Source organism: Somniosus microcephalus, chromosome 5 (assembly GCF_052327205.1).
Source record: "Somniosus microcephalus isolate GS21.2 chromosome 5, FLI_Smic_1.0, whole genome shotgun sequence".
Taxonomy (NCBI): Eukaryota; Metazoa; Chordata; class Chondrichthyes; order Squaliformes; family Somniosidae; genus Somniosus; species Somniosus microcephalus.
In genome coordinates, this window is record NC_140991.1 from 182,480,861 (window position 1) to 182,552,949 (window position 72,089).

The window sequence follows — 72,089 nt, forward strand, 5'->3', positions numbered from 1 at the left end:
CTTTTGAGAAGTATAACTGGAGTCCCGGGGTAGCCATCGGTAGCTTTTGAGCTTTTGCAGCTTTTCCAGCCTGGAGCCTGTAGCTGGTAACTTTTGAGCTAGCTTGCTCTTTCGAGAGCCGTGGAGGAACGTCGATCCGGAGACCAGCCAAAAAGGTGATTCGAGTCTGCGTCCCGCCCCGAGGTAACCATCGGGACAAACCCCGGGCCGTTGAGACGAAGGACAGCAGCCCTTCAGAAGAAACCTATCTGAAAATGGTAAACCAGCTGGGCTCTGCGAGGAAACCTATTTGACCATGATCAAATAGGTGGTCTCCGTCCACGCCGCCGTCCAGGCCCGCCAGCATCCAGCCTGTCCGTGACCTTCACCTCGAGGAAGAAGAGAGAGAGTCGCTGCCCGCAGCGCTGACCACATGGAGACAGGACGCCTCAAAGGATCAAAACGCAGACCTTTTTCAAAACTCTATACTTTCCAACTGGATTGGTGAGCATGTTTCTGGCTCCTCATAATCTGATCTAGATAGGCTTAGGGGGTGGGCATTTAAGGGGTAATTTTAACAATGAGTTGTTGTCCCTCGATGTTCCGTGTGTTTCCCCATTTCGTGATGACCTTTGTAAAGTATAATATGCCTGTATATATCTTAGCCAGTACTGTATTATGATTTGTTTTTCCCTCCCATGTACCTTATTGGCTTGCAGTTTGATTTGTTCCTTTATGCAATAAAGTTTCATTTCGTTTTCATTAAACTTGGTCTATAGAGTATTCTCTGCATTGTAGTTCCTGCCTCAAAGTCCAGTGTATAGAATCTAAGGGGGAGTGGGTCGAACCACTCAAGGTTTTACTGTGCAAGAGAGAGAGGCCTCTAGGGAGAGAAACCTCTGCGATCTCTAAGAACACCTTACAAGGGTCACATTGGAGGCAATCTAGAGAAGAGCCATGAGAGTTATCCCTTGTGTCAAAGAGCTGAATTATAAGATAGGACGAGAGAAATTTGTGTTTTCTAGCCTGGAAAGAAGACATCTGAGAGGTGATCGTATAGAGGTATATGAGATAGTTAAGGGAATGGAAAAGTTAGTTCCAGAATATTAATTAAAATGAATTATGGCTCTAGGACCTGGGGACATCAATTGAAACTAGTAAAAGATAAATTTAAGACTGATATCAAGAAGTACTTCTTCGTTCAAAGTGATAAACCCTTGGAATTGATTTCAAGATAAGAGCTGCCAATTCTGGAATCAGCTAAGAAATAATTCAATGCTGAAATGGGGAGTGAAATTATTGTCCTGGATGGATTAATTAAGATGGGTTGGATACCCTGCCTCAACTGTAATAATCTCTTGATTCTATGAGCTTATAGTTTTGATTCAAAGTGCTCAGCAAAAATATTTGGGATGATGCTTAATGAATATGTCAGCTCCACTGAGAAATATTAAAAATATTTAACAGGCCTTCTGTTTATAACTAGCCCAGAATTGCTGATTAAATAATGAAATTCTTAGTTTTATTAAACCTGACAAGAGGATTCAAACGTTATTCTAAACAGGTATTTAGTGCCAATTGGTCTATATCTGTAACTGGCATTAAAATTTGAAAATATGTTTAATAGTGAAGTAAAGAAAGAAATAACTTGCATTTATAGAGCGATTTTCACAATTTCATGACATCCCAAAGCATTTTACAACTAATGAAGAAATTTTGAAGTGTAGTCACTATTGTAATGTATGTGAATGGAGCAGTCTAGAAACTCCCTTTTATACTCTTGTGCAATTAAGAAGCTTAGAAGAGAATCATGCTGAACGCAATATCTCCAATCATATATTGTTGTGGAGATAGGCATTATTAAGTGTTTGTAAGATTTTAGTAAAGCATTATGGTGGGTACATGAAATTTGTGTGCCATGTCTACTTGAACAGTAAAAACAGATCGGTACAATTAGCATTTGATCCTGGGCCTCGTCCTCGCATAGTCAAGACCACCTACAGCCCAAGCACCCAAGGTCCTACCCCACTACGGGCCAAGAATGTAGAGGTACTCATCAAGGAGAGAGAGGCAGTAAGTGCCCGCTGGAAGGAGCACTTCGAAGATCACCTTAACCAAGACACTGTCTTCAACGCGAGTGTCCTCAACTCCATCCCGCAGCATGCTACCCACCACCACCTCAGTACAACCCCAGCCTGGCATGAGGTTGAAAAGGCCATCCGACAACTGAAGAATAACAAGGACTTAGGAGCAGATGGAATCCCCGCCGAGGCACTAAAGCATGGTGGAGAAGCACTATTGGCACGAATACATGAACTAATTTCTCTTATTTGGAAGGAGGAGAGCATGCCAGGGGATCTCAGAGATGCCGTAATCGTGACCATCTTCAAGAAAGGTGACAAGTCCGATTGCGGTAATTACAGAAGAGTTTCCCTGCTGTCTGCCACAGGGAAAGTCATTGCAAGAATCCTCCTCAATCGCCTTCTCCCAGTGGCTGAAGAGCTCCTCCCAGATTCCGCCTACTAAGGGGCACAATGGACATGATCTTCACCGCACATCAATTACAAAAGAAGTGGAGGGAACAGCACCAACCACTGTACATGGCCTTCTTTGACCTCACAAAGGCCTTCAACACCGTCAACCATGAGGGATTATGGCGTGTCCTCCTCAAATTCGGCTGCCTTCAAATGTTTGTCACCATCCTCCGCCTGCTTCACGACGACGTGCAAGCCGTGATCCTGACCAACGGATCCACCACAGATCCAATTCACTTACGGACCGGGGTCAAGCAAGGCTGTGTCATCGCACCAACGGTCTTCTCAATCTTCCTTGCTGCAGTGCCCCTTCTCACCCTCAGTAAGCTCTTCGCTGGAGTGGAGCTAATCTACAGAACAAACAGGAAACTGTTCAACCTCCGTCGCCTCCAGTCCAGATCCAAGGTCGTCCCATCCTCTGTCATCGAATTACAGTATGCAGACGACGCTTGCGTCTGCGCACACTCAGAGGTTGAACTCCAAACCATCGTCAACACCTTCACTGAAGCGTACGAGAGCATGGGCCTTACACTAAACATCTGTAAGACAAAGGTCCTCTACCAACCTGCCCCCTCCACACAGTACTGCCCCCCGATTATCAAAATCCACGATGAGGCCTTGGACAATGTGAACCACTTTCCATGCCTCGGGAGCCTACTGTCAACAAGGGCAGACGTGGATGATGAAGTCCAACACCACCTTCGGACGCCTGAGGAAGAGAGTGTTTGAAGACCAGGACCTCAAACCCGGCACCAAGCTCATGGTCTACAGAGCAGTAGTGTTTCCCGCCCTCCTATATGCTTCAGAGCCATGGACAATGTACAGCAGGCACCTCAAAGCACTGGAGAGGTACCACCAACGCTGCCTCTGCAAGATCCTGCAAATCCATTGGTAGGCTAGGCACACCAATGTCAGTGTTCTCGCTCAGGCCAACATCCCCAGCATCGAAGCTTTGACCATGCTCGATCAGCTCCGATGGACGGGCCACATTGTCCATGTTAAGTCTGTGTGTTCCAGTTATATTTAAGGTCAATTACTGACACAGACTACAAGAATAACTTTTCAATAGGTCTTTACTATTCGGAGGTTAGGGCTGTACTACCCAGCAAATTACTACACAGCACTTATATACCGGTGTGGTATACGGTGTGTATTACCGTATACAGCAGCCAGAGAAAGTAGTACATCTCTTAAGGTGGAACAGGTTTAAGTTCTCTTAAGGTGGAACAAGTTACATACACCACAATCCTCCCTTTTTAGCTTAACAGTTATATCCCCATTTAACATAACATAATAACATATATACATATACAACTTCATGTAGAAACAGTTCAAAGGTTCAGTCTCTCAGGAGGCCTTCTGATTCGAGTTGGATAACGCCTTTCAGGGGTCTCCGATTCTTGTTGCTGAGGTGACTCCTCTAGTTGGTCTCTTATGTCTTGGACATCATCATCAGGTACATTCACTGCCGAGGTAGATGCTTCAGATTCACTAACTTCTTCCACGGTTGTCTCTGTCGTAACCATGGGTTCGACCCTTGTTCTCGATTCTACCAGTTGGTCAGCATGACGCCGTATTACATTTTTACCAACATCTACCGTGTACATCAGGGGTCCTTGTCTGGCCCGAATTGTTCCGGATTGCCATTTCTCGTTTCCATAGTCCCTGGCCAACACTGGTTGTCCTACCTCGAAACTCCAAGTGGTCTTGTTATTTATATGCTGGAACTGTTTGTTTTCAACTTCCCTCCGCACATTTGGTTTTAACAAGTCCAACCTGGACCGCAACCTCCTGTTATAAAACATCATGGCAGGACTTTGGTTTGTCACTGCATGAGCGGCGTTTCGATATGCCAGTAGAAACTTGTCCACCTTATGTTGTAGTGGAATCTAATCTTCGCTCATGGCCTTTATTGCCTTTTTGAATGTTTGTACAAATCTCTCGGCCAACCCATTTGTAGCCGGATGATATGGGGCAGAGGTATAATGTTTCACCCCATTCTTCTTTAAAATTTTTTGGAATTCTTCTGACACGAACTGTGGTCCGTTGTCGGAACATATTTGTTCTGGCAATCCGTTCCTTGCGAATATCGTTCTTAACACCGCAATTGTCTTTTCTGAAGTAGTGGTAGTCATCTTGATCACTTCTGGCCATTTAGAATGTGCGTCCACCGCAATTAGAAACATGGAGTCCATGAATGGACCAGCAAAGTCAATATGTATGCGTTGCCATGGGGCTGAAGGCCATTCCCATGGATGCAGCGGTGCAATCGGAGGTGCATTTTGCACTTTTTGGCACCCTGAGCAGCTTTTCGTCAGCTCCTCTATCTGTTGGTCGATACCCGGCCACCACACATAAGCCCTAGCAAGGCTTTTCATCTTGACTCCCCCCAGATGACCTTCATGCAGTTCCTTTAGAACTCTTTCCCTTAACTTAGGAGGAATAATCACTCTCGTTCCATACATCAATGTTCCTTGACAGATGGACAGCTGGTCTCGTCTTGCCGAGAATGCCGGTAACAGAGAATCACCATGTGCTGGCCATCCCTTCACTGTCACCTCGTAGACTCGGGACAGTGTCGGGTCGTTCCTGGTTTCTCTTTCAATACTTGCATTGGTGACTGGTAAACACTCGATGATGGTCGAGTGAAATAACTCAACAGGGTCAACTTTCGTTGTCTCCTCTTCTTCAGGTAGTGGCAGGCGCGACAGCCCATCAGCATTACCATGCTGCTTTGTACCTTTGAATTCTATCTGATATTGATGTGCCCCTAGGAAAAGGGACCATCTCTGGAGTCTCTGTGCTGTCATCACCGACACACCCTTCTTAGGGTTAAAAATGGATACCAACGGCTGATGGTCTGTCAGAAGCGTAAACTTTTGGCCCTGCAGGTAATGATTAAACTTCTTTGCTCCCCACACAAGGCTGAGAGCCTCCCTATCTATCTGAGCATAGTTGCGCTCAGCGGAGGTCAATGATCTGGATGCGAACGCGACTGGCCTCTCCGTGCCATTTGGCAACTTGTGTGAGAGTACTGCCCCAATACCATATGGAGAAGCATCACAAGCCAAACGAATAGGCAGTGTTGGGTTGAAGTGAGCCAACACTTCCTCTGAGGTTATCAATTCCTTGCTTTTGCGAAAGGCCTTCTTACAGTCCTCACTCCACTCCCATGGTACTCCCTTCTGCAAAAGAGCGTTCAGCGGGTGCAGTACCATGGATAAATTTGGCAGAAACCTATGGTAATAGTTAATCAATCCTAGGAACGACCTCAACTGAGATACATTAACCGGAGCGGGAGCCTTCACAACCGCTTCGATCTTGTCAGGAGACTTATGAAGTCCCTCCTGGTCAATGACATGGCCACAGTACGAGATCCGCTTCTGAAAGAACTCACATTTCTGCCGATTAACTCGAAGTCCATATTCTTTCAATCTGATGAGCACCAGTTCCAAATTTGTGAGGTGTTCCTCGTCACCATCTCCTGTAATCAGAATATCGTCCAGGTAACATTGTGTGCCTGGAATTCCCTGTAATACCTGCTCCATGGCCCTCTGCCAAATTGCTGGAGCCGATGCCACTCCAAAAACCAGTCTATTATACCGGTACAAGCCTCTATGCGTGTTGATCGTGAGGTACTGGCGTGACTCTTCCTCAACTTCCATCTGTAAGTACGCCTGCGCCAGGTCTATCTTGGTGAAGTGTTTCCCGCCCGACAATGAAGCGAAGATATCCTCAATCCGCGGAAGCGGATACTGCACCGTGTGAAGCACCGGATTAACAGTGATCTTGAAATCTCCACAGATGCGAACCTTCCCTGGTTCTCCCGGCTTGTTGCTCGAAGGACGTTTCATCACGGGAACAATGGGCGTAGCCCACTCACTCCAGTCTACCTTAGACAGTACTCCTGAACGTTCTAGCGCTTCCAGCTCCGCTTCCACAGCAGGTCGTATCGCATAGGGTACCGGTCTGGCTTTGAAAGATTTTGGTTGTGCATGTTCTTCAATCTTGATGTTTGCTGTAATTCCTCTCAGTGTTCCCAGTCCCTGCTGGAACACCTCTTTAGCATCGTCCAATATTCTGGACAATCGTTTAGGTTTGACATCTGTTTCCCTGGCATCTACCGTTAGTGCTTTTAAGGAATGCCAGTCCATATTCATTTTTCTAATCCACTCCCGTCCCAGTAGTGGTGGACCTCCTTCAGGTAGCACATATAAGTCCATTCCTCGGCTTTCTTTGCCCTTGTGGACCACCTTTACCTCTATCTTTCCGATGGGGTATACTCTTTGCCCCGTGTATGTTTTCAATACAATCTCCGTATCCCGTAGGGGAATATGTTGGAATAACCTTTTGTAATCTTTCTTATTCATGACCGTCAATGCCGATCCAGTGTCCAATTCCATCTTCACTTGGACTCCTGCTATCTGAAGTGTGACCCAAATTGTCTGGAGGTCTGCTTCCTTACCAACGTTGTGTACTCTTAAGCTACCCAGTTCATTACTGCTGGCGTCTGAATCTGACTTCTGTTCGTTCGAACTGTTCTCTGTCACCTTGTGTACCTTTCTGTACTTTCCCTGCGGTGACTTTTTGTTGCTGGTCTTCTCTCCTGACCGGCATACTTTAGCTATGTGACCAAGCCTGCCACATTTTCTGCATTCCTTATTTTTGAACCAGCACTGGTTCTGATCGTGCGTTGTCTTTCCACAACGATAACATTTTACTGTACCCAAGACCATTTGATTTGTGCTGAGTTCCGGTGACCGTAGCTGCATTACCGCCGTGCCTCTCGCTGCGGCTTCGTGCGATGCTGCCATAGCGACAGCTTTATCAAGCGTCAGCTCATTCTCCTCAAGCAGTCGCTTTTGTGTCTCTTTTAACAATCCACACACAAATTTATCTCTTAGCGCATGTTAGTCCTGTTCCAAACTGACAGTACTTTGCTAGCTTACGCAATTCAATTAAAAATTCAGCATTGCTTTCATCTTTCAGCTGCTTTCTGCTGTAAAATTTAAATCGTTCCGCTAGCATCAGCGGCGTGGGGCTTAAATGATTTTTCAGGACGGTAACAATATCCGCGAAAGTCTTATCCGCCGGTTTCTCTGGTGATAGAAGGTGTTTCAATTGCCCGTATGTCTTCGCACCCATTAAGTTTAATAAGGTTAGTGCTTTCTCCCCATCTGGTATCTTATTTGCTCTACAATAAACTTCTATGCGTTCTATATACGTGGTCCAATCTTCGATGTCGCTATCAAAAGTATTAATGTTCCCATGTTTAGGCATCTTTGCAATTTTTTTTTTCCAAAATGGCGGCTTCCCGCGCTTGGCGGTCTTTCCCGCGCTCGTCTTCTTCACCCGCTGGCTGCAATGGCGATTGCTGTGCTGCTGCCGGTCTCGCCTCCCCAGTGGTTAACAACTCCCCCAACGCTGCTTCTACTCCACCGCGGTTCCCGTGGGCATTCGCGCTTCCCTTCCGTCGCGCCTCGCAGCCCTTCTTGCAGCCCAGTTATGTGCACCCGCTGCGTTCGAATTCACCGCGGCTCTCGCGCCTTCAGCTGCCCCAGTCGCTGTGCCTTTCGGCCCGAATGCGGCCCGGCCCTTTTCACCAGCCGCGGTCGATTTCACCGCCCTCTTTCCTCCGTCTTCCCTCCCATTCGCTACAGCCAACGCGGCCGACTTTCGCTGATTGGCTTACCCACCACCGTGGTACAAGGAAGATAGCTGTCTGCCGCTGATGGGGGCTTCGAGTTCAGAATTTCTCTTCTTCACTCTGGTTCCTCGATGCCTCCCGCGCGACGTGCTGTTCAGCAGGATGATGAGGGTGGATGCCTCTTCTCGACGCCCGTTCTGAGGACGAAGCTGCCGTGGATGTAAACTGCCGCAGGGTAAGATCGGCCTCGTTGCCACTGTTAAGTCTGTGTGTTCCAGTTGTATTTAAGGTCAATTACTGACACAGACTACAAGAATAACTTTTCAATAGGTCTTTACTATTCGGAGGTTAGGGCTGTTGAACCCAGCAAATTACTACACAGCACTTATATACCGGTGTGGTCACCACCGGTATTACCGTATACAGCAGCCAGAGAAAGTAGTACATCTCTTAAGGTGGAACAGGTTTAAGTTCTCTTAAGGTGGAACAAGTTACATACACCACAGTCCACATGCCCGATACGAGAGTCCCAAAACAAAACAAGCGCTCTACTCGGAGCTCCGACACGGCAAGAGAGCCCCAGGTGGGCAGAGGAAATGCTTCAAGGACACCCTCAAAGCCTCCTTGAAAAAGTGCAACATCCCCACTGACACCTGGGAATCCCTGGCCCAAGACCGCACAAAGTGGAGGAGAAGCATTCGGGAAGGCGCCGAACACCTCGAGTCTCTTTGCCGGGAGCAAGCAGAAGCCAAGTGCAGACAGCGCAAGGAGCGCACGTCAACCCAAGAACCCCACCCACCTGCCCCACCTGTGACAGAGACTGTAGGTCCCGCATTGGACTCATCAGTCACCTGAGAACTCATTTTTAGTGTGGAAGCAAGTCATCCTCGGTTCTGAGGAACTGCCTAAGAGAGAGAGATTTGAACCAAAACAGTGGAGTGAAGGATTGGTTGTTAATGGTCTGTCACTGGTTATGGGGTTGCAGGAGAAATCTGAGTTGATGGTTTAAGAGTACCACTCAAAAAGCATATTGGCACAATATTGAAATGATGGCCATCATTGACACAGCTAATGAAAGATGGCATTTCTAAAAATGCAGCACTCCTCAGTACTGCTTTATAAAGAAGCATAATATTTCAAAGAGACTATACAGCCTGAGTAAAATAATCCCACTGTAATATCTCAGTTATTTCATTTGTCCTGATCTGGATAATTAATCATGCAAGAATATGTTTGCATTGTTGTGCAGAAATACCAATTCAGTTAATATGAATAGTGGTGCAACATTCTAGTTAACCTTCTAAAATAGCAGCTATAAGCCACAGAATAGCTATGAGAAATGAAAACTATCTTTTTATCAGTATATTAGTCATGAATTTACTTACATCTGTAATATTAATAGACAATATTAACTAATGATAACAATGAGTAGGATAGTGTTTTACACTAAACTGTTGCATATTGTTCAGTATTTAAATTTTGTAATAATGTACTTAATATTGTAAAAATGTAGCTTTTTAAATCATTATTAAAAATGTATCAACTTTACTATTTTAAAGGATCAAAACAGCTTCTTCTAATTGTTGATTTCGATGCTGTTGGTCATTAAAAACTGCTCCTGCAAACCTTGAAGTACTTTAATCTGAAACCATCAACTGGAGCATGACTTCAAAAGGATTACTCCAGACTGGATGTTCAAACTTGAAGAGGATTTAACCAGCAAATCTGCCAAGATCTCAATAGGTGTGATTTCCTCCTAGCTACTGGAAATTACTTTGTGCACACTAATAGTGGATCACATCTGCCTTGTGCAAAATAGCCCAGTTGAAATAGATGCTGGATGATTTGCCACTACAATGCTATCACTTCCCATGCCTCTGTTTGGCAGGTAAGAGATTGAAAGGCACTGATGTACAACTTCATGGCCGCTATGAGTGCGATATTTCAGGAAATGCTGGCTCATATATAATGCCCAGTATAGAAACCATTTACACATGTTCCTTACAAAATTAACCTTCAGCACCAAAGAGGAGACTCGATCTATAGGAGACTTGGCAGGCCCATTCTCATTAATGGTAGTTGCTGTTAAATTTGACATTCAGCCCAGAGTATTGCTGTAAAAGCTGAAATGGAAAATAAAGCACACACAATATGACTGGAAATAGGGTTTAAATTTCCTTAATCTGTACGTCATTAATATCTTCAAATTATTGCTTTATGCCTATCGACAGGACTTGAGCACATAATTTAAGCAGTGTAGTATGAGGGAGTGCTATATTTTCAGAAGTGCCATATTTCAGCTAGTTATTAAACCATAAACCCATCTGTCTGATCAACATTTTTGACTTCTTTAAGAACATGATAATCAAAGTGAACTGTGGAAAGTCCTACGCTGTGGTCCAACTAGGCTTCCAAAAGACATTTGACAACTTTCCACACGAAAAGCTATTAGTTAAACTTAAAGCTGTGGGAATTTAGGGCAAACCTTGGGACTAGAAAATAAATTGGATAGCAAACAGCAGATACTTACTGAGGAGTTATGTCTGGGTGGGGGGCAGTACTGGTTGAGGTGCTGCAAGGCTTGGTGTTAGGACTACTGCTGTTTCTAATTAACATCAATTAGATTCAGAAATTTAGTGCAAATTAGTGAAATTTGGAGCTGATGTCAAACGAGGATGGGCAAAGGAACAAAGGAGACAGTTCAGAAATTGCAGAATGAGTCCGAACAGATTTTGCATGTGGCCAGAAAAATGGCAGATGAAATTTAATGTACTGCACATAGAAAGTAAAAATGGGTGACACATGTCATCTATGAATGGTGTTGAAATAGTTAAGGATGAAGTCTTAGTTGACTTAATACTTAACATGTCCAACCAATGCAGAGCAGCAATCAACAGAGCCAATAGAGTCATAGAATCATAGAAATTTACAGCGCAGAAGGAAGCCATTCGGCCCATCTTGCCCATGCCAGACAACAAAGAGCTGTCCACCCTAATCCCACTTTCCAGCACTTGGTCCATAGTCTTGCAGGTTACTGTAGGGGGTGGCGTGTGCCCAGTCAGCTCTGCCCCTGACTGTCTCTGAGCGGTTCAAATTGCTCCCACACCCCTGGGTTCTAGACACCGGACTTAGGTACAGGCAGCGATACAGAAATAGAGTACACAGCTGGTTTGGTACAAGAAAACCATAATTTTATTAAAGGCACAATAAAATCACAACACTGAAAATTACTAGAATAATTACAGGCATATACAAGTACACTTACTTGGGAATGGGGAACACACGGCACATCGAGGGAACAAACACATCAAAAATCCCCCCTACCCTTGTCCCACCCCCAATACCTACCTAGATTAAGCTACGAGGGGCCAAGGATTTATGCTCACCAATGGGGTTCCTTTTTGATGGTTCAAAACTGTTGATTAAGCCGGTTGTGGTTTTGGGGTTTGCTCTTGTTGTCCTTTGGGGCCTGCCATCGTTACGTGGTCCCAGGGCGCGGCGATGGAGTCGTCTGTGTAAAGTACCCTCTTTTCCTCCGTTAGAGATAGGGAGTAAAGTCTTTGTTGGGTACTTTACCTTGCAGAAATGGTTGTTCTTCTGGTGGTGGTTTGGTCGCCGACGGTTTTTTTGCGGTTGGGGTTCGGTTGGCAGTCTATGGTGTTGGCTTGATCCTTCTACTTATGCTTCGAACACCAGCTTAAAGCTGGGCCGGGGTGTGTGCCCGCTCGTCCCCAACGCTTCTTTACACTGCCCTTCTCTGCTTATCGTTTATTTTGCCATTCGTCTTGTCTCGCCTGCCCGCTCGCAGCCCCGTGTGTCCTGTGTGCGTTTGAGTCGGGTCCCGTTCGCCTCCCGTGTTTGGCCCCCGGTGTTGTAATGGGCATCCTCAGTGTCGAGCAGCGTGGGGAGAGAGGAGAGGAAGAAGAGAAGCAAGCAAAGAGGAACTTGGCTACCCGTGGGCCTACAATTATACCGGTTCTTCATTCCCTTATCTACGCGCCAAATCAGGTCAGTTCTTTGTTTAATTTTGGTGGGCTCATCTAAAGTGATTACAGTCATTCACTTTAACAGCTTTTGGGGCGGTTGTCTCCTTGTTTAATGGCTTCAATATCCTGGCTGTTTGTCATTTATGAAATTTAATTGTCTTTTCCTGGCTTGGTAGCTACTTTGAGCTGTTACCAATTATTTATGCAGAAAGTTAATGGCCTCAAGATTAGGCCTATCCTGAGTTGATCTGTTTCAAGATGAAGAATGCATATTCTGTGTTTACCTAGCTGTCTGGCTTTAGAAAATGAAAAAGTCTTTCACAGATCCATGCATGTTAGATTTCGTTTCAGGATTTGAATGGGCCTGCCTTTGCAGGGCCTTGTCTTTTAAAAATCCTGCAGGCTTCGGTCACGAGGTTACAGAAGTCATTTTCTTTTGGGTACCCTTTTTAATAACTTGTCCATACAGGGCCCCTTTATCCATAACTTTTGGGGAATGTGGGAATTTTGAGAACCCTACACTCCCCCCTGTTGATACTAAACTCGCTTTAAGTATCATCCTGAAAAGGTGAGCATAACTCCCAACCCTCCATAGTCAATCTTCCCCTGTAATTACCTATCTATGATCCCATGACACATGCATTTCCCATTCTGTAATAATGTAGTGTACATAAGCATACATAGACAGAATACAGTCGTTTACACACATCCAAGCATGGAGGGGGTCCAACACCCCTGCACCACTTGGTACACATACATCTTTATTAAAATAACATGTCAAAAGTCTTTATTAAAAATAACAAAAAAGAACACAAAAAAAACCAACAATCTTTATTCAGAAACACACAAAAAAATTCAAACAGGTGTATCTCCCTCCACCTTAACATAATGTTCCTTCCAGGTCCTTTGGTTTTGGAATTCTAGTATTTGGCTTTTTCCCTTGCACTGAGTGCACACTAGGTACAATACTATTCCCAGCTGGCAAACCATGAGGATGTGGGAAGCCAGTCTAATCCATGAGGGGACCTCTATATTTTCAAAAATGTCCCACCAGGGTGGAACTACAATATCCAATATTTTGGCCCCTATCTCTACTGTCTTCTGCTCCAGAGTGTAGAAATGTTTCTGTGAGACTATTACTGCTTTGAGTATTTTGGTAAGATGTTCTGGGAGAGGGGGGATTTCATAGCTGAAATGTGCTACATATTTTTGCAGGTTGGTGAAATTCTCCTCTACAGTGAGGTGAACAGTGGAGGGTTCAGGAATGGGGACAATTCATTCCTGGGCCACTTGAAATACTGCCTTGGGTTTAAAACAAAAACTGCTGTCACTTACCGGACACCAGCTATGCTGTCCATGCTGGTAGTGGGGCGCACCTGTGGTGACACAATATGTCCCACCTATATATGCTACCTGTGGGGGAACATGGTCTTGTGCCATTACCTCCATGGTACAGTTTATAGGTTTTGCGCCAGCAGCTTTAAACCCGCACTGTGGTTTAAAATAGGCTTTCAAGTGCTGGGGACACAGTATTATGTGTGCTCCCTGGCTCTGGCACCCCAAGAGGTCAGTACCTGTCATAGCGTGTTCCCACTTTATGACATAAGGTGGGACCACTGTGAAACGGATGTGTGCACCCCCTTGAATGACTCCAATGTTCTCTACCCTGTATACCGGCACGGCTCGGGCTGTCCCACCCATGACCGGCATTCTCACTACTATACTCGATGCTGTGGTTAGAATGTCCACAATCTACTGGGACTGGGTAGGCCTCAGAAGCTAGCCGGAATTGACACGGGTTTAATGCATTCTCAAATGGGTGGAGGGCTGCGAGGTGTCTGTTGCTGATCCAGGAGGGGACTAAACCCTGTTTTAAATCCTCCAGATTACTGCGGCCCTCGCCCAGCAACCATGCCCCGTACAGTACACACACCTTGTTCTGTGCAGCCTGGTCTGAAGCATTGCTGTCCTCTCTTATGAGGGCATTTACAGTCTTTGCGTGCTTCTCCAGCTCAGCTATTATTTCTTTTAAATGGACCGTCATAGCCTGGTCCTCATGTAACTCTGAGCCTACTACCTTATTTTCATCCATCAAGATTTTCCTCAATTGTATTTTTAGACCGTTTATCTGTGTCTGCAATTCTATGTCATTCAGACTGTTGATGACAAAGGACCCTGTGTTAAATGCTATAAAAACATCATTCCAGGCTCCTCTTCTTTGTCTCCCCACATTACCAAAATACTCATGGTGTGTGGTGTACAGTTCTGTTTTGTCTACATTGGCAAAATCAAACTCGTAGAATTTCCTGAACATTTATTTTAACAGGGTCTGGTATAGCTGTTCTGTCTCTTTGGGGCACCACTCCGGTAAGTGTACCTCGGTAAAGTTCAGGATCACGGAAGCTACCGCATAGTGTACCCCCTGGTATAGCACCTGATCCGTTGGCACTAGTACCAGCCCATTCCCTGGTCCCTTGGTGGTGGCAGGGCACCCCTCTCTGTGTGTCCTTGATGCCTGAGTCGTGGGCAGGGGCTTCCGGGCGTATGCCACTAGCTCAGTGGCTTTAACTGGGGCTGGGAAACGCGGGACTATGCAGATGTGTAGGTGGGAATCCCATTCCACCCCCCCCACTTATCCTGCCATGATGCGGAGAAGATGATAGATATGCCCGTGGGACAGTCCCTTTGCGACCCTCACATGCAGACATAAATTCCCTGTTCCGACTCCCACCACTTATCCCAGCATACGTTAGTCCCTCCTTGGGTCCCTGTGACCGTCCGGTAGGTGTCGTTCCCTAGTCGTACCCAGTCAGCTGTACGGTCCCCCATGTCTGTGCTCAGCTTTCCGAGCCACCACCACCTTCCCAGGGGAATCTGTCCGCTGCAAGTCAGGCACACACGTTTCCCCTCAGTGACCCCAACCCGTGAGGCTGGGGCAGGGGAGGGAGGCCTCCCTGTAGGTGAACCCGGTCTGGCTGGAGTACCGGGTGGAGTTGGATCCCAACCACCCGGGCCATCTTCCCTCATGGGAATAGATAGCGAGCTCCTCCATGCCTCGTTCGCCGTCCCCAGCAGCCACAATCGGTGCTCTCTCTCCTGAGCACCCATAGATGTGGGAGTCCTCCACGTCACCTCGCTTCCCAGTGCTCATTCCTATCAGGGTGAGTAGAAGTATGTCCCCCTTCATCTCGAAATCCCTTCTGTAAAGTGACACAAGAGCATATAACCAGGTCCCGAGAAGGTTCTCTGGCTTGGGTAAAGCATAGTCGAGTCTTGCGACCTCAACTCAATACAAACACTCTTTAACAATAACACTTAAACTACCAATCACCTCGTATAAACTTAAACTAAACATCCAAACTTAACAATATCACACTTAAATTGCATAAACTATGTACATCCACCGCCCGTCTCCGGGCGGCCAGGCTAATCCCTGTTCGGGCTGCGGCACGCCGCTCCCTTCGGTGTGGCCGCACTGTCCTGTACTTTCGGTCCCTCATAGCCTGTGGCTGCTGGCTGGGGACCTCTGTCCTTAGATTTACCCCTAACTCGGGAGGCTGTCCCTTTAAAATGGGGAGCCGGTGACCACGGTTTCCTTGGCTGGGGCGTCTGTGGGGACCCTCTGGGGAATTTGGCAGGTGGGGTTCTTCTGGCTGGTGGGCCTTTAACACGAGCCACTGCCCCCTCCTGTGCGGTCTGTGCACTTACCACTACCGCTGGCTGGGGATCTTCATCCTCAGGCTTTACCTCTCCTGAACCTGGGCTAGGGGCAGGTAACTCTTCGCAGCCTGGTGCTGCAGGCTGAGGGTCCTCGCCCTCAGGTCCCACCTCATCTAATCCTGGGTCAGGGGCGGGGTCTTCGTCCTCGGGTCCCTCCTCATCCGAATCCCAGAAGAGTGGGGGAGTGTCCCAATCGGTGGGCGGGATGGCCCCTCCCTTTAACAAGCCACAGCGCCTGCCTGTGCAGTCTGTGAACTTGCTCCCGCTGCAGGCTGAGGATTTTCATCCTCAGCCCTTGCCCCAATTGGCTGTTTTCTTTTCTTGGGCTTAAACAGTTTACACTGATTAATATGGAACCATTTGGTGTGCCGAGGCATCTTAATGGCGTATGCCATGGGGCTGGCCTTGTCTACAATGCTGTAGGGCCCCATGTATAATGGTTCTAGACTTCCTACCCGAGCAAAATTCCTCACCATGACCTGATCCCCTATTTCCCACTCGTGGTGTTTTCGGGGTTCTAACAGCAATCGGTTACTCCAATGCTGCTTTCCCATATTCCCAGCCGTCTGCCCGTGGACCTGTTTAAGGTGCTCGAAGAGGTTCCTGGCGAACCTGTCCCAGTTTACCTCCCTGAGCTGACCTTCTGTGAGCACCGGGGCTAGTACATGGGTGGGGGTCCGCATAACTCTGCCAGTCATCAGCTCGTGCGGGGAGTACCCCGTGCTTTTTGACTGGCTGGCTCGGATCCCCATCAGCACCAATGGTAGGACCTCGGCCCATTTTCTGGGTGAGTCCACCATCTCTTTCCTCAGCCTTTCCTCCATTCTCTCCACAATCCCTGAGGACTGTGGGTTGTGTGCAACGCGCCACTTCCCCTCGATGCCGAGCAGCATAAGGGTATTCTGCATTACCTGCCCGGTAAAATGACTCCCTTGGTTGGACTCCACATACTGTGGTAGCCCCCATCGCAAGAACACCTCCCAGACCAGGATCCTGGCTGTACCCAGAGCTGTGGCTGTTCTGCAGGGGATGGCTTCTACCCATTTCGTGAACATGGAGATGGCAAAAACACTGAATGAATATTTAATATCAGTCTTTACAGTAGAAGACACTAAGAATATCCCAACACTGGACAAACAGGGGGCTAAAGGGGGGGAGGAGCTAAACACGATCAAAATCACTAAGGAAGTGGTACTCGGTAAAATAATGGGACTCAAGGCGGATAAATCACCTGGACCTGATGGCTTACATCCTAGGGTCTTGAGGGAAGTGGCGGTAGGGATTGTGGATGCATTGGTAATAATTTTCCAAAACTCCCTGGACTCGGCAAAGGTCCCGGCAGACTGGAAAACTGCTAATGTAACACCCTTATTTAAAAAGGGCAGTAGACAGAAGGCTGGAAACTATAGACCGGTTAGCCTAACATCTGTGGTAGGTAAAATTTTGGAGTCCATTATTAAGGAGACAGTAACAGGACATTTGGATAATCATAATTTAATAGGACAAATAGGGTCGCGAATTACTCGTACAGTGAGTTGGTCACACCGCAGGGTAGGGCTGCACAGGCAGAAGGGAAATGGGTGACCACCAGGCGGAACAATAGAAGCAGGCAGGTAGTGCAGGAGACCCCTGTGGCCGTCCCCCTTTCAACCAGGTATACCGCTTTGGATACTGTTGAGGGGGATGACTTACCAGAGGAAGGCAGCAGCAGCCAACTTCCTGACACTGGGGGTGCTCCTGCTGCCCAGGAAGGGAGGAAAAAGAGTGGGAGAGCAATAGTGGTAGGGGATTCTATAGTAAGGGGAACAGATAGGCGTTTCTGTGGCCGTAGACGTGAATCCAGGATGGTTTGTTGCCTCCCTGGTGCCAGGGTCAAGGATGTCACTGAGCGGCTGCAGGGCATTCTGGAGGGGGAGGGAGAACAGCCAGAGGTCGTGGTCCACATTGGTACCAACGACATAGGTAAAAAGAGGGATGAGGTCCTGCAGCAAGAATTTAGGGAGCTAGGTAGAAGATTAAAGAGCAGGACCTCAAAGGTTGTAATCTCTGGATTACTCCCGGTGCCACGTGCCAGTGAGTATAGGAATAGGAAGATAGAACAGATGAATGCGTGGCTAAAGAGTTGGTGCAGGAGGGAGGGCTTTAGTTTCCTGGATCACTGGGTCTGCTTCTGGGAAAGGTGGGACTTGTACAAGTCGAACGGTTTACACCTGAACCAGAGGGGGACCAATATCCTTGCGGGGAGGTTTGCTAGCACTGTTGGGGGGGGGGGTTTAAACTAACTTGGCAGGGGGATGGGATACAGAGTGGAGCTATAGTAGGGGGTGAATTACAGCCAAATACGGAGGAAAAAACAAGTCAGCTGGGAAGGCAGAGCAAATATGTGAAGGCAAAAGGGAATATGGCAAGGCTGGAAGGCATTTATTTTAATGCAAGGAGTCTTGCAAATAAGGTGGATAAACTGAAGTTGTTGTTGAACACATGGGAGTACGATATTGTTGCTATCACGGAGACATGGTTGAGGGAGGGTCAGGACTGGCAGCTCAATATTCCGGGGTATAGAATCTTCAGGCGAGACAGAGGTGGGTGTAAAAGGGGAGGGGGTGTTGCAATATTAATTAAGGAGTCAATTACTGCTGTAAGGAGGGATGATATATTAGCGGGTTCCTCTAATGAGGCCATATGGGTAGAAGTTAAAAACAAAAAGGGGGCAAGCACTTTGCTGGGAGTGTACTATAGGCCCCCAAACAGTCAGGGGGAGATAGAGGAATAGATATGTAGGCAAATCTCAGAGAAGTGCGAAAATAATAGGGTAATAATAGTGGGGGATTTCAACTTCCCCAATATTAATTGGGATAGTCAGAGTGTGAAAGGCTTAGAGGGTGCAGAATTCTGAAAGTGCATCCAGGAGAGCTTTTTGAGCCAGCATGTAGAAAGTCCTACAAGAGAGGGGGCGGTACTGGACCTAATTCTAGGGAATGTAGCCGGGCAAGTGGTGGAAGTGTCGGTAGGAGAGCATTTTGGCGACAGTGACCATAATTCGGTGAGATTTAAGGTGGTCATGGAAAAAGACAAAGACGGCCCAGAAATAAGGGTTCTAAATTGGGGGAAGGCCGATTTTAATATGATAAGGCAGGATCTGGCCAAAGTGGACTGGGAGCAGCTACTTATAGGAAAATCCACATCAAAGCAGTGGGAGACTTTCAGAAGGGAAATAGAGAGAGTACAACGCCAACATGTTCCCGTAAAGGTCAAGGGTGGTACCAACAAGCAAAGGGAACCTTGGATGACAAGGGATATACAAAAATGCATTAGGAAAAAAAGGGGGGCTTTTGGCAGTTACAAAAGACTAAAGACGGAGGAAGCCCTAGAGGAGTATAAAAAGTGCAGGGGCATACTTAAAAAAGAAATTAGGAGAGCGAGGAGGGGCCATGAAATAACACTGGCGAGCAAAATAAAGGAAAATCCTAAGATGTTTTATAAGTATATTAAGGGCAAGAGGATAACCAGGGAAAGGGTAGGGCCCATTAGGGACCAAAGTGGCAATCTGTGTGTAGAGCCAGATGATGTAGGCGGGGTTTCAAATGAGTTTTTTGCATCTGTGTTCACTATGGAGGAAGACGATGTAGACATAGAAATCGGGCAAGGGGACTGTGATATACTTGAACATACTAGCATTGAGAGGGAGGAGGTACTAGCGGTTTTAGCAGGCCAAAACGTGGATAAATCCCCAGGCCCGGACGAGATGTATCCCAGGCTGCTGTGTGAGGCAAAGGAGGAGATTGCAGGGGCTCTGACACAAATTTTCATAACCTCTCTGGCCACAGGGGATGTACCAGAGGACTGGAGAACAGCTAACGTAGTACCATTATTCAAGAAGGTTAGCAGGGATAAACCAGGGAATTACAGGCCAGTGAGCCTAACATCTGTGGTAGGGAAATTATTGGAAAAAATTCTGAGGGACAAAATTAGTCTCCACTTGGAGAGGCAAGGATTAATCGGGGATAGTCAGCATGGCTCTGTCAAGGGTAAATCATGTCTGACCAATCTGATTGAATTTTTCGAGGGGGTGACAAGGTGTGTGGATGAGGGAAATGCTGTGGATGTGGTATACATGGACTTCAGTAAGGCTTTTGACAAAGTCCCGCATAGGAGACTGGTCAAGAAGGTAAGAGCCCATGGGATCCAGGGTGCCTTGGCACGTTGGATCCTAAACTGGCTGAGTGGCAGGAGGCAGAGGGTGATGGTCGAAGGTTGCTTTTGTGACTGGAAGCCTGTGTCCAGTGGGGTACCTCAGGGATCGGTGCTGGGTCCCTTGCTGTTTGTGATCTACATAAATGATTTGGATGAGAATGTAAAAGGTATGATCAGTAAGTTCGCAGATGACACGAAAATTGGTGGGGTGGTAAATTGCGAGAAGGAAAGCCTCAGGCTACAGGACAATATAAACGGGTTGGTCAGATGGGCGGAAAAGTGGCAAATGGAATTTCACCCTGAAAAGTGCGAGGTGATGCATTTTGGACGGACAAATAAGGCAAGGGAATATACAATGAGTGGTAGGGCCCTAGGAAGCACAGAGGGTCAGAGGGACCTTGGTGTACATGTACAAAGATCCCTGAAGGCAGCGGATCAGGTAGATAAGGTGGTTAAAAAGGCATATGGGATACTTGCCTTCATTAGCCGAGGCATAGAATATATGTAGCCTGGCGAAATGGAGCAGCACAGGATACAGAGCTTTCTTTTCTCTGGGGTTTTTTATTCTGAATTAATAACTTGGGTTCTAGGCTTAGGATGTAGTTGTAAATACATAAAACCACATTTAATTGTACAAAATACGGAAAAGACGAAAATACGGCAAATACAAGAAAACACAGTCGATAAAATACGGCAGTGGCTTGCTGTAGAACAGAACATGAGGCAAACCACAGGTGCAGTTAGTTAGTTAGCTAACACTCATTATACAAAACAAAACCAATAGTACAATACATTCTTATGTCCCGTTATCACTTGTTACATCTTACAAGAAAACACAGAATATTAAACTCGTTCGCAACGTAGCCCCCAAGGAGCCTAACATCTGTGGTAGGGAAATTATTGGAAAAAATTCTGAGGGACAAAATTAGTCTCCACTTGGAGAGGCAAGGATTAATCGGGGATAGTCAGCATGGCTTTGTCAAGGGTAAATCATGTCTGACAAATCTGATTGAATTTTTCGAGGGGGTGACTAGGGGGGTGGATGAGGGAAATGCTGTGGATGTGGTTTACATGGACTTCAGTAAAGCTTTTGACAAAGTCCCGCATAGGAGACTGGTCAAGAAGGTAAGAGCCCATGGGATCCAGGGTGCCTTGGCGCGTTGGATCCTAAACTGGCTGAGTGGCAGGAGGCAGAGGGTGATGGTCGAAGGATGCTTTTGTGACTGGAAGCCTGTGTCCAGTGGGGTACCTCAGGGATCGGTGCTGGGTCCCTTGTTGTTTGTGATCTACATAAATGATTTGGATGAGAATGTAAAAGGTATGATCAGTAAGTTCGCAGATGACACGAAAATTGGTGGGGTGGTAAATTGCGAGGAGGAAAGCCTCAGGCTACAGGACGATATAAACGGGTTGGTCAGATGGGCGGAAAAGTGGCAAATGGAATTTAACCCTGAAAAGTGCGAGGTGATGCATTTTGGACGGACAAATAAGGCAAGGGAATACACAATGAGTGGTAGGACCCTAGGAAGTACAGAGGGTCAGAGGGACCTTGGTGTACATGTACATAGATCTCTGAAGGCAGCGGAACAGCTAGATAAGGTGGTTAAAAAGGCATATGGGATACTTGCCTTCATTAGCCGAGGCATAGAATATAAGAGCAGGGAGGTTAGAATGGAGCTGTACAAAACGCTGGTGAGGCCACAGCTGGAGTACTGTGTGCAGTTCTGGTCGCCTCACTATAGGAAGGATGTGATTGCTTTGGAGAGGGTGCAGAGAAGATTCACCAGGATGTTACCTGGGATGAAGCGCCTCAGCTATGAAGAAAGACTAAACAGGCTGGGGTTGTTTTCCTTGGAGCAAAGAAGGCTGAGGGGGGACCTGATTGAGGTGTACAAAATGATGAGGGGCATAGATAGGGTAGATAAAGAGGAACTTTTCCCCTTAGTAGGGGGGTCAATAACAAGGGGGCATAGATTCAGGGTAAGGGGCAGGAGATTTAGAGGGGATTTGAGGAGGAACTTTTTCACCCAGAGGGTGGTTGGAATCTGGAACTCACTGCCTGAAAGGGTGGTAGAGGCAGGAACCCTCACAACATTCAAGAAGCATGTGGATGAGCACTTGAAATGCCATTGCATACAAGGCTATGGACCAAATGCTGGAAAATGGGATTAGACAGGACAGGGGTGGATGGGCGGCGCGGACACGATGGGCCGAAGGGCCTCTTTCTGTGCTGTAAAACTCTATGACTCTATGACTCAACAACAATTTTAGCAAGTGTTAACACCAGCACATGGTGGGACAATCTGCAAGCATCCCCGTGGTATCGAGTGATTTGGGAAACAATATCACTTTAAAACTATGTCTGGGCTGCACTAAATACTGTTTTAGTTGTACTTTACACAGAATAAGTTCATTTCAAAAGTTATATTCACCCCAGCTCTCTCAGAGCAAATCTCTCACGCTGGATGTAGAAAATGGAGGCTGTGAAGAAAGGGGAGGTTCCTTTGGCATCACATGGTCCTACCCATAATCCTTTTCTCCTTGTTCAAATTACTAAAGGGGAAAATGAACCGCGCCATCTAGTGGACTTAAATATTCACTGCATTTTCCCCACTTGGCTACATTCTCCCCTGCTTTAAAGTCAACGTCCTCGGTGACTTAGCACCAGTTTTTCACTTCTTTTACAGCTTCTCAAAAAAATGCAGCACCCAGACTAGATAAAACATGAGAGAACACCTCAGGACTGAGTGAGACTGCATTACAGGCTGACTGAGGCAAATGGTACGGGTTAGGGTTTACCCCAGCATTGGCTCTTTTAGTTCTGCGAGGAGCCGGAATGGGTACCTCAACCTCAGTCCCACACTCAGAAGGATCTGAATGCTCTGGCTCAGAAACAGCCTCTGATTCCTGTACCTCTTGGGCGTTACCAACAGGATCATTGTTTACTTTTTCCTCCTGAGTTAACTCTGGATAGGTGACTTCCTCTACCACAACAAACTCAGTATCAGAGGGCTCTGGCAACGATTCTGTCAAAAGAGTGACAGGGGGTACGATGACAGGGGACTTGGTTCTCATCCGCCTAGGCTCAGGGACAGGGGTAACACATGGCCTAAGATTAACTCTATGGACCCTTTTTAAAGGACCGCCCTCTAAAGGCTCAACTGCATGTGTAGTGCCCTGTACCTCCACCACTCTGTACACAGTAGGACCCCAAGCATCCTGAATTTTGTTCCTACCCAAAGGCCTGTGTCGTAAGTATACCAGCTGACCCACCTCAATGGTTGGACAGTACACTTTGTCTTTGTTAAGTTCAATTCTTTGAGCTGATTTCTTTTCAGTGTACTCTCTTGCCCTTGCATGTGCCTCATTCAAACGCTCTTGGTGGACAACCAACCACTCATGTTTCTTGTCTAACACTTGCTCCTGACCTAATAAAGCATCTACAGGAAGGTGTGGATGAACCCCGAAAAGCAGATAGTACGGTGAGTAGCCAGTCGTAGCATGGGGTGTTACATTGTAGGCATACACCAACTCAGATAAGTGCTCAGGCCAGCGGCGTTTCTTTTCTGGAGGCAGTGTACGCAAAAGATCATGTAAAGATCTGTTGAATCTCTCACATTGAGCATTTCCTTCCGGGTGGTGTGGGGTAGTGCGGGTTTTCTTTACACCATAAAGCTTACACAGCTTGGCAATGATTTCACTCTCAAAATTTCGACCTCTGTCTGAATGCAATCTTTCTGGGACCCCATACTTCATGAACCACTCTTTGAGAAGGACTTTTGCCGTGGTATCAGCCTTTTGGTCCCGAGTAGGGAAGGCTTGTGTGAATTTAGTGAAAACATCTGTCACCACTAACACATTCTCATGACCATCAGAGGCCGGTTCCAGCATGGTGAAATCTACAGCAACTACTTCAAGGGGCCGGGAGGCTAGAAATGATTTCATAGGGGCATGTATCTTGGGGTGGGGCATTTTTGTCAAAACACACCTCTCGCATTTCTTGACCCACTGTTCCACATCCTCATACATCCCAACCCAAAAACATCTCTGTCTCAAAAGGTTCTGTGTGCGCTCTATTCCCTGATGGCCCATACGATCATGCACACCTTCAAGCACGACTTCTTTCAAACAAGAGGGCAGTAGTAGCTGGTGACATTCACCAACATGGACATCCTCGATTACACGGTACAACAAGCCATCTTGCTCACAAATACGGTGCCACTGCTTTAACGTGGATAATACTAGCTTGGATAACTGCGACCTCTCCTTGTAAGTTGGCTTTCGCTGCTCACCCCAAAACTTCCTAAACACGCTGAGGGTGGGGTCTGTGTCCTGAAACTTACGTAGTTCCTCTTTAGAGTAACCGGGAAGTGTTGGTGTGTTACCCTGCGACTCACTACGCTCAGTACTTTCTTCTGCGTCCGAAACACGGATCTGTCTGACTTTACAGCACTTGACTCCTGCTGTCACTAAGTCTGGTCCTAGAGCTGTTCCCTTGTGAATGACATTACATATGGCCACACAATCATCATAGTCTGCATCCCCACTGTCTGACTTGGGCTCCCCTGCTAACGGCTGCCTAGAGAGGGCATCTGCTGCTGCATTACAGCGGCCTGGGCGGTACTTGACGTCAAAGTCAAAAACAGCTAACTGAGCCACCCATCTTTGCTCAACAGCACCTAACTTAGCTGTAGAAAGGTGACACAGGGGGTTGTTATCTGTTATGACAGTGAACTTGGAACCTAGAAGGTAACCTCGAAATTTCTCTGAAACAGCCCATTTGAGGGCGAGGAGCTCTAGTTTCATACTGCTGTAGTTTCTGTCATTTCTTTCAGCATTACGGAGCCTCCTACTGGCATATGCTATCACTCTCTTCCTATCTCCCTGCTGCTGGTGGAGGATGGCACCTAATCCTAGGTTACTGGCATCCGTCTCTACAATGAAAGGCTGAGTGAAATCTGCGTAACCTAACACTGGAGCACTGATCAGCTTTTCTTTCAACTGTTCGAAAGCAGCTTGGCACTCAGCTGTCCATGAACCTTCAAACAACCGTTTTGCTTTTGCTGGGCTGTCTTCCCTAAGGCATGCATTGACTACGTCATGGAGAGGGCCAGCTCGTTTAGAAAAATCCTCAATGAACCTCCTGTAATAACTACAGAAGCCAAGAAATGACCTCAGATCTTTGACTGTACTGGGGACCTGCCACTTCTTTACGGCGGCAATTTTCTCTGGATCTGTCCCTATACCCTCCCCTGAAATTTGATGCCCAAGGAACCTGACTTCCTGCTGCAGGAAGTGACATTTTTCAAGCTTTACTTTCAAGCCTGTCTCTTTCAGTCGTCTTAGAGCTGTCTCAAGCCTCTCTAAATGGTCCGGGAAGGTCTGAGAGAACACAAGGATGTCATCTAAATACACCAATAGGATGTGGAACACTAAGTCGCTCATAGTCGCTTGCATAAGTCGTTGAAAAGTCGCAGGTCCATTACAGACACCAAAAGGCATTCTGAGGTACTCAAAAAGGCCAAAAGGAGTTGTAAAAGCAGTCTTAGGCCTGTCACTTTCACGAACAGCAACCTGGTGGTACCCACTTGCAAGATCAATGGTCGAGAAGAACTTTGCACCATGAAGGGCATCAAAACTCTCGTCAATGCGGGGCAAAGGAAATGCGTCACGTCTGGTTTTTGAGTTTAGTTTCCTAAAGTCAACACATAGTCGTATGTCTCCATCAGTCTTACGAACTACCACTATGGGTGAAGCGTATGAACTATTGCTCTCCTGGATGACACGCTTTCTTAGAAGCTTAGTGATGTGGTCCCTCACCTCTTTGTACAGTGTAGGTGGGATACGACGGTATGGCTCTGTAACTGGTACGTCATCTACCAAGTTAATCTCATGCTCAACTTTATCAGTGTAGCCTAGGTCCTCATCCTTAAAAGCAAATACTTCCGAATACCTGGCTAAAAGTGCACCTAACTCTGCTTGTTGGCCCTATGTGCCACCTGTGTGTAGTTTGTCCAAAAGCAACTGAATGTCTTGGTCTGTCATCTGTCCTTCTTTTCTGCCAACAGTTACTTCCTCTGTGTCAGCGGAGATGCGTTGAAATCGCACCTCACAGGAGTCCTTGTCTACACACTCTGCCTGAGTTGGAATACCAAGCCTGATCCTAGGGCTTAACCACACATCCTCCTCAGAGAAATTTACCACCTGCACTGGAAATAAATGTCCCTTTGATTCAACTAGAGTGGGGACAACTACCAGGCCACCAGGCAATGGTGTGTTACCTGACTCCAACAGCATTTTAGTGCTGTCACCTGACTGAGTTTTAAGTCCCTTTACATAGACTGTAGCTATGGAAGACGCAGGCACATGTACAGAACCCCTACCAGCTACACGGACAGAAGATGACTTTGGAGTGATGTTACACTATTGTACTTACTGAAATGCTTCCCTCCAATCTGAATCTAACTTTCCCCCTAGAGTAGTGTCAAACTCAGCATGAACTAGTTGTCTGCATCTGCTGATGACGTTCATACCAATAAGACCTGGTGCTGCAGGCTGTGACTGCTGATGCTCTTTGACTACCAGGAAACCACACTCGGGTAAGGTTATGCCCATAGTTTCAACGTCTAACTCAAGGTAGCCCAAGTAGGGAATGTCCAACCCGTTGGCGGCAGTGATCTTAAGCCACCCGGTTGTAGACAGCATATCCTCATCCCTCCCAAGTAGGTGCTCTCTGAAAAAACCTTCAGAAATAGTGCTGACTTGGCTCCCGGTATCCAGTAAACAGTTAGCAGTAACCCCCCCAATCTTGAGATCTACTACTGGACATTTACCTATTGCACGGTCAAGAAATCTGTCACGAATACCAGTACTGTTCTGAGAGCCTGCAGGTTTTCCTCGCATTGCCCGGCTCATGGCAATCGAGGGAGCTAGTTTTCCTGCACCCCAGCCGGTATCGGTGGATGTGTTTGCTACCTTGTGCTTCTGAGGACACTGTTTGGCAATGTGTCCCGCCCCGTTACACTTAAAGCAAATAGGCTGACCTTCATCAGTGAACTTTGGCTTGGCTCTAGGTTTCCCAACCTTGTCATTACCAGTGTTTTCCTTCTGTAGAGCAAGACCCCATACTGCCTCTGTTAGTTCCCCGATAGCTTTACCCTGCTCCACCACCACTTTAAGAACATCCTGTAAAGTGACAGCCTGGCTGCCTGGTACCCCAATGGCAGAACACTGAAGATCCCTCCCCGTACTATCACACACTACATTCTTGCTCTTTGCAACTTTAGTGCTACAGGGCTGGTCTTCTAAGGACCATAAGACAGCTTCCTCACGTACATCAAACAGGGTAGACTGGGGGTTGCCTCGTACAAACTTGCGCAACTCTCTCCGGAGTGAGGGATCTCTAACACCATCAACAAATCTGTTTCTGACAACCCGTTTTGTGTTCGGCACAGCATCTGGTGATTGATTTACCACTGCTCTAATAATCTGAGAGAGTGCATGTGAGTATTCTAGGAAATCTTCACCCTCTTCTTGCTTGCGTCCATAGAAAGTTTCTAACAGCTGAGACTCACTGCGTTTTTCGGTGAAAGCCCCCCTTAGGTAACTGAACAGGTCACTGGGCTGCTTAGACTCTCCACCCAACCATAACCTAATTTCCTGTAGGGCTGCCCCCCTCAACAAAGATCGAATGAAATCTACCTGCTCTGCAGGAGTCTGATCTCTAGCTCGTAGTACACTTTCAACCTCTTCAATGAACTCATCAACTGAACGACTATCTTTAGATACCTCACCACTGAATGGTTGGATCTGACGCTCTCTAGGTACATACACATATGACTTGGTTGCCCCATTACCTAGAGTGGCAATAATTGCTATTGCTTGGTCATGGTTTTTTTTCAACTCTGAAATCTGTGACTTGAGTTCATCTATCCGGTTGCCCTCACCCACACTAGGGGTATTGTCCTCACCATCCGAAGTGTGAGCTCCAACCTCCTCATCAGGAGACTCTAACATTTTGACTCAGTTCACAAGGCCCTGAAAGCCACTGAATGGGATGGCAGCTGCGACGATTCTTCTCCAATGGTGTCCCTCCTCGGTGCCTTGATGGGTCCTCTCCCAGATTGGTCCTGGCGCCCTCTGGATCCCGTCTGTCTGGTCTGGTCCTCCTTAGCAACCCCAAGCAGCACTCTCCGTCCGTCTCCAGGTCCACTTGGCACCACACCGCTCTTCCCCCACTGCCTATTTTATGTATTTTTTCTTTACCGAGCCTGAGAAACTCCAAGCTAACAGACCCCACTCCTGGTACCAAAATGTGTAGCCTGGCGAAATGGAGCAGCACAGGACACAGAGCTTTCTTTTCTCTGGGGTTTTTTATTCTGAATTAATAACTTGGGTTCTAGGCTTAGGATGTAGTTGTAAATACATAAAACCACATTTAATTGTATAAAATACGGAAAAGACGGAAATACGGCAAATACAAGAAAACACAGTCGATAAAATACGGCAGTGGCTTGCTGTAGAACAGAACATGAGGCAAACCACAGGTGCAGTTAGTTAGTTAGCTAACAATCATTATACAAAACAAAACCAATAGTACAATACATTCTTATGTCCCGTTATCCCTTGTTACATCTTACAAGAAAACACAGAATATTAAACTCGTTCGCAACGTAGCCCCCAAGGACTCAACAACAATTTTAGCAAGTGTTAACACCAGCACATGGTGGGACAATCTGCAAGCATCCCCGTGGTATCGAGTGATTTGGGAAACAATATCACTTTAAAACTATGTCTGGGCTGCACTAAATACTGTTTTAGTTGTACAGAATAAGTTCATTTCAAAAGTCATATTCAGAGCAAATCTCTCACGCTGGATGTAGAAAATGGAGGCTGTGAAGAAAGGGGAGGGTCCTTTGGCATCACATGGTCCTACCCATAATCCTTTTCTCCTTGTTCAAATTACTAAAGGGGAAAATGAACCGCGCCATCTAGTGGACTTAAATATTCACTGCATTTTCCCCACTTGGCTACATATAAGAGCAGGGAGGTTAGAATGGAGCTGTACAAAACGCTGGTGAGGCCACAGCTGGAGTACTGTGTGCAGTTCTGGTCGCCTCACTATAGGAAGGATGTGATTGCTTTGGAGAGGGTGCAGAGAAGATTCACCAGGATGTTACCTGGGATGGAGCGCCTCAGCTATGAAGAAAGACTAAACAGGCTGGGGTTGTTTTCCTTGGAGCAAAGAAGGCTGAGGGGGGACCTGATTGAGGTGTACAAAATGATGAGGGGCATAGATAGGGTAGATAAAGAGGAACTTTTCCCCTTAGTAGGGGGGTCAATAACAAGGGGGCATAGATTCAAGGTAAGGGGCAGGAGGTTTAGAGGGGATTTGAGGAGGAACTTTTTCACCCAGAGGGTGGTTGGAGTCTGGAACTCACTGCCTGAAAGGGTGGTAGAGGCAGGAACCCTCACAACATTCAAGAAGCATTTGGATGAGCACTTGAAATGCCATTGCATACAAGGCTATGGACCAAATGCTGGAAAATGGGATTAGATTGGACAGGGCTTGATGGACGGCGCAGACACGATGGGCCGAAGGGCCTCTTTCTGTGCTGTATAACTCTATGACTCTATGACTCTATGACAATGTCAGCATGGTTTTATGAAGGGGAAGTCATGTTTGACAAATTTGCTGGAGTTCTTTGAGGAAGTAACATATAGGGTGGCTAAAGGGGAACCAGTGGACGTAGTGTATTTAGACTTCCAAAAGGCATTTGACAAGGTGCCACACAAAAGATTATTGCTTAAGATAAAAAATCACGGGATTGGGGGTAATATTCTGGCATGGATAGAGGATTGGCTACCTAACAGAAGGCAGAGAGTTGGGATAAATGGTTCATTCTCAGACTGGCAATCAGTAACTAGTGGTGTTCCGCAGGGGTCAGTGCTGGGTCCCCAACTCTTTACAATCTATATTAACGATTTGGAGGAGGGGACCGAGTGTAACATATCAAAGTTTGCAGATGATACTAAGGTGGGAGGGAAAGTAGTGAGTGAGGAGGACATAAAAAACCTGCAAGGGAACATCGACAGGCTAAGTAAGTGGGCAGAGATTTGGCAGATGGAATGCAATACTGGAAAGTGAGAGGTTATGCACTTTGGCAGGAAAAATCGTAGAGCAAGTTATTATCTTAATGGCAAGAAACTGGAAAGTACTGAAGTACAAAGGGATCTGGGGGTCCTGGTGCACGAAACTCAAAAGGTTAGTATGCAGGTGCAGCAAGTGATTAAGAAGGCCAATGGAATGTTGGCTTTCATTGCTGGGGGATAGAATATAAAAATAGGGAGGTATTGCTTCAGTTGTACAAGGTATTGGTGAGACCGCACCTGGAATACTGCGTACAGTTTTGGTGTCCATACTTAAGAAAGGACATACTTGCTCTCGAGTCAGTACAAAGAAGGTTCACTCGGTTAATCCCAGGGATGAGGGGATGGACATATGAGGAGAGGTTGAGTAGATTGGGACTCTACTCATTGGAGTTCAGAAGAATGAGTGGCGATCTTATTGAAACATATAAGATTGTGAAGGGGTTGGATCGGGTGGATGCGGGGAAGATGTTCCCGATGATGGGTGAAACTAGAACTAGGGGGCATAGTCTTAGAATAAGGGGCTGCTCTTTCAAAACTGAGATGAGGAGGAACTACTTCACTCAGAGGGTGGTAGGTCCATGGAATATACTGCCCCAAAAAGCTGTAGAAGCTACATCATTACATAAATTTAAAACAGAAATAGACAGTTTCCTAGAAGTAAAGGGAATTAAGGGTTACGGGGAGCAGGCAGGAATTTGGACATGAGTCTAGGTTCGGATCGGTCATGGCCCTGTGGGTAGCGGAGCGGGCCCAGGGGCCGTGTAGCCTGATCCTGCTCCTATTTCGTGTGTCTAATTCTGCTAGATTCAGGAGATGGTTCTGTGATAGTGGATTGGCGGTTAGGATCAGATCAGCCATGATCTTATTGAATGGCGGAGCAGGCTCGAGGGGCCGATTGGCCTACTCCTGCTCCTATTTCTTATGTTCTTATGTTCTTATGTAACACATCTACCAGGACTAGGCAGTACTTATAGCCTCACTGGGCGGTGAGCAGTGGCCCGATGTAGTCGACCTGTATCGACTTCCATGGTCCCTCTACCCTCCTGATGTGTCCCATAGATACCTTCCTTTTGTGGGGTCAGGGTTGTTAGCAGCACACACCAGACAGCCAGCGCAGAACTCGTGGACATCTCCCCTGAGTCCTGCACCATCCCGCCTGTTCCACCCACTGCCAGGTGGTCTCCGGCCCGAGATGCCCCGCTCCTGGACACTCATGGGCCAGTTGAAGGAATTCCCTCCGGTGCTGCTGTGGTACCACCCATTGTTCTCCCCTAAACAGCATGCCTTCTTTCACAGAGAGGGCTGCTGTGCCGTAAGGGCCCTCTACCCTTTTTCCCTCAGTCACTTCACTGAGGACTGCCTTGAGGACAGGGTCTTCGGTTTGGACCGTCTTGAGGTCCGGGGCTAAAGCTACCCGTGCACTCCCTTGTGTCCCATCCCTACCCCTGACTGCTGCTATGGGTCTGGACCCATATGGGTCCCTGAAAGTGCCTGTGCGGGCATCCTCCTTAGCTAGCATGTCAGCCTGCTGGTTGCCCTGACTATGGGGTTCTGTGGAGGAATGGGCTTTCACCTTATGGATGAAAACCTCCCCTTCCTCCCCCACTGCTGCTAAGATTTTCTCCAGCAGGGGTTTCACTGTGAGGGGTCTCCCGTCGGCGGAGGTGTATCCGCAGCGGGACCAGATGGCCAGGTACTCCGTACATGAATTACACATGAACATGCTGTCCGAGCAAATCGTGTATGGGGTGGGGAAGATTTCAGGGTGTGTAACGACGTACACTACCGCGAACAGTGCAGCCTGTTGGGCGCTCATGGTGCTGGGGAGTTTAATTGCCAGGGCAATGTTTGCCGCTGGGTCATAAACTCCACACCCTGTGAGTCGCTCACCAGCAGATACCGTGCTGGAGCCACCCACATAGATTTTGCAGCCTGTGGGGTGTATCCTGGCCCGCAAACGTATGTCCACTTCCCCAACCGCTTCTATGGAACACCGGTGGGCTGTTCCAGTATATACCAAGTTGGCTGCGAGCTTTGGCTCGTAGAGCCCTTTCACCTTTAGGTCCATCTGCAAGAGAAGCAGGGTCCAGCGAGCAATGCGGGCACTGCTCACTGTCCCGTCTTTGATTCTCCCGTCCAGGAGCATCTGGGTGGGTGTGTGATGGGTGAGGAGGGTGATGGGAGAGGTGCCTGTGAAGATCAGCGATCTTTTCACAGCCCAATGTGTGGCCAAGAGTTGCCTCTCACAATTGGAGTAACTCTTCTCCACATCCGTGAGTATCCTGGAGGAGTAGACCACCGGCCTCAGCCTGCCATGCCGCTCTTGGAGCAGCACAGCACTCAGGCTGTCCCCGCTGGCTGCTACCTCCAGGAGGAACTCTTTCCCCCCATCTATGGCTCCCAGAGCTGGTGCGGTCTGCGGGTCATTCTTGAGTCTGACAAATGCTGCCTGGCAACCCTCATCCCAAGCCCACTCCACTCGCTTGTGTAGGAGTCAGAGCAGAGGGGCTGCTGTGGCTGCATAGTCCTCAATAAAGTCTCTGCAGTACCCGGTTAGCCCTAGAAACGACCTCACACCCGTGACTGTGTTGGGGACTGGTAACTCCTGTACCGCTTCTCTCCTAGCCTTATCTATGGCCCTTTCCCCAGCGCGTACGGTCAGGCCCAAGAATTTCACCTCCTGCTGGCCGATCTGCGCTTTCTTTGGGTTCACTTTAAAACCCTTTTGCCAGAGCAGCTCCAAAAGTTCGGCCAGTAGTGGGCCATGCTCCTCTCTCGTGTCAGTGAATAGGAGCAGGTCATCCACATTTAAAAAAAAATTTTTTATTCATTGATGAGATGTGGGCGTTGCTGGCTAGGCCTGCATTTAGTGCCCATCCCTAATTGCCCTTGAGAAGATGGTGGTGAGCCGCCTTCTTGAACCGCTGCAGTCCATATGGTGTAGGTACACCCACAATGCTGTTAGGAAGGGAGTTCCAGGATTTTGGCCCAGCGACAGTGAAGGAACGGCGATACAGGTCCAAGTCAGGATGGTGTGTGGCTTGGAGGGGAACTTGTAGGTGGTGATGTTCCCATGCGTCTGCTGCCCTTGTCCTTCTAAGTGGTAGAGATCGCGGGTTTGGAAGGTGCTGTTGAAGGAGCTTTGGCGAGTTGCTGCAGTGCATCTTGTAGATGGTACACACTGCAGCCACAGTGCGCCGGTGGTGGAGCGAGTGAATGTTGAAGGTGATGGATGGAGTGCCAATCAAGTGGGCTGCTTTATCCTGAATGGTGTCGAGTTTCTTGAGTGTTGTTGGAGCTGCACTCATCCAGGCAAGTGGAGAGTATTCCATCACACTCCTGACTTGTGCCTTGTAGATGGTGGAAAGGCTTTGGGGAGTCAGGAGGTGAGACACTCGCCACAGAATTCCCAGCCTCTGGCCTGCTCTTGTAGCCACAGTATTTCTATGGCTGGTCCAGTTCAGTTTCTGATCAATGGTAACCCCCAGGATGTTGATAGTGGGGGATTCAGCGATGGTAATGCCATTGAATGTCAAGGGGAGATGGTTAGAGTCTCGCTTGTTGGAGATGGTCATTGCCTGGCACTTGTGTGGTGCGAATGTTACTTGCCACTTGTCAGCCCAAGTCTGAATGTTGTCCAGGTCTTGCTGCATATGGACACGGACTGCGTCAGTTTCTGATGAGTCTCGAATGGTGCTGAACAGTGTGCAATCATCAGCGAACATCCCCACTTCTGACCTTATGATGGAGGGAAGGTCATTGATGAAACAGCTGAAGATGGTTGGGCCTAGGACACTGCCCTGAGGAACTCCTGCAGTGATGTCATGTGATTGAGATGAATGACCTCCAACAACCACAGCCAACTTCCTTTGTGCTAGGTATGATTCCAACCAATGGAGAGTTTTCCCCTTGATTCCCATTGACTTCAGTTTTGCTAGGGCTCCTTGATGCCACACTCGATCAAATGCTGCCTTGATGTCAAGGGCAGTCACTCTCACCTCACCTCTTGAGTTCAGCTCTTTTGTCCATGTTTGGACCAAGGCTGCAATGAGGTCAGGAGCTGAGTGGCCCTGGCGGAACCCAAACTGGGCGTCAGTTAGCAGGTTATTGCTGAGTAAGTGCCGCTTGATAGCACTGTCGACGACACCTTCCATCACTTTGCTGATGATTGAGAGTAGACTGATGGGACGGTAATTGGCCGGGTCGGATTTGTCCTGCTTTTTGTAGACAGGACATACTTGGGCAATTTTCCACATTGCCGGGTAGATTCCAGTGTTGTAGCTGTACTGGAACAGCTTGGCTAGGTGCGCAGCTAGTTCTGGAACATATTGGATGAACTGCCTAGGCTGACTGAAATCCTTTAAACTGTTTGCCATGCACTGGTGGAAGATGCTGAGGCTGTTGTGGAAGTCCTGAGGCAAACAGTTCCAGGTGTACTGTTGCCCTTTAAAAGTAAAGGCAAACTTGTACTGATCCTCCCTCCTTAAAGGGATGGACCAAAACCCGTTGGAAATATCCAGCACCGTGAAAGTGGTCGCGGATGCTGGGATACTTCCTATCAGGTCGGCTACTGCTGCTACCGTGGGTGCACAGGCTGGGATGTTACTGTTGAGCACCCGATAGTCCACCGTGGCCCTCCAGGAATTGTCCGGCTTTCAAACCGGCCACAGTGGAGAGTTTACGTGGGTGGCTATCGGTCTCAGGACCCCCTGTTGCACTAAGGAGGACATGGCTGCTTCCATGTCTGGCTCCACTTCCCTGGGGAAGTTGTACTGTTTCTGTGGTTGGGCCATGGGGTCCCTGTCTACGCTGACCTCAAACCCGTTGACCATCCCACAGTCATGTTTATGTGTGGCAAATGTGGCTAGGTGTGCTCGCACAAATGCCTGGAACTCCTTTGGGGTATTGCTGATCATGAGCTCGAGGTTATAACCCTCTTTAGGCTTCATGGTGCACAGGGTCCCCTTCCCTTCTTTCCCTGGGATGACTACTACTCCGCCTTCCTTTCCTGTACTTGCCTCCATAGGCAATGGTTTCTTAAATCCACCAGGAGATCCCGGGGCCTACAATAAAGTCAGCTCCCAGGATCCCTTTTCCACCCTCCTGTTCCCACTTCATTAGGATACAGGTCCACTTAGAGCAGAGCGTACCTAAACGAATGGAGAGCGGGATGGAAAATGAGCCAGCCTGTTCTCTGCCTGTGAATCCCGCCAGGCTGTCTGGGACCCTGCTAGATAGAGGTGAGGTGGTGGAGTTAGCTGAATGGACCACGGTGCATGATGCCCCCGTATCCAACAGATAGGTCCCCTTCACCTTTTCTACCTCCATCTCCACGAGGGGTCTCTTCCATACATTGTACCGAAGGGAACACAGGTAAACAGGCTGCGCTGGCTCTAGTCAGGGCTGTGGGTTGGATGGGGCTGACGGGGTCAGAGCATTGGTAGCGGCTGCTACTCTCCCGTGGCCAGTTAATAAGGACCTCATGGTGTCCAAAAATGACTCGACTGCGGTGGGAGGGATCCCTGTCTCTGTCTTTTGGACTGGGGCTGTGAAATTCTATCCCTTGTTATCCTCCCAAGGGTTTTTGCACTCCTTCCTCCAGTGTCCATCCTTCCCACACCCGTAACAATTGAGCTTAGTGCTAGAAGGGTTATTCCCTTCCTGATGCCACTCCTTCCTACCCTGTCGGGGTTTTACCTCATGCACCTTCCCCTTAGGTGGGTGTGCATCAGTTCCCCTACTGTTCTTATAGGCTAGGGTCAACTGTCTGATCACCGTAAGTTCGGTGGTCAGGGGATTTTTAGGGTCGAACCAGACATCCACCTTGGCCCGGACCTGAGGCAAGCTGTTTGCCACCAGGCAACGGAGCCAGTGGGCCAGCTGATTCCGGTTCAGGAGTGCCCGGTTAGGTGCCCCAGGACAGGCGCTCCTATACACTGGCCATAACCTGTCCGCGAAAGCCTGCGGGGTTTCCCCAGCGAGCTGCACTGTCTCCTCCACACGGGAGAAAGGACTTCCCTCATTCATCCCCATGGCCTCCAGAACTTCATCCCTGAGCTCCTCATACCCGCACTGCCCCCTCAATCGGGTCGTCCCTTGGCACTACCTGTGATGTCTGAGCCGTTCTCCCCTCGTTCCCTGTAAAATCCGCCTGGGCTGCCTTCGGGCTTATGAGGCACACCATGCCCTTTGCCTTCCTTAGGGCCAGGCTCAGATTCTCTATTTGTTCCTTGCAGGGGCCATGATCTGCATCTTCAAACCCCTGTTTGCTTGCCAACTTATAGGCTGCCTTTACTTCTTTTACTTTCTCCTCCTGCTGTCTTACTTGTCTCGCTAGGCAGGCGTTCTTTTCCCGCAACCTCAACTCATTGCTCTTGGCTTCGGTGACCTGGCACTGTAGGTATTCCAACCAGGCCTTATGTTCTCCCATTAATTGTACCCTTTCCTGATTCAGGGCCTGCAATGCTACCAGTAACTTCTCCCCTGCTAGAGCCTTGTCCTGGATCTCCAGGGCTGACTCCCTTATCTCAGCTGCCTGTGCTGCAATGAGCCTGTCCAAAAGCTGGACCTGCTTCTTGAAGCACATCAGCCAGACTGCCTTCTCTAGGGATTTCTTGTGCTCCTTCCCTTCTGTCCACTTAGCTGCGGCATCTACCGGACGCCCAGCCTTTAACAGATTGGTGACCCACTTCTTCGTGATATTCACCTTGCTGAACACATAATCAGAAATCCTTTCCTCCATTATGGTTTGCTCTTCCGAACCATTGTCTACTGTATCGCACCCCTGTTGCCGGTGTCCTGCCGTGGTCGCCATTTCTGTAGGGGGTGGCGTGTGCCCGGTCAGCTCTGCCCCTGACTGTCTCTGAGCGTTTTGAATCGCTCCCACACCCCTGGGTTCTAGACACCGGACTTAGGTACAGGCGGCGATACAGAAATCGAGTAGACAAGTGGTTTGGTACAAGAAAACCATAATTTTATTCAAGGCACAATAAAATCACAACACTGAAAATTACTAGAATAATTACAGGCATATACAAGTACACTTATTTGGGAATGGGGAACACACGGCACATCGAGGGAACAAACACATCAAAAATCTCCCCTACCCTTGTCCCACCCCCAATACCTAACTAGATTAAGCTACGAGGGGCCAGGGATTTTAGCTCACCAATGGGGTTCCTTTTTGATGGTTCAAAACCTGTCGATTAAGCCGGTTGTGGTTTTGGGGTTTGCTCTTGTTGTCCTTTGGGGCCTGCCATCGTCACGTGGTCCCAGGGCGCGGCGATGACGTCGTCTGTGTAAAGTACCCTCTTTTCCTCCGTTAGAGATAGGGAGTAAAGTCTTTGTTAGGTATTTTACCTTGCAGAAATGGTTGTTCTTCTGGTGGTGGTTTGGTCGCCGACGGTTTTGTTGCAGTTGGGGTTCGGTTGGCGGTCTATGGTGTTGGCTTGATCCATCTACCCATGCTTCGAACACCAGCTTATAACTGGACCGGGGTGTGTGCCCGCTCGTCCCCAATGCTTCTTTACACTGCCTTTCTCTGCATATCGTTTTTTTTGCCGTTTGTCTCGTCTCGCCTGCCTGCTTGCGGCCCCGTGTGTCCTGTGTGCGTTCGAGTCGGGTCCCGTTCTCCTCCCGCGTTTGACCCCCGGTGTTGCAATGGGCATCCTCGGTGTCAAGCAGCGCAGGGAGGGAGGAGAGGAAGAAGAGAAGCAAGCGAAGGGGACCTTGGCTACCCGTGGGCCTACAATTATACCGGTTCTTCATTCCCTTTTCTGCGCGCCAAATCAGGTCAGTTCTTTGTTTAATTTTGGCGGGCTCATCTAAAGTGATTACAGTCATTCACTTTAACGGCTTTTGGGGCAGTTGTCTCCTTGTTTAATGGCTTCAATATCCTGGCTGTTTGTCATTTATGAAATTTAATCGTCTTTTCCTGGCTTGGTAGCTACTTTGAGTTGTTACCGATTATTTATGCAGAAAGTTAATGGCCTCAAGATTAGGTCCATCCTGAGTTGATCTGTTTCAAGATGAAGAATGCATATTCTGTGTTTACCTAGCTGTCTGGCTTTAGAAAATGACAACGTCTTTCACAGATCCACGCATGTTAGGTTTCATTTCAGGATTTGAATGGGCCTGCCTTTGCAGGGCCTTGTCTTTTAAAAATCCTGCAGGCTTCGGTCACGAGGTTTCAGAAGCCATTTTCTTTTGGGTACTCTTTTTAATAACTTGTCCATACAGGGCCCCTTTATCCATAACTTTTGGGGAATGTGGGAATTTTGAGAACCCTACATTACGGCACTTCAAGTGCATATCCAAGTACTTTTTAAATGTAATGAGGGTCTCTTCCTCTACCACCCTTTCAGGCAGTGAGTTCCAGACCCCCGCCACCCTCTGGGTGAAAAGAATTCTCCTCAAATCCCCTCTAAACTTCCGACCAATTAATTTAAAACTATGCCCCCTGGTTATTGACCCTTCTGCTAAGGGAAACAGTTCCTTCCTATCCACTCTATCTAGGCCCCTCATAATTTTATACACCTCAATTAGGTCTCCCCTCAGCCTCCTCTGTTCCAAAGAAAACAACCCCAGCCTATCCAATCTTTCCTCATAGCTAAAATTCTGCAGTCCAGGCAACATCCTCGTAAATCTCCTCTGTACCCTCTCCAGTGCAATCACATCCTTCCTGTAATGTGGTGACCAGAACTGTACGCAGTACTCTAGCTGCGGCCTAACTAGCGTTTTATACAGTTCAAGCATAACCTCCCTGCTCTTATGTTCTGTGCCTCGACTAATAAAGGCAAGTATCCCGTATGCCATTTTAACCACCTTATCTACCTGTCCTGCTACCTTCAGGGATCTGTGGATATGCACTCCAAGGCCCCTCTACACTACTCAGTGTCTTACCATTTATAGTGTATTCCCTTTCCTTGTTAGCCCTCCCCAAATGCATTACCTCACACTTGTCCGGATTGAATTCCATTTGCCACTGTTCTGCCCACTTGACCAGTCCATTGATAGCTTCCTGCAGTCTGCAGCTTTCTTCTTCATTATCCACCACACGGCCAATTTTTTGTATCATCTGCAAACTTCCTAATCATACTCCCTACATTCAAGTCTAAATCATTGATATATATCACAAAAACCAAGGGACCTAGTACTGAGTCCTGCGGAATTCCACTGGAAACAGCCTTCTAGTCACAAAAACACCCTTCGACCATAACCCTTTGCTTCCTACTTCTGAGCCAATTTTGGATCCAACTTGCCACTTTTCCTTGTATCCCATGGGCTTTTACTTTCATGACCAGTCTGCCATGTGGGACCTTATCAAAAGCCTTGCTAAAACTACATCAAACGCACAACCCTCATCAACCCTCCTTGTTACCTCATCAAAAAATTCAAAAAAGTTAGTCAGACACAACTTCCCCTTAACAAATCCATGCTGACTCTCCTTGATTAATCCGTGTCTTTCTAAATGAAGATTTATCCTGTCCCTTAGAATTTTTTCCAATAATTTTCCCACCACCGAGGTTAGGCTGACTGGCCTGTAATTACTCGGTCTATCCCTTTCTCCCTTTTTAAACAACAGTATCACATTAGCAGTCCTCCAGTCCTCTGGCACCACACCTGTAGCCAGAGAGGATTGGAAAATGATGGTCAGAGCCTCTGCTATTTCCTCTCTTACTTCTCTTAACAGTCTGGGATACATTTCATCCGGACCTGGGGATTTATCCACTATCAAAGATACTAAACCCCTTAATACTTCCTCTCTGACTATATTTATTTCATCTAATATTTCACACTCCTCCCTGATTTCAATGTCTGCATCGTCTCTCTCTTTTGTGGAAACAGAAGCAAAGTATTCATTAAGAACCCTACCGATGTCTTTTGCCTCCACACATAGATTACCTTCATGGTCTCTAATAGGCCCTACTCTTTCTTTAGTTAACCTCTTGCTCTGAATGTATTTATAAAACATCTTTGGGTTTTCCTTGATTTTACCTGCCAATATTTTTTCATGCCCTCTCTTTGCTTTCCTAATTTCCTTTTTAATTTCACCCCTGCACTTTCTATACTCCTCTAGGCTTTCTATGGTATTGAGCACTATGTGAATGTTGAACTATGTAGCCAAATTATTAGAATACAAGTTAGAAGAAGTTATGATCAAATTGTACGGTACCCTGGTCAGGCTGCACCTTGAATACTGTATCTAGTTCTGGTCACCGGACACAAGAGATGCATTCAAACGCTCAAGGCAATGCAAAGAAGAACATGAGGCTGATCTCTAGTTTCAAAGTTCTGAGTTATGAGAAAGGACTAGAGTAAGTTGCACTTACTAGCCTAGAAAAGAGGCATCTGAGAGGTGATCCTATGTATGTAAGATAGTTAAGTGAATTGAAAAGGTAAACCTGGAATATTACTTTAAAATTAATTGCGGAGGTAAACAAGAGGCCACAGGTTCAAACTAATAAAAAGCAAATTTAAGACAGACATCAAGAAGGCCTTCTTCACACAAAGTGTGATCAACAGTCAGTGGACTGACTACCATGGCAGGCCAACTGGGACTTATTGCATGCGCATCCTGTTCTACCTGGGAACTCCTTTCGGATCTGAGTTTTGGATCTTGAGGAGTGGCTGGAGTTTCTGCATCTGGGAGTCTGAGAGTTTCCTCGAAGGTACGCTCCAAAATATAATCACCCCACAAAAGGTGCAGAAGGTGAGGGAATGGGTGACCGCCAGACAGGGTAGGAAGAAGACACAGGTAGTGCAGGAACCCCCAAGCCAGTGGCACCCGTTAACCGGTTTTCAGTTTTGAATACCGGGGAGGGTGACTACTACTCAGAGGAATGCAATAAAAATCAAACCCCCGGCACCACGGGAGATTTGACTGCACACACGGGAAAAAGAAAGAGTAGAAATGCAGCAGACAAAGGGGATTCAATAGTTAGGGACATAGACTGGAATTTCTGTAACTGCAAATGTGATTCCCAAATGATATGTTGTCTCCCTGGTGCCAGGGTAAACGATATCACTGAGCTGTGCAGGATATTCTGCGAGGAGAAGGGGAACAGCCAGAAATCGTGGTCCATAATGGAACCAATGACAAAGGTAAAAAAAAAGTGTTTAGGTCCTTCAGACAGAGTTTCAGAAGCTAGGAAAAAGATTAAAAAACAGGATCACAAAGGTAGTAATCTCAGGATTACTTCCAGTGCCACGTGCTAGTAAGTATAGAAACAGGATGATAGTGGTGGTAAATGGGTGGCTGGAGAAGCGGGGCAGCAGGGAGGGTTTCAGATTCTTGGGGCACTGAGACCAATGTTCCCTCTAATTCTTTTTAAGTGCGCAGTCCCTTTAAATGTGCTGCGCGGTATCTTCAGCAGCAGCAGCTGTTGAGCGTCCTGTGCAGAACCTCACCATTGATGCAGAGCCACACATCTCAGGGGGAACATTGATTGGGACCAGTTCTGGGGGAAACGGCACCTGTACAAGATGGAGTGTTGCATCTGAACAAAGCCGGGACCAATGTTCTCGCTGAGAGGTTAAGTAGTACTGTTGGGGAGGGTTTAAACTAATTTGGCAGGGGGAGGAAAACCAGAGAGAAACATAGAAGAAACATAGAAAAACAGGAGCAGGAGTAGGCCATTCGGCCTGCTCCGCCATTCAATATGATCATGGCTGATCGTCTATCTCAGTACCATATTCCTGCTCTCTCTCCATACCCCTTGATGCCTTTTGTGTCTAGAAATCTATCTATCTTCTTCTTAAATATATTCAGTGGCTTGGCCTCCACAGCCTTCTGTGGTAGAGAATTCCACAGGTTCACCACCCTCTGAGTGAAGAAATTTCTCCTCATCTCAGTCCTAAATGTCCTACCCTGTATCCTGCGACTGTGAGCCCTCATTCTAGACCCCCCAGCCAGGGGAAACATCCTCCCTGCATCCAGTCTGTCTAGCCCTGTCAGAATTTTATACGTTTTAATGAGATCCCCTCTCATTCTTCCAAACTCTAGTGAATACAGGCCTAGTCGACCCAATCTCTCCTCATACGACAGTCCTGCCATCTCAGGAATCAGTCTGGTGAACCTTCGCTGCACTCCCTCTATGGCAAGTATATCCTTTCTTAGGTAAGAAGACCAAAACTGCACACAATACTCCAGGTGTGGTCTCACCAAGGCCCTGTACAACAGTAGTAAGACATCCTTGCTCCTGTACTCAAATCCTATTGCAATGAAGGCCAACATAACATTTGCCTTCCTAACTGCTTACTGCACATGCATGTTTGCTTTCAGTGACTGGTGTACAAGGAGACCCAGGTCCTTTTGTACATCAGCATCTCCCAATCTATCACCATTTAAATAATACTCTATCTTTCTGTTTTTCCTACCGAAGTGGATAACTTCACATTTATGCACATTATACTGCATCTGGCATGTATTTGCCCACTCACTCAACTTGTCTAAATCGACTTGAAGACTCTTTGCATCCTCCTCACAACTCACAATCCCACCTAGTTTCGTGTCATCAGCAAACTTGGAAATATTGGCCCAGAAATTCGGGTCGGGGGCTTCCCGCGGGTGCAAGCCCCCGACCTACACTTAACTAGCGCGCCGGCAGTTGACCTCTTGGCCTGCGTGGAATTCCTCTCCGAGGCCTGTCCCAGAGGCCGGCGCGCTATGCTGGCGTGTCCCAGGGGCGTAGTTAGTGCGATGCGTCCCCTGGGATCGCGTGAGCAACAGGCAGCCAATCGGAGCAGGGAATGCTCCATTCATAAGTCTTGACAGATAGACCTGTCAAAACGTATAAATGCTGAGGCTGTAAAACTGTACTTTACCTTCAAATAATTTTTTAAAAAACATCACACTTTGTAAATAAACTATAAATGACATTAAAATACTATTTTAAACAAAAATTTAAATTTTTGAAAAAAATAATTTAATAAAAAAACGGGGCTAAAAATAAACTTACCTTGCTTTAAAGTATTTAAAAGTAAAAGAACTTGTGGAAAAAATGTTTTAATTTTAAATAATTGACCATTTACCTTTGAAAATGAAGTCCTTATGGCTGCTTTTTACATTTCTAAAATGTACAGACTTACCCGCACGTTAAAACCTGTAAAAAAAAAAGGAAGTTCAACGTGCACGCGCAGACTCCCGCGCGCACGCGTTTGACCTCTGAACAGGGGATCGGAAGTGCCGGTTTCCCGCGCATGCGTAGTGCATGCAAGATTCCGGCACTTCCATCGGGTCCACTCGTGAGTACTCTGTCCGTACTCACACGTTGGGAACCGAATTTCTGGGCCATTATATTTGGTTCCTGTAATGATATCAGCAAATAGTGATGGTATTTGCCTGTTTGATTATGATGCCTTACCAGCATATTTGCATGTATTGATTACTTATGCCTGACCAGCAGAGGGTATGTGACAGAGACAAGCAGTTTAGTTTTAGTTTCACTTTTAGATGGATCACTAGCATGGTGTCTCCTGTAATGCTGTTAAAAAGAGTTGAACAGACTTTAGATTAAAAGACATTGGCCTAGAAATTGAGTTTTGGCGCAGCCAGGGCTTTAGCGCCGGAAGTTAGTGCCGGAGCTAAGTCGCGCTGGTCGGGCCCAAAATTCAATAGTTCTGCGCCCAAACGGCTGCCGGCGCTGATGAGAGCTGTTTGCGCCTGAAAACTGGCGCAACGCGCTGAATTTCGGCGCTATTCCGGCGCTGCGGCACCCGCTGCGGTGCGGCAGGTTCGGGAAGTGCAGGCCTCCTCCTTCCCTTAAGGAGGAGCTGCCTGCACCCGGCCGCGGCCCGCGAAAATCTTTTTAAAAATGAGCCCGGCACCTCGGACAAGTGCCGGGCTTGCTTCTGTTCCGGGGGGGGGGGGGAAGTCCGGGGAGGGAGCTGCGGCCAGGCGGCCGGCGGGAAAGCGGCCGGCCGCCGCGGGGCCTTTAATGCGCCGGCGCAAAAACATGTTGGACTCTGTTGCCAGAGTCTTAGTTGCGGCTGCCACGGGCGAGGCGGCCGCAACTGAATTTCGGCGCTGGGGCCCGTCGGCATGGCAACCGGGACGCTGCGCACACCGATGACGTCATCGGTGCCGGCGCAGCGCTACCGGTCTACTGCGGCGGAAGGGCCCCAGGCAATTTAGGTGCCGGCGCCAATTGCAGCGCTAGGCCCTCTAGCGCCGCAAAATCGGCGCTAAGGGCACTGAATTTCTAGGCCAATCTCTTTCATAAATGTCTCGTCATTGAACCCACAAAGAAATCAATAAATGGTGTCAGAAGTGATTGAAAGAGATGAAGAGGAAAAATCTGAAGTTAAATCAGCTCTCCACATATTAGCAAGCCAAAAGAGAACATCGTTACTTACCATTGGAGAATAGCTAACGAAGTGGAAAAATGGAAGTTTTACACCCACTGGTGAAGCTTCAGTTGACAGGTAATGTGGCTGAAAGTTGGAGGAGGTTCAAACAACGTATAGAGTTGTATTTAGCGGCAATCGGAGCTGACGAGAAAAGTGATAAAATGAAAGCGTCAGTGTTCTTACATGTCGTGGGTGATGAAGCGCTGGAGGTGTATAATAACTTCACATTCGTTGCTGATGGAGACAATATGAAGCTAGATAAAATAATGGAACAGTTTGAGGCCTACTGCATACCTAAACGTAACGTGACGTTTGAGAGGCACAGATTTTTCACATGTGTACAGAAAACGGGAGAGTCTATTGATCAGTATGTGACTGAACTGAGAAACCGAAGCAAAACATGTGAATTTGGGGGACTGACAGACTCGCTGATAAAAGACAGACTGGTGTGTGGTATTCCAGATAATGGTCTAAGGGAAAGACTGCTAAGAGAGCAAGATCTAGACCTGGGAAAAGCCATAGCACTGTGTAGGGCTACAGAAACTGTGAAGTCACAGGCAAAGGAGCTGTTCAGTGACAGTAGCTGCAACGTGGATGCAGTGAGAAAGAACGGACACAAACCGTTGAACAAAAAGAGCGCCAATGTGAAAAAAGAGGCGTGGCCAGCGAACGAAAATGAAAGGGACAATCAAAAGTCATGTAGTCGATGCGGTACACAGCATCCACCAAGAAAGTGTCCAGCATATGGTAAAACATGCAATAGTTGCAACAAAAACAACCATTATGCCCGTTGCTGTAAGAACCAAGCGCAACAAAGCAAGGTCCATACAGTAGATGAAAGCGAGATAGAGGAGTTCTATGTAGATGTTGTGTCTGAAAACAAAAAAGAAAAAAGAGACTGGATGTTGACGCTAAAAGTGAATGACATACACATTCCATTTAAATTGGATACTGGAGCACAAGTTAATGTGATATCAGAGACTGATTTTAAGAAAATTAGACCCAGATCAAAGATACATGGAATAAAAGTGAAAGTGACAGGATACTCAGGTACTGATATACCAGTGAAAGGAAGATGCATTGTCAAAGTGACACACAAGGACAGAGAGCACACGCTAGCATTAATCATGGTGCCAAAGGATGTGCAGTCCATACTAGGTTTAAAAGCCTGTGAGGGACTGAACCTGGTAAAGAGAGTCCTCGTTGTGGAACGCAAAGGAGAGACAGTCTATGATGAACTCATGAAAGAGTACAAAGACCTATTTCAGTGTCTAGGCTGCCTTCCAGGAGAACACACGATCAGAGTAGATAAAAGTATGCCAACGGTCATACATCCATGCAGAAAAGTTCCGTTTGCGCTTCAAAAGCAACTGAAGGCAGAGTTGGACAGGATGGAAAGCCTGAACGTGATTCAAAAGATAGATGAGCCAACTGAGTGGGTGAGTTCCCTCGTCATTGTGGACAAGAAGAATGGAAAGCTCAGAATTTGCCTGGATCCAAGAGATCTAAACAGAGCAATAAAGAGAGAGCACTTCAAGCTTCCTACATGTGAGGAAATCATGTCACAGTTTGCAAATGCAAAGTATTTCAGCAAGTTAGATGCATCATCAGGATTTTGGCAGATGAAATTGGACGAAGCAAGTTCAAAACTGTGCACGTTCAACAGTCCATTTGGCAGATACAGATTCCTAAGGTTACCATTTGGCATTGCCTCAGCTCCTGAAGTGTATCACAAAACTATCCATATGATCTATGAGCATCTGGAGGGAGTTGATACATCAATGGATGACATCATAGTATGGGGAACCATGAGAACTGAGCATGACGAGAGACTGAAAAAAGTGCTGGAAGCAACAAGGAAAACAAACCTGAAGCTGAATAGAGAGAAATGCCAGCTCGGGGTGACAGAACTGACATTCGTGGGAGATATCCTTAGCAGTGAGGGCATCAGACCAGATCCCAGAAAGGTGTCCGCCATTGAGAATATGCCAAAGCCGCAATGCAAAAAGGACGTGCAGAGGTTTAACGGAATGATCAACTACATGGGTAAATTCATATCCAACCTCTCAGAAAAGATGGCGCCACTGAGAAGACTAACTGAAAAGAACATAGAATGGGAATGGAATCATGAGCATAAGAAGTCATGGAGCAATCTAAAGAAACTGCTCACAGAGGAACCAGTTCTGAGGTTTTATGACCCAGCGAGACCCATCAAGATATCATCAGATGCATCACTGAGTGGGCTCGGTGCCGTTCTTCTGCAAAAATATGACTACTGGCAACCTATTGCATATGCATCGCGCTCAATGACAGACGCGGAGACGCGATATGCTCAAATAGAAAAGGAGCTGCTCAGCATCACATACGCCTGTGAAAGATTTCACCAGTTTGTGGCAGGACAAGCAATCAGTGTAGAGACTGACCATAAGCCCTTGATTGCATTGTTCCAAAAGCCACTAAATAGCTGTCCGCTTAGAATACAAAGAATGATGATCAGGCTGCAACGCTATACACTGAATGTTGCGTACACACCGGGTAAGCTGATGTATACAGCAGACACGTTGCCAGAGCTGTTGACCCAAGTGACCCACAAACACCAAAATGGATGAAAAAGTGAACGCCTACGTGGACATGATCACAAGTGCACTGCCCATAGCAGATGCAAAAATGGAGCTCATAAAGACTGAGACAAACAAAGATGAAACAATGAGACGACTGAGGAAAAGCATCTTGGATGGATGGCCCAACATGAAGCAAGACTGCTCACCTGACATGGCAGAGTACTGGAACTGCAGGGCGGAACTATCAGTGGTCGAGGACATCATCTACAAAGGAAGTAAAATAGTTATCCCAAAGAGTCTGAGAAAAGAGATGCTAAAAAGGATCCATGGAGGACATCTGGGAATCGAAAAGTGTAAGAAAAGAGCACGAGAGGTGACGTACTGGCCACGAATCAACCAAGATGTGACAAATGAGGTGTCAAACTGCACAATATGCCTGAAATATCAAGCAAGCAATCCGGTAGAACCACTAAAGCCACACCCAGCACCAGACAGACCTTACCAGAAGGTAGGCGCTGACCTATTCGTATGTCAAGGGAAGGACTATCTTGTAGTCACAGACTATTACTCCCTGTATCCAAAGGTTTGTAGACTGTACACCACCACTGCAGATGCTGTGATAAGATGTATGAAAGCCATATTCTCCAGACATGGCGTGGCAAGCGAGGTCTTCACAGACAACGGACCCCAGTTTTACAATGCAAGTTTCCGACACTTTGCCAAAGAGTGGGACTTTGTCCACACAACGTCAAGTCCTCACTTTCCACAGTCCAATGGATTAGTGGAAAAATCGGTCCAGACAGTGAAAAGACTGATGTACAAGGCAAAAGACAGTGGAACTGACTTCTACCAGAGCATGCTTGTGTGGTAAGTCGAGTGTGGTAAGTCACCAGCCCAACTCCTTATGGGACGTCGGCTAAGGTCAAACCTACCCATCCCGGAGAACCTCCTGAAAACAAAAGAGGGGGAGAAAGTGAGGAAGTTCAAAGAGCAACAGAAAGAAAAGCAAAAGTACTACTATGACAGAGGAACACAAAACCTACCTGAACTCCACACTGGTGATCAAGTAAGGTTCAAAGACTAAACAAACATATGGACTCAGAAGGGAACTGTCCTGAGTGAAGTCCAGCCAAGATCATACACCATTCAGACAGATGAGGGTGCTGTTCTGCGAAGAAATCGTCGAGATCTTCTCATGGGACCAGCCACAGCAGGTCAAAAGACTGATACTGTTGAACAACCTGATCACACAGCAGGTCAAAAGACTGATACTGTTGAACAACCTGATCACACAGCTGAGAAATCATCATCTGAGGCAACAACTCAGATTCAAGGACAATCAATCAGAAAATCCTCAAGACATGTGAAGCCTCCTGAGAGACTCATTGAGCAAATTTTAGGACTATTGTTATAGAAGGAAGTAATGTTATCTTATTCTTTCTTCAAGTTCTAGTGTATTTACATATTTCATGTGAACACACAAAGCGAGGTTAAAAAACCTTGATCATGATAATGATAATGTAAGTTCATTAAGTGTTACAGTTAAAATGCAGATTAATACAAAGAAAACATGTTGTTAGTTAAAAGTAAAATACTTTTGTTTTAAGAAAGGGAGATGTAATGATATCAGCAAATAGTGATGGTATTTGCCTGTTTGATTATGATGCCTTACCAGCATATTTGCATGTATTGATTACTTATGCCTGACCAGCAGAGGGCATGTGACAGAGACAAGCAGTTTAGTTTTAGTTTCGCTTTTAGATGGATCACTAGCATGGTGTCTCCTGTAATGCTGTTAAAAAGAGTTGAACAGACTTTAGATTAAAAGACATTCTCTTTCATAAATGTCTCGTCATTGAACCCACAAAGAAATCAATACAGTTCCCTCATCCAAATCATTGATATATATTGTGAACTAGTCGCCACCTGCCACCCCGAAAAAGACCCATTTATTCCTATTGTCTGTTTCCTGTCTGTTAACCAATTTTCAATCCATGCCAGTATATTACCTCCAATCCCATGTGCTTTAATTTTGCACACTAACCTCTTATGTGGGACTTTATCAAAGGCCTTCTGAAAATCCAAATACACCACACCCACTGGTTCTCCCTTATCTATTCTACCAGTTACATCCTCAAAAAACTCTAGTAGGTTTGTCAAACATGATTTCCCTTTCATAAATCCATGTTGACTTTGTCTAATCCCTTGATATTTTCTAAGTGTCCTGTTATCACATCCTTTATAATAGACTAGCATTTTCCCTACTACTGATGTTAGGCTAAGCGGTCTGTAGTTCCCGGTTTTCTCTCTCCCTCCTTTTTTAAATAGTGGGGTTACATTTGCCACTCTCCAATCTGCGGGAACTGTTCCATAATCTATAGAATTTTGGAATACGACAACCAATGCATCCATTATTTCCATGGCTACCTCTTTTAGTACTCTGGGATGCAGATTATCAGGGCCTGGGGATTTATTAGCTTTCAGTCCCATTAATTTCTCCAGCACTATTTTTTTACTAATACTAATTTCCTTTAATTCCTCCTTCTCACTAGACCTTTGGTTCCCTCGCATTTCTGGGAAGTTATTTGTGCCCTCTTCCGTGAAGATAGAACCAAAGTATTTTGTTTAATTGCTCTGCCATTTCCTTGTTCCCCATTATAAATTCTCCCATTTCTGACTGCAAGAGACCTACATTTGTCTTCATTAATCTTTTTCTTTTTACATACTTGTAGAAGTTTTTACAGTCCTCTTTTATGTTTCTTGCAAGTTTACTCTCATACTCTATTTTCCCCCTCTTAATCAATCTCTTGGTCCTATTTTGCTGAACTCTAAACTGCTCCCAATCCTCAGGCTTGCTACTTTTTCTGACAACTTTATATGACTCCTCTTTGGATCTAATACTATCCTTAATTTCTTTTGTTAGCCATGTTTGGACCGCTTTTCCTTTTGTGTTTTTGCGCCAGAAAGGAATGTTGCAATTCATGCATTCGTTGCTTAAATGTCATGCCTTTTAATGAAGCTCCCCAATCTATCATAGCCAACTCACTCCTCATGCCATCGTAGTTTCCTTTGTTTAGATTTAGGACCCTAGTTTCGGATTGGGCTTCTTCACTTTCCATCTCAATCAAGAATTCTATCATGTTATGGTCACTCTTCCCTAAAGGACCCCACACAACAAGATTATTAATTAACCCCTTCTCATTGCACAATACTCAATCTAGGATATCCTGTTCCCTAGTTGGCTCCTCAACGTACTGGTCTAAAAAAGCCATCTCGTACACACTCCAGGAATTCATCCTCCACAGTATTATTGCTAGTTTGGTTTGGCCAGATATATGTAGATTAAAATCTCCCATGATTACTGTAGTACCCTTGTTACAGGAAACTTTCTGGTATCTGGCACTGACGGGACCGAGCTGGTGCCGGCCCATCAAAACTGCCGGAGAAACCAGTGCTAATGTTAAAACATACGGAGCATCTCTGTAGCTAAGCAACAGCTTCAGCTAGATGCTTGCAGAGCCACGACTGGAGAATAAAAGCAACGAAAAGTAAAAAAACTTATCTGAACCAACTCCTGAATTTTGCTGGTGGATAGAGCGTTCCGGACATTTAACCTCCGTTAAAACGAAAGTTTCCTGTATATGTGTGGTAAACCACTGTTTGTATTCCACTGTGTACATGCCTGGACATGCCTTGGCTGACTCCTCCCACAAGTCCTAGTATAAAGGTGACTGCTCCCCAGCCCTTTGTATTTCTGGACCGGTCGACCACTCGAGGCAGACCTTCATTCTTTTGTTAATAAAAGCCTTTAGTTACTCTCTTAACTCTCAGTCTTTTATGAGTAATTGATAGCGCATCAATTTTATTAACAACATTTTTATAATGGAGAAGATCCTCACACCAGCATGCCTGGACTTAGATCATCGGGAGGCGGACTCATCCACCAAGTTTACTCACTGGCTTATGTGTTTCAAAAAATTCCTGACCGCCTCCGCAGCAATCAAATCGGACGAGGACAAACTGGATGTCCTGACCTCCAAAGTGAACCACCGAGTATACTCGGTCATCCAAGATGCGACCTCGTACGCGGACGCTATCAAGCTCCTCAAGGACCAGTACACGCGCCCAGTGAACGAAGTGTACGCCAGGCACCTTCTGGGGAGTCGTAAACAACAACCTGGGGAATCGACCGTGGAATACCTTCAGGCACTGTCTGTGCTTGGCCGGGCCTGTGGTTGTAAGGATGTAAAGGCCGCCGTGTACACAGAGGAACTTATCCGGGACGCTTTTGTAGCGGGCCACAGATCCAATTACACCCGACAGCGACTGTTGGAGCAGAGTGACCTCGACCTCAACAAGGCCTCTGAACTCGCACTATCATTGGATGCAGCCTACCGGGGCATGGATGCCTACTCCTCTGCACCGTGGACGCCGCGGGGAATGACAGCCTGGGACACGGTAGGACCGCCTCATAGTGCCGTGCCACCCCAGCCACACCCCAGCAACGGCCCAACTACCGCAGCAGTGTCCCAAGGCCAGACAGCAGTGCCCCAAGGCCAGAAATGCTACTTCTGTGGCCAGGCAAAACACCCCAGAGCGCGCTGCCCGGCGAAAAACACGATCTGCTCGGGCTGCGGGAAGAAGGGACACTACGCTAGCGTCTGCAGGGCCAAAGCCACCCCGAACCCCAGCAGCGCCGCGTGTGGGCCATGTGGGCCGCCATCTTGGGCCTCCCCAGCCATGTGCGAACCACCGGTACAGCAGCCATTTTGGACGCCTCCAGCCACATTGGGATCATGGACGCCACCATCTTGGACGACAGCCGGAACGCAGCAGGCCCCCAACACCGCCTCATCTGATACCCGCAGCGACACACCGAACCCTACGCTGGCATCCGTTACACTGGACCAAGCGAGACCGCACCAGCTGGCCAGTTCCACAATGGACATTAAGGTAAATGGTCACGATACAATCTGCCTTTTTGACTCTGGGAGCACAGAGAGCTTCATCCACCCCGACACGGTGCGGCGTTGCTCTCTCCCAGTCCTGCCTGCGCACCAGCAGATTTCTATGGCCTCCGAGTCCCAGTCGGCGGACATCGGCGGCTACTGCGTGGTGACACTCGTAGTAGACGGGACTGTGTACGATCATTTTAAACTTCTGGTCCTGCCCGACCTCTGCGCTGCCGTCCTGCTGGGGTTAGATTTTCAGTGCCACCTTAAAAGTGTTACGATGGCGTACGGTGGACCCCTACCCCCACTCACAGTCCGCAGCCAGCAGCTTCCAAATTGCCCGCCGCGCACCAGGTGCAACCTCTCCACACTCAGAGTCACCCCCCCCCCACTGTTTGCTAACCTCACCCCCGACTGTAAGCCCATCGCCACAAAGAGCAGGCGATACAGTGCCGGGGACAGGGTTTTCATTAAAACCGAAGTGGAGCGGCTCCTGAAGGAAGGGATTATTGAGGGCAGCACCAGCCCCTGGCGAGCCCAGGTTGTGGTCGTTAAGACCGGCGAGAAGCAGCGCCTGGTCATCGACTACAGCCAGACAATAAATCGCTACACCCTGCTGGACGCCTACCCACTCCCCCGCATAGCTGATATGGTCAACCAGATCGTGCAGTAGCGCGTCTTCTCGACCATTGACCTGAAATCAGCGTACCACCAGCTCCCTATCCGCCCTGAGGACCGCCAGTATACCGCCTTTGAGGCAAACGGCCGCCTCTATCACTTCCTTAGGGTTCCCTTTGGTGTCACCAACGGGGTCTCCGTCTTCCAAAGGGAGATGGACCGGATGGTAGATCAAAATGCGTTGCAGGCCACTTTCCCATATCTGGACAATGTGACCATCTGCAGCCATGACTTGCAGGACCATGACGCAAACCTCGAAAAATTCCTCCGCACCGCCCAACTCCTGAACCTGACATACAACAAGGAGAAGTGCATATTCCGCACAAACCGCCTCGCCATCCTTGGCTGTGTTGTGGAACATGGAGTCATCGGCCCCGACCCCGACCGGATGCGTCCCCTTATGGAACTCCCACTGCCCCACTGCCTCAAGGCCCTGAAGAGGTGCCTAAGGTTTTTCTCCTATTACGCCCTGTGGGTCCCCTACTATGCGGACAAGGCCCGTCCGCTGATCAAGTCCACCTCTTTTCCCTTGACGGCAGAGGCCCGCTTAGCCTTCCACCGTATCAAGGAGGACATTGCCAAAGCCACCATGCACGCAGTGGACGAATCCATCCCCTTCCAGGTGGAAAGCGACGCGTCCGACTTTGCCCTGGCCGCTACCCTCAATCAGGCGGGGAGACCCGTGGCCTTCTTTTCACGAACCCTCCAAGGCCCGGAGACCAGACACTCCGCTGTTGAGAAGGAGGCCCAGGCGATTGTGGAGGCTATGCGTCATTGGAGGCACTACCTGGCCGGAAAACGATTTACCCTGCTCACTGACCAGCGTTCAGTTGCTTTCATGTTTAACAACAAGCAGAGGGGCAGAATCAAAAATGACAAGATCTTGAGGTGGAGAATCGAACTTTCCACCTACAATTCTGAGATCTTGTACCGGCCCGGGAAGCTCAATGAACCCCCGGATGCGCTATCGCGTGGCACCTGCGCCAGCGCGCCGATCGATAGACTGCGGGCCCTCCACAATGACCTCTGCCACCCAGGGGTCACCAGGTTCTTCCACTTCATCAAGGCCCGCAACCTGCCTTACTCTATTGAGGAGGTCAGGACCATGACCAGGAACTGCCAAGTCTGCGCTGAGTGCAAACCGCACTTTTATAGACCAGACAGGGCCCACCTGATAAAAGCCACTCGCCCCTTCGAGCGCCTGAGCGTTGATTTTAAAGGGCCTCTCCCCTCCTCCGACCGCAATGTGTACTTCCTCAATATTATTGATGAGTACTCCCGTTTCCCGTTCGCCATCCCCTGCCCGGACATGACCAGTGCCACGGTCATTAAATGTCTGAACGACCTCTTCACCCTGTTCGGTTTCCCCAGCTATATCCATAGCGACCGGGGCTCATCGTTTATGAGCGACGAACTCCGTCAGTACCTGCTAACTAGGGGTATTGCCACAAGCAGGACCACCAGTTACAACCCCCGGGGGAATGGACAGGTGGAAAGAGAAAATGCGACAGTTTGGAAGGCCGCCCTGCTAGCCTTAAAGTCTAGGGGCCTTCCAACCTCCCGCTGGCAGGATGTGCTCCCCGATGCGCTCCACTCTATTCGGTCACTGCTCTGCACTGCCACTAACGCCACCGCTCATGAGAAAATGTTTGTCTTCCCAAGGAAGTCCACATCGGGGACATCGCTACCGCCATGGCTGACGTCCCCAGGGCCGGTCCTACTGAGAAGACACGTGAGGACCCATAAAACGGACCCCCTGGTCGAGAGGGTCGACCTCCTCCACGCCAACCCCCAGTATGCTTACATTGCATACCCGGACGGGCGGGAGGACACAGTCTCGATAAGAGACCTTGCACCCTCGGGGGCCACAGTAACCCACTACTCACTACCACCCCCCCCCACGATCCGATATCCAGCCCCAGCAGATGGCAGGCCTGTGCCCCGCGACCCGCTCGACATCTACGAGGACGACACGCCTGTGCCACAGCCTACGCAGGACTCGACGCCGGAAGCTCCACTACCCCTGCCGTCGCCACGCCGATCACAGCGGCAGACAAGACCTCTGGAGAGACTCCAATACACTAACTTTTAATACACTTCACCCCGCCGGACTCAATTTTAAACAAGCGGTGAATGTGGTGAACCACTGTTTGTATTCCACTGTGTACATGCCTGGACATGCCTCGGCTGACTCCTCCCACAAGTCCTAGTATAAAGGTGACTGCTCCCCAGCCCTTTGTATTTCTGGACCGGTCGACCACTCGAGGCAGACCTTCATTCTTTTGTTAATAAAAGCCTTTAGTTACTCTCTTAACTCTCAGTCTTTTATGAGTAATTGATAGCGCATCAATATGCATCTCTAATTTCCTGTTTGATGCCATCCCCTACATTACCACTACTGTTTAGACAACTCCCACCAATGTTTTCTGCCCCTTGGTGCTTCTTAGCTCCCCCCAGACTGATTCTACATCTTGATTTTCTGAGCCAATATCCTTTCTCACTATTACTCTGATTTCATCTTTTATTAACAATGCCATCCAACCTCCTTTTCCTTTTTGCCTGTTCTTCCTAAATATCGAATATCCTTGGATATTCAGCCCCCAGCCTTGGTCACCCTGCTCCAAGCTCCACGCCGAGCCCTGTGCAATGTTGGAAGTGGACTCCTCCATGCTCCTTGTCATTGCCAAGAGGCTCTCTGGCAGGCTTGCCATTGCACCAAGCAATTCGGTGTGCATACCCATCACCCTGCTTCTGAAGGCCACTCCATCGAGGTCCTCATCTGAGTCCTGTGCAGCAGAACTTGCGCGCGAACTTGCCCTCCGGTGAGCTGGTCCCCGAGCTACCCTATCCCCCCTGGCCTTGTTGCAGCCCACTCATGCTCGGTGCCTCACCCTGTGCAGATCCCACTAGCCTTTAAAGTACGCGCAGTGCCAGTTTCTAAGCCGGTGTTTGGAGTGACCGATGCAGTGACGCTGTGTCTTCTTCTCCTCCCTCGCGCTTGTACATCGCCTCGGGGACAGGCTGGACAAGTGTTTCTTGTTGATTATCTGAAAACAGAAAGGCACAAGAGTCGGGTTATGGTGAGGGGAGGCAGGTGAGAGCAAGATATGCATACATACAGCATCAGCTGCTTGAAAGTGAGAAGAGATTGTGGGATGAAGGAGGAAGTGGGATGTGAGAAGAAGGATTGGGAATGGCAATTCCATTGTTGTCCCCAAGGGATTCAACCTCACCGGCTGCCACGGCCTCTATTATCTGCCACCTAATTATGTCTAACATTCTCTCCTCCAGCTGGCTGAGATCATGAAGCTTCTTTGGGCTGGAGCCAAGTGATGGGGGCAACACTGCTGGCAGTGATGGCTTTGGTGATGTGGTCCCACATCGTTCTTTCTGGAGGGCCTCCTGGCTCCTGTGGGTAGAGGACCTGTCTTGCAGTGTTGATCCCCTGCACAAAGCTGAACTGGTGTGTGCAAGACCCTGGGTACTCCTTCCCTGGCTTGCTGAGCCATTTGTGTTAGTGCTGAAGCACTTTTCCCATTTTGTGAGGTTAGGAAGGGAATTCAGCTTTAAAAGCTGAATATTCACATTTGGGACTTTTTAATATCAATTTTTTTTGAAAGGCAGAAAGGGCTGAAAACTGCATTGTTTCACTGCATTTTAATTTGTATTAGTTCTGAGTGCATTGCCCCTTTAATTCACAGCCCTTTTAATTACCCACAATTCCTCGCGAGCTCCACAGCCTCACTCCCAGAGGCTGTGCAAAGCTCGAACGGCACTTCAGGATGGGAACTTCGCTTCGGAGGTTTCCACTAACACCACCAGGAGGGCCTTGCATGGAAGGTAAGCGCTGCACCACCAATCTCCAGCTCCCCAGATGAAATTAGTCTTGTTATCGTTGCGGCCATTTTCAGCAGCTGTTAACTCCGGCAACTTTCATGGCAAACACGAATTTCTAGGCCCAAGACTATAATCATGTTAATGAGGACTGAGCACAAATTTTACATGCTACCTAGGCCATTTTGAGGTGTCGCTGCTTAACATCATTAGGCCTAAACACTGCCCATTTCATGGCCACATTCAATTTCTAGGCCATAAAGTATAAGCGATTTGCTATGCAAAAAGTTGGGCCTATTAAGGATCAAAAGGGAAAACTTCATGTAGAGGCAGAGGAGATGGCAAAAGTATTAACTCAGTACTTTGCACGGTCTTTACAAAGGAAGCGGATGATGTGAAGGTTACACTTAAAGAGGAGAGAGAAGTTATGGACAGGATAATAATAGATAGAGAAGAAGTACTAAAAAGATTAGCATTACTGAAAGTTGGTAAGTCACCTGGTCCAGATGGAATACATCCTAGGTTGCTGAAAGAAGCAAAGGTAGAAATGGCAGAGGCACTGGTCACAATCTTTCAATCCTCATTGGATACAGGAGTAGTGCCAGAGGACTGGAGGGTTGCTAATGTTATACCATTCAAGAAAGGGGAGAGGGATAAATCAGGAAACTACAGGCCAGTCAACCTAACATCGGTGGTGAGGAAGTTATTGCAAACCATTATCTAGGAAAAAAATAAGCATTCATTTGGAAAGGCATGGATTAATCAAGGAGAGCCAGCAAGGATTTGATAAAGGAAAATCATGTCTGATTAACTTGACTGAATTCTTTGATGAGGTAACAGAGAACGGTCATTAAGGTAGTGGAGTAGATGTTGTATATATGGACTTTCGGAAGGCATTCATCAAAGTGCCACACAGGAGACTTATTAAGAAGATGGAAGTCCATGGAATTAAGGGGTAAGTGGTGGTATGGATACAAAATTGACGCAGTGACAGGAAGCAGAGGGTGGTGATGGATGGATGTTTTTCAGACTGGGAGGTGGTTTGCAGTGGTGTTCCCCAAGGGTCAGTTTTGGGTCCATTACTCTGCAATTTTTATAAACAACCTAGACTCGGGTGTAGGGAGCAGCATTATAAAGTTTGCAGATGATACGAAACTTGGCAAAGTAGTAGATCATGATGAGGATATTTATAGATTTCAGGATTACATAGACAGGATGGTGAAATGGGCAGAAGCATGGCAAATGGAGTTCAATGTGGAAAAGTGTGAAGTGATACACTTTGGGAGGACTATTATGGAAAGGCAGTATACTGTAAATGGCTTGATTTTGGAAAGTGTAGATGAGCAGAGAGACCTTGGTGTCCATATACACAAATCCTTAAAGGTGGCAGGGCAACTTGATAAGGTGGTTAAAAAAGCACATGGGTTACTTGGGTTTATAAATAGAGGAATAGAATATAAAAGCAAAGAGATCATGCTAGAACTTTATAAATCTCTGGTTAAGCCTCAGTATTGTGAGCAATTCTGGGCACCACAGTTCAGGAAAGATGTAAAGGCTTTAGAAAGGGTACAAAGGAGGTTTACCAAGATGTCACCAGGGATGCGGGACTTCAGTTATGAGGAGAGGTTGGAAAAGTTAGGACTGTTCTCCTTGGAACAGTGAAGATTAAGAGGTGACCTAATAGAGGTTTTCAAGATGATGAGAGGTTTTAATAGAGTAAATAGTGGGTCAATAACTAAAGGTCATATTTTCAAAACCATTGGAAAAAGATCGAGAGGGGAGATGATAAGAATTTCTTTCACTCAGAGAGTTGTCGGGATCTGGAATGCTTTACCTGAAAAGGTGGTGGAAGATGATTCCATAAATAATTTTAAAAGGACAGGTTCTTGAGGATGAGGAACTTACAGGGTTACGGACAAAAAGTGGGGATGTGAGACTAAGCACGACTGCTGTTTCAAAGAGCCAGCACAGGCATGACGGGCCGAATGGCCTCCTACTGTGCTGTATGTTTCTATGATTTTATGGCACAGAAATTGGGCTATTTACCGCCACCCGTTAGCGCTGGAATCCTGGCGAAAAATGGCGGTCGCCACTCTAACGCCCTTCTCTGGCACGGGACTTGGTGGCCGCCATTTTGGTGAGGGCCTTAGTGCTGCCGATAGCAGCAATGGCCCTGGAGATGCAAATGGAGAGGCCGACTTAAGATCATGCTCTGCGAACTTCGACCTTAGCACTAAGTTTAGCGCTGGGTCCTAAGCTCACTCTGAAAAGTGAGCGTGCAGCTGACTGACAGAGATGCTGTCAGAACTTCTTAAAGGGACACACACATCTTTTAGGTAAGTTTACATTTAAGCTTTTGGACTGGATTTTTTTGATTTTATTGAAGTAGTAGACTGGTGCAATACATGTTTTAAAAAGTTTAAGTGGGCAGGGAGTGCAGGGAGTGCTGCTGGGCACTTGCAAGGCCTTGGATGGTAAAGGAGAAGACAGGAAATGCTGGAAATACTCAGCAGGTCAGGCAGCATCCGTAGAGAGAGAAACAGAGTTCACGACACAGAAGAGGAAGGTGCAGAAGAGGAAGACGCAGAAGATGAGGAAGCAGAAGGAAGGATGCAACCCAGACAGCCCCTTTCTGGCTGGGATATCCAGGATGAAATCATCCGCCTGTGGTACCAGTGACCACAACTCCAATTCCCCTTTCAACATTAGTCCCACACCTTACCTTCCCTCTGTTACTGACCATCACAGTGTCCTCTTGGCCACAATGCTGAAATAAAAGCCACCACAAGGCAAGCTTTCCAATCCAACTTTATATATCTATCCATCCAATATGACATCAAGGAATCAACTCATCACCCTTATGCATTCCCGTAGTGACTGTCTTGTGTGTGTCTTTGCCTATCCTACTGATGTCACACAGTGCTACCCCAGTGTCTGCAGCATGGCTAGTGGAAGGCTGCTGATTTTCAGTGGGGGACACTGCAAATGGCCTTGCAGGTCGATCTTGAGGAGCTGGTGGCTGGGATTGTGAAATCGAGTGACAGTGTTTCTTCTTCTTCTTCTTCTTCTCCTTCTTCTTCACTCTCCTCTCCCTCTTCTTGGTCAACTACTGGCTGGGCAGGCTGCATTTCTTGAGTGTGTGAAATGACGAAGGTACAAGAGTGGAGTTGTGGTGAGGGGAGGGCAGGAAAGCAAGAGGTGCATGCGAGAAAGAAAGAAAAGAAAGACTTGCATTTATATAGCGCCTTTCACGACCACCAGACATCTCAAAGTGCTTTGCAGCCAATGAAGTACTTTTGGAGTGTAGTCACTGTTGTAATGTGGGAAACACAGCAGCCAATTTGCGTACAGCAAGCTCCCACAAACAGCAATGCGCTAATGACCAGATAATCTGTTTTTGTTATGTTGGTTGAGGGATAAATATTAGCTAGGACACCGGGGATAACTCCCCTGCTCTTCTTCAAAATAGTGCCAAGGGATCTTTTACGTCCACCTGAGAGAGCAGTCAGTTTAACGTCTCATCCAAAAAATGGCACCTCCGACAGGGCAGCACTCCCTCAGCACTGCACTGGATTTTCAGCCTAGAGTTATGTACTCAAGTCCCTGGAGTGGGACTTGAAGCCACAACCTTGAGGATAACGTAAGAGGATACCAGCATCTTGTATCCCTTCAGTCCCGCCACTGGCCAAGGGCTCAGCCATGCCCCTGCCAAGAATGACCAGCACCATCTCCTCCAAGGGGGTGAGGTGAAGCTAGGAATGGAAGGTATTCCTCGTGTTTGGTACAGATTGTTGGTAGGTGTGTGATTGGGGGGGCGGGGGAGCCGAGCATTGAGAAGTGTGTGACTGGTGGTGCAGTTGGTAGGAGACGGCTTTTGAAGATGCATACACTGACTTTGATCAGTGGTCTGAGGTCATGAAGCTTCTTTGGCACTGCAGCAAGGTTGTAGGGGCCACACTGCTGGCAGTGATGGCCTCGGTGATCTGGTTCCACATCCTTCTTTCTGGAGGGTCCCCTGTCCCCTGTGGGTACAGGACCTCTTTTGCAGTGTTGACCCTCTGCACAAAGCTGGAGTGCTGCGTGCGAGACCCTGGGTGCCCTTTCCCTGGCTTGCTGAGCCATTTGTGTTAGTGCTGAAGCACTTTTCCCATTTTTTTAAGGTGCAGAAGCCAATTCAGCTTTAAGAGCTGAAGGCTCCCATTTGGGAATTCTTTTTAATGTTAATTTTTTTTTCAGAAAGCGGTTGAGCTGTAAAGGCTAAAAACTGCCTATTTTTACATGATTCTTATTTTTTTCATTTCAGAAGGCAGTTCCCCTTTAAGGGACCGAACTGCTTTCTGAAATGACAGCCTTGCTTTCAGAGAAGGCTGTTCTTGCTGCAATAGTGCTATGGCCACGCTACTTTGGGGCCTCCTGCTGGGACTAACACCACCAGAACGGCGTTGCACCATAAGTTCAGCACTGGGCTACTGTTAATTAGCCACCAGCACCAAATTACCGGTCCTGCCAGCGGCATCATTTTCGGTGGCCATTAACACTGGCCCACGTGGCATCGGCAGGGTTTAACCGATATCAAATTTCTAGGCCAAAGATTCTAACACACAGAATGAACTTCCAGATAGAATAGTGGAGGAAACCTTGGAGTAATTTTAGAAACAATTGTGAAAATGGGGGATCCTTGGGGTCTTTCTGAATGGTTGAATTACAATGGATCAAATGGCTTCCCTCAACTGTCATTATCTTGTGATTTTGTTCAACTGGATGCTAAAGATCCCATGGCACCCTTTGAAGAAGAGCAGGGGAGTTGTCCTAGAGTGTCCTAGCCAACATTCATCCGTGAACCAATCCCACCAAAATAGATTAACTGGTCGTTTATTTATTTGCTGCTTGTGGCATTTGCACACAAATTGGCTGCCCAGTGTGCCTATAGACTGACGGTGACTACACTTCAAAGTTAATTTACTGGCTGTGAAGTGCTTTGGAACGTCCTGAGGATATTAAAGGCATGATATTGTAAGCAGGTTTTGATCCTAGCCCAATTGCTAGACGGACGGTTTGAATCGCCCCTGCCTTACGAAAGTTCTATACCTGAGAATTATTATTCAGAGTGTAAATGGAATAAGTCACGGACAGGAATGCTTCGATGAAAAATCAGACTTATATTTATTTGGTCTAACATACACTGGCTAAAACATGCACGACTAAACGAAATCACTGTCTCTGTGGAGAATAAAATCCAGGTTACAAACAACATACATACAGTACACAACTGGGGACTATAACATGCAGTAATTCCCTTGTTGCTATGGTGGACCCTAATTCCACCCCTACCAATGAATTACCCAGTCGCATGAACCCCTTCACCTGGCTGAACCAAACAAAGCTCCCACCCTCGGAATAGCCCAAAAACTTCACCTGAGAAAAACCCTGAGCCCTTACACCTCACCCAGCTTGCCTGGGATATCTGGTTACTGGCTTGGGACACTTGAGACTATGCTTACCACCAAACACAGTCGGTCTCAATCGCTTCACTCATCGGCTTCTTCCTCTGGTACTTCTTGTTAGGTCGATCTTGGTGGAGCGAGAGAGCGAGAGAGAGAGAATGGTGGAAAAGAATCTATCTTTATAGGAGTCTGGCTACCCCTATCTTTCCCGCCAATCTGTGAAATCCTTTTGCTTCTGAGCACTCCAGTGCTTAATCAGTGATGGGTCTTCATCGGACCCATGAGTACTCCGTGATTGGATTAATGGCCCTAAGTCTGGGACATATCTTTGGACTTTGTGTTGGGAAAAACTGGCTCCTCTTCGGCCGCCTGAAGCTAGTGGGTTCATTGTTCTGCTTCTCTTCTGAGATGGAGGTGAGACGTGCTTTTGCATATTAGAGTGGCTTTCTAATAAGTTCAAGTTCAATGGCCCCTTCCTTTTTCCAGGGCTGTCGGGCAAACCCATACATTCTGGATGACTGACAGTTCTTTTGTCACAGCCAACTGCCATGTGGTCTCTGGAGTTTTCACAAACCAGTCCCCCACACATCTGCACAGGGTGATTCCACCACTGTGAAAACACCCTCAGCCCATAAAGTCCACAAAAATATTCTTGACTGAGTCCATTCTTCAGAGATGTTGCGATCTCTTCAGTCCCCCGTTTGATGCTTTTCTTTCCACAAAGCATCATTCGACGGGAAATTAGGGATAGCATAAGATCCAAGGAGAGGGCATATAAATTGGCCAGAAAAAGCAGTAAACCTGAGGATTGGGAGCAGTTTAGGATTCAACAAAGGAGGACAAAGGGATTAATTAAGAAGGGGGAAAATAGAATATGAGAGTAAGCTTTCAGGGAACATAAAAACTGACTGTAAAAGCTTTTATAGATGTGTGAAGAGAAAAAGATTGGTGAAGTCAAGCGTAGGTCCCTTGCAGTCAGAATCAGACGAATTTATAATGGGGAACAAAGAAATGGCACCAATTAAATACATATTTTGGTTCTGTATTCACAAAGGAGGACACAAATAACCTCCCAGAGATGTTGGGGAACATAGGGTCTGATGAAAGGGAGGAACTGAAAGAAATCAGTATTTGTAGGGAAATGGTGTTAGGGAAATTGACGGGATTGAAGGCCGATAAACCCTCAGCGCCTGATCATCTACATCCTAGGGTACTTAAGGAAGTGGCCCGAGAAATAGTAGATGCATTGCTGATCATCTTCCAACATTCGATGGAATCTGGAACAGTACCCATGGATTGGAGGGTAGCTAATGTTACCCCACTATTCAAAAAAGGTGGTAGAGAGAAAACGGGGAATTACAGACCGGTAAGCCTGACATCAGTAGTGGGGAAAATGCTAGAGTCCATTATAAAAGATGTAATAGCAGAGCACTTGGAAAACAGTGACAGGATCGGACAAAGTCAACATGGATTTACAAAAGGTAAATCGTGCTTGACTATTCTATTGGAATTTTTTGAGGATGTAACTGGTAAAATAGATAAGGGAGAACCAGTGGATGTGGTGTATTTGAACTTTCAAAAGGCTTTCGATAAGGTCCCGCATGAGAGATTAGCGTGTAAAGTTAAGGCACATGGGATTGGGGGCAAGGTATTGACTTGGATAGAGAACTGGTTGGCAGACAGAAAGCAAAGAGTTGGAATAAACGGGTCTTTTTCCGAGTGGCAGGCAGTGACTAGTGGGGTACCGCAGGGATCGGTCCTTGGACCCCAGCTATTCACAATATATATTAATGATCTAGACAAGGGAACTAGATGTAATATCTCCAAGTTTGTAGACGACACAAAGCTGGGTGGGCGTGTGTGCTGTGAGGAGGATGCCGAGAAACTCCAGTATGATTTGGACAGGTTGGGTGATTGGCAGAAGCATGGCAGATGCCATATAATGTGGATAAATGCGAGGTTATCCACTTTGGTGTCAAAAACAGGAAGGCAGACTATTATCTGAATGGCAATAGATTGGGAGAAGGGGAAGTGCAACGAGGCCTGGGTGTCCTTGTGCACCAGTCACTGAAGGTAAGCATGCAGGTGCAGCAGGTGGTTAAGAAGGCAAATGGTATGTTGGCCTTCGTAGCGAGAGGGTTTGAGTACAGGAACAAGGATGTCTTGCTGCAGTTGCACAGGGCCTTGGTGAGACCACATCTTGAGTATTGTGTGCAGTTTTGGTCGCTTTATCTGAGGAAGGATGTTCTTGCCATGGAGGGAGTTCATCGAAGATTCACCAGGCTGATACCTGGGATGGCAGGAGTGACATATGAGGAGAGATTGGGTCGATTGGGCTTATACTCGCTGGAGTTTAGAAGAATGAGAGGGGATCTCATTGAAACTTATAAAATTGACAGGACTGGACAGAGTAGATGCAGGAAGGATGTTCCCGATGGTCGGGGAGTCCAGAACCAGGGGTCACAGTCTAAGGATAAGGGGTAAGCCATTTAGGACAGAAATGTGGAGGAATTTGTTCACCCAGAGAGTGGTGAACCTGTGGAATTCTCTACCACAGAAGGCAGCAGAGGCCAATTCATTAAATATATTCTAGAAGGAGTTGGATATATTTCTCAAGGCTAAAGGGATCCAGGGATATGGGGAGAAAGCAGGGACAGGGTACTGAATTTGGATGATCAGCCATGATCGCATTGAATGGCGGAGCAGGCTCGAGGGGCTGAATGGCCTACTCCTGCTCCTATCTTCTATGTTTCTATGAGAGAGCAAAGGCCAAAGTCTCCCACGAGTGAAGCTGTTTCCCTGTTTTTACGTTTTAAGCCCCAGAACTGTACCCCTTACTGCGTGTCATAGTTACCTTCTACCGAGTCAAAACATCAGCAAAACGGCTTCTTAACACATTCAAACAGCTGGCTTCCAATTCCCACCAACAAACTTCAAGTCAAAATACAGAACATTAATAAAATCCACAGGACGTTACCAAAAAGTCACCGCGCACATCACACAGTACAGCATTGACAGGTGGTAACACATTACAAAAATGGAACAGCGCACATCGTGCAATACGGAGTGTGAATCTATAACCAGAATACAATACTCTTGCTTACAGAACTTTGGTACATTACAAGTTTTGGCAGGGAGAAACCATCATCAACACAAATCAATGACACCTTTCCGGATCGATCTAACACCCCTTGCCACCGCGCTCGGAGCATCTGGCTCAGTCTCCTACAGCTGGTGTAAAACAAATAGCTTACAAGCAACAATTTTATGATAATTAATGCATGGGAACAGATGTGGATCCAGGGAGGAATCTCTTTACTCAGACCAATGTCCCACCATGGTGGCGAGATAATCCACTTGGAGGCGGGATGGAAGCGTGGTTGGGCCCGCCCGTCACATTTTTGCAATTTTAACACCCCACAGGCCTCCATTCCCGCCTCCTCAGCCCTGTGAAATTCGAGCCCTCTGTGTCTACTCTATCAAAATCTTTCATAATTTTAAAGACCTCTATTAGGTCACCCCTCAGCCTTCACTTTTCAAGAGAAAAGAGACACAGGCTGTTCATCCTTTCCTGATAGGTATATCCTCGCATTTCTGGTATCATCCTTGTAAATCATTTTTGCATCCTCTCCAGTGCCTCTATATTCTTTTTATAATATGGCGACCAGAATTGTATGCAGTACTCCAAGTGCGGTCTAACCAAGGTTTGATATAAGTTTAGCATAACTTCTCGACTTTTCAATTCTAGAAATAAACCCTAGTGCTTAGTTTGCTTTTTTATGGACTTGTTAACTTGTGTCACTACTTTTAGTGATTTGTCTATGTGACGAGTGACACTGGGTGAACCCAACTGCAGGAAGGCAAAGTGAGGCAGAGGATAGGTTGCAAAACAAAGATAGACTTTACTAGAAACAAACAAAATAACAACAGCACAGATGCAGGCCGGCAAGAGGATCACAAGGCAGTGTGAAACTCAAGACTGAGCACCGGACATAAAACTAAGCACCACTTAAATAGTAGGCATATAACCATGCACAGGTGAGTACGATTAGGAAGAAAGAAGGAAACAATTAAGAGTTCATGGTGCCCTCTGGTGGCGAGGCGAGGCAGAACCTGAGTCATTCCTGACAGGCCCACCCCGCCTAGGAATGGCCCCCGACGTGCCCCCAGAAGGTCCATGGCGACGATGAAGAAAGTCCTGCACCAAGTCGCGATCCAGGATGTTCCGGTCCGGGACACAGGAGCATTACATAAGAACATAAGAACATAAGAAATAGGAGCAGGAGTAGGCCAATCGGCCCCTCGAGCCTACTCCGCCATTCAATAAGATCATGGCTGATCTGATCCTAACTGCCAATCTACTATCACAGAATCACCTCCTGAACCTAACAGAATTAGACACACGAAATAGGAGCAGGATCAGGCTACACGGCCCCTGGGCCCGCTCCGCTACCCACAGGGCCATGACCGATCCGAACCTAGAGTCATGTCCAAATTCCTGCCCGCTCCCCATAACCCTTTATTCCCTTTACTTCTAGGAAACTGTCTATTTCTGTTTTAAATTTATGTAATGATGTAGCTTCTACAGCTTTTTGGGGCAGCATATTCCATGAAACTACCACCCTCTGAGTGAAGTAGTTCCTCCTCATCTCAGTTTTGAAAGAGCAGCCCCTTATTCTAAGACTATGCCCCCTAGTTCTAGTTTCACCCATCATCGGGAACATCTTCCCTGCATCCACCCGATCCAACCCCTTCACAATCTTATATGTTTCAATAAGATCGCCTCTCATTCTTCTGAACTCCAATGAGTAGAGTCCCAATCTACTCAACCTCTCCTCATATGTCCATCCCCTCATCCCCGGGATTAACCGAGTGAACCTTCTTTGTACTGACTCGAGAGCAAGTATGTCTTTTCTTAAATATGGACACCAAAACTGTACGCAGTATTCCAGGTGCGGTCTCACCAATACCTTGTACAACTGAAGCAATACCTCCCTATTTTTATATTCTATCCCCCTAGCAATGAAAGCCAACATTCCATTGGCCTTCTTAATCACTTGCTGCACCTGCATACTAACCTTTTGAGTTTCGTGCACCAGGACCCCCAGATCCCTTTGTACTTCAGTACTTTCCAGTTTCTTGCCATTAAGATAATAACTTGCTCTACGATTTTTCCTGCCAAAGTGCATAACCTCACACTTTCCAGTATTGTATTCCATCTGCCAAATCTCTGCCCACTTACTTAGCCTGTCTATGTCCCCTTGCAGGTTTTTTATGTCCTCCTCACTCACTACTTTCCCTCCCATCTTAGTATCATCTGCAAACTTTGATATGTTACACTCGGTCCCCTCCTCCAAATCATTAATATAGATTGTAAAGAGTTGGGGACCCAGCACTGAACCCTGTGGAACACCACTAGTTACTGATTGCCAGTCCGAGAATGAACCATTTATCCCAACTCTCTGCCTTCTGTTAGATAGCCAATCCTCCATCCATGCCAGAATATTACCCCCAATCCCGTGATTTTTTATCTTAAGCAATAATCTTTTGTGTGGCTCCTTGTCAAATGCCTTTTGGAAGTCTAAATACACGACGTCCACTGGTTCCCCTTTAGCCACCCTATATGTTACTTCCTCAAAGAACTCCAGCAAATTTGTCAAACATGACTTCCCCTTCATAAAACCATGCTGACTTTGTCCTATTAAATTATGTTTATCCAAATGTCCTGTTACTGTCTCCTTAATAATGGACTCCAATATTTTACCGACCACAGATGTTAGGCTAACCGCTCTATAGTTTCCAGCCTTCTGTCTACTGCCCTTTTTAATTAAGGGCGTTACATTAGCAGTTTTCCAGTCTGCCGGGACCTTTGCTGAGTCCAGGGTGTTTTGGAAAATTATTACCAATGCATCCACAATCCCTACCGCCACTTCCCTCAAGACCCTAGGATGTAAGCCATCAGGTCCAGGTGATTTGTCCGCCTTGAGTCCCATTATTTTACCGAGTACCACTTCCATAGTGATTTTGATTGTGTTTAGCTCCTCCCCCCCTATAGCCCCCTGTTTGTCCAGTGTTGGGATATTCTTAGTGTCTTCTACTGTAAAGACTGATACAAAATATTCATTCAGTGTTTCTGCCATCTCCATATTTCCCACCATTAATTTCCTGGTCTCATCCTCTAAGGGACCAACATTTACTTTAGCCACCCTTTTTCTTTTTATATAACTATAAAAACTCTTACTATCTGTTTTTATATTTTTTGCTAATTTACTTTCATAATCTATCTTCCCTTTCTTAATCAATCTTTTTGTTATTTTTTGCTGTCTTTTAAAGTTTTCCCAATCCTCTATCCTCCCACTAGATTTGGCTACCTTATATGCCCTTGTTTTTAGTCGAATACTATCCTTAATTTCTTTACTTAGCCACGGATGGCTGTCTTTTCTTTTACACCCTTTTCTTCTCAATGGAATATATATTTTTTGGAAGTTGTAAAATAACTCCTTAAATGTACACCACTGATCATGTGTCGCCTTACCCTTTAATCTATTTTCCCAATCCACTCTACTCAATTCCGCTCTCATACCTTCATAGTCTCCTTTATTCAAGCTTAGCATGCTTGTTTGAGATCCAACCTTCTCACCCTCTAATTGAATATGGAATTCAACCATGTTATGGTCACTCATTCCAAGGGGATCCTTTACTAGGACATTTTTAATTAATCCTGTCTCGTTACACAGGACCAGATCTAAGGTTGCTTGCCCCCTGGTCGGTTCAGTTACATACTGCTCAAGAAACCCATCCCTAATACATTCGATGAATTCATCCTCAAGGCAGCCCTGCCCAATTTGATTTGTCCAATTAATATGATAGTTAAAATCCCCCATAATTATAGATGTTCCCTTATTACAAGCCTCAACTATTTCCTGATTGATACTCCGTCCAACAGAGTTGCAACTGTTCGGAGGCCTATAGATTACACCCACTAATGTTTTTTTCTCCTTATTATTCCTTACCTCCACCCAAACTGTTTCATTATCCTGATCTTTTCACCCAATATCATTTCTCTGTATTACAGTGATTCCTTCCTTTATTAACATAGCCACCCCACCTCCCCTTCCTTCCTGCCTGTCCTTCCTGATCATTAAATAACCTGGTATGTTTAATTCCCAGGCATTGTCACCCTGCAGCCATGTTTCTGTAATGGCCACAAGATCATACCCATATGTAGTTATTTGTGCCATTAACCTGTCTATTTTGTTACGAATGCTACGTGCATTCAGATAGAGAATTTTCAAATATGTTTTGTGACACTTAGTTCCTGCTTTTGCCCTTTTTAATACTTTACCTTTTACTCCATACCTTCTGCCCCTTCCTGACACGCTCTGGTTTTTAATTTCCCCACTGCTACCGAAGTCTGTGACCTTCTCTGTTGTCATTTTTATTATTTGCTCTCTAGGAACCTCCCCCCCACTAGTTAGTTTAAAGCCCTCTCTACAGCCCTAGTTATATGATCCGCCAGGACTCCAGTCCCAGCACTGGCCAAGTGAAGCCCGTCCCAACGGAACAGCTCCCTCCTGCCCCAGTACTGGTGCCAGTGTCCCAGGAAGCAAAACCCATTCCTCCCACACCAGTCTTTGAGCCACGCGTTTAACTCTCTAATTTTATTTGTCCTCGCCAAATTCGCTCGTGGCTCAGGTAATAATCCAGAGATTATTACCCTTGAGGTTCTGTTTTTTAATTTGACCCCTTGCTGCTCATACTCCTTTAACAGAACCGGCTTCCTAGTCCTATCTACATCATTTGTACCAACATGGACCACGACAACTGGGTCCACCCCCTCCCACTGCAAGTTTCTTTCCAGCCCAGAGGAGATGTCCTTAACCCTGGCACCGGGTAGGCAACACAGCCTTCGGGACTCTCGCTCTCGGCTGCAGAGAACTCTATCTATCCCCCTAATAATACTATCCCCTACCACTACAACATTTCTATTTACTCCCCCCTCTTGAATGGCCCCCCGTTCCACGGTGCTGTGGCCAGGGTGCTCATCCTCCCTGCAGTCCCTGCTCCTGTCCCCACAGGGAGTAAGAACCTCGAACCTGTTGGACAAGAGCAAGGGCTGCGGCTCCTCCAGCTCTACCTCCTGGATCCCCGTACCTGCCTCACTCGTAGTCACACCGTCCTGTCCCTGACCATGGGCTACATCTGAATTAATTAACTTCATAGGTGTGACCACCTCCTGATACACAGAGTCCAGGTACTTCTCCCCCTCCCTGATGTGTCGCAGTGTCTGAAGCTCAGACTCCAGCTCATCAACACGGAGCTGGAGTTCCTGTAGCAGCAGACACTTGTCACAGACGTAATCACCGCGAGCCTCAATGGGGTTCACCGGCTCCCACACTCGCAACAGTAACACATCACCTGCTCCATTCTATGTAATTAATTAAAACAATTTATTGTTAGTTATGGACACCCTCTGCCCGATTTTAGATGCTAGTATCCCCTTTAATTAATTGGATTTAAATTAAATCAATCCCTCTAATTACACCAGTTAAATGGTTTACCAACAGTCACTCTGCACCAGAAAGGCTTTATTAACTACAACCCACAGAGTTAAAGTTTGAAAAGAGCACCTAACACCCCACTTACCCTAACTCACACTTACCCAAACTCACAGCACTCTTTGATGACTCGCACTCAGTGCTTGCTCGTACTAGGACTGGATTTTTATACTGTTTGTTTGTTTACAGCCAAATGAGTCACCCCTGCTGATTGGTTAGAAAACTGGTTTCCACTGCCTGCTGTGCCACTTTACTCCTACTGCAGTGTAACCTTGTTTTACTCTTCTTAAACCAACAGAATCCCAAATATTTAACTTTTCTCCTTTACTTAAACTGCTTAAGTAATCTTATCAAGAATGATTTAAAGAGAAATTACAATTAAAGAACGCTCACACTTACCCAAACTCACAGCACTCTTTGATGACTCGCACTCTTGTCCTGGTAAATGTGTTCTCTAAATGGGTAGAAGCCTTCCCATGCCAAACAACCACAGCTTTGGGGACCGCAAGGATTCTAGTGAGAGAAGTATTCTCTAGGTGGGGGCTACCACAGTATCAGGGGAGTCACTTCACAGGGGCAGTCATGCAGGCGACTCTGAAGATGCTAGGTGTAGAGAGTAAATGGCATGTCGCACACAACCCTAGTCATCGGGGATTGTGGAGTGGATGAATAGGACCAGCAAGGAAAGGTTATGGAAGGAGATGGGAGAATCGCCTAGAAAATGGGCAGAGGTCTTGCCGTTAGTTCTGATGGGGGTCCGAGCCAGCTCGTCTAGAAGCACAAGGTATTCCTCGCATGAGCTCGTGACTGGCAGGGTCATGAGAACGCCCAGCCATGTATTGGCCCCGGTTCTCACGGAAGGTCAGTTGAGAGAGGTGAATCGGGAAAGGTTTGTTAAGAATTTGCTTGAGCATCTCAGACAGATCCATTGGCAGGCTGCCAGTAACATGGGGAAGCAACATCGTAGAAATTGTTCATTGCTTGAGCCTCAGAGGCACCACGAGTGGAAGGTCAGAGATCAAGTAATGGTTAGAAACTTTGCCAGGGTAGGGACTTTTGAACCTCTATACATGGGACCGTACAGTATTGTGGATAGGACAAGTCCGATGGTATATGCGGTCAAAATGCCCCGACGCATTAAGTGGTTCCATATCAATCAGTGCAAGCTTTTCAACCCTGGGAAAAGAGCTGATAAAAGGAGGAAACAGCAGGGAGTGGTGAGCTGCGCTACAGGTGTGGGTCTCCAGCCCCTAATCTGGGACTGTGAGGAGCCCACAGAGGGACCAGTCGTTCCGCCTGTGGGGACAAGATTGAGAAGAAGTGCCAGGATCCCATGGCCGAGGGTGCCATGGACGCCTCCTTACACACCAGTGAACGAAGGAAGCCAGAGTTGTAAGAGGCCCAGGGTCAAGGAGACCTAGTGTGGCCACCCAGAGATGGGTGGCGCTGTACATAACTTCTTTCTCTCCTGTCTGTTGCCTTAGCTTGTCTGTATAGTTTG